Source organism: Genypterus blacodes, unplaced genomic scaffold, assembly GCF_046128005.1.
Source record: "Genypterus blacodes isolate CSIRO-AG114 ecotype Tasmania unplaced genomic scaffold, CSIRO-AGI_Gbla_v1 ptg000133l_1, whole genome shotgun sequence".
NCBI classification, from domain to species: Eukaryota; Metazoa; Chordata; class Actinopteri; order Ophidiiformes; family Ophidiidae; genus Genypterus; species Genypterus blacodes.
In genome coordinates this window covers 8869676-8937993 of record NW_027466935.1, presented here as the reverse complement: position 1 = coordinate 8937993, position 68318 = coordinate 8869676, and the positions used below count along the sequence as shown (strand labels likewise).

Sequence of the window (68318 nt, the reverse complement as noted above, 5' to 3'; positions counted from 1 at the left end):
CGTATTGATTAAATGAAAACACAGATGGAGTTAATTGGAGCGCTTTATGGCATTTGACCTTACCTCGCCATTTCCCGATCTAGAGAGAGAGTAATGAAGAGGGGAAGGACACAACTGTGAGACTTAATTGAATTGAATCGGTGGTTCGTGCCGTCTCCTAGCAGATAGAAGCTCTGAATCTCTACCGGAGCTTTTTCCTGCAGCGTTTGCATCTTCTCTCTCCCCGAGTCTCCATTTTCCCTCTGCCTGGGATCCAACAGCTCTCCACCCTGCTCAGGATAAGTTGGGTACATAAAGAATGTATGAAGGATGGAAAGGAGCGGGGGAAACAAACCGGACAAAAAGGGGAGAGAGAGCTTTACTTTTCAGTGTGTTTACCTATTCACTCTGTATCTTTCCAAAGGCGTCAGAGACTCCGTGTCCCACACCAACAGGCCGAGCAACCCCTCCCAGACAGACGAACCTCCCGTACTGCTGGACCTCCCAGAAAACAGATCCGCCGTCCTGTAAGTAGAAGATCCCCCAACACATTATACCTGTTTGACTAAAACACAATCTGATCCACGTCAGCCAGTTCATCCCGTCTCAGTGTCTCGGTCTCGCCGTCACACACTCGGTCGCTCGGTTTATCTGTCCACACTCCCTCAGTAATCTCCTCTCTCGCCTCACTACCTTGAGAACAGAAGCCATACCTAGAGGCTCCAATATGCATTATACCACATAATATGATAATGTTGTATGGAGGAACATGCTGATGATTTCTTTTCACTATTATTCTCAGAGTTTTGCCAGCAGGAAGATTTAAAAATGGAATGTTTGGCCTCCAGGTGGCACAACAGAACAGGTCATGCAATCACCAGATTCTGAATTATCTGCCCGGGGAGACCGAATGGTTTCTGTAAAGGTTGCGACAGCCAGCAATGGTTTCTATAATGCAGAGGCGTGTGTGTAATGCAGCGGCTCATAAGAGTCGATCAACCGGCCTTTTTCTAAACGCATATCTTCTGTGCGAGTTGGAGTTTTGGCGTAAAGGCAAAGGAGATCGCTTAAATCAATGGCTTTCTTCCTCAGGGACCACGAATATCCTTGAAGAGAATCACGGCGAGATATTCACGAGTTAATTCTGAGTGAATTCTTAATTTGATGCGTTAGGAGTGTGGCGATCAAAGGTCAAAGGGGTCGACGGAATCGTTAACGATCTTCTCCCCCAAGGAGGATGAATATTCATAGTAAATGTCATTCCAATCGGAGGAGATAACCTGCTCCCAGTGAACACACACACACACAGCCGCGGAACAAAACAAACCATACATACACACATCCTGTAACAATCCTTGGATACATTAATTTAATAAACCAAATGGTATCCATGGAAACCAGAGGGGAACAGCTTGCTTAGGCACCGATCAAACTGTTGCTGTTTTGATCCGCACTCTGCCCAACCATATATGACCCTAACACACACACACACACACACACACACACACACACACACACACACACACGCCATTGCGCCATTATGCCATTACGCTTCGTTAAAAGCATTTCTAAGTGAAACGGGCTGTAATGGGACGTTTAACCCTTCGTCCCTCCTCTCGTCTCAGGCTTTGGCCGACCTCGCTGCTAATGGTCGTGACGCACACGAGAAAGCTGCACTCGGGCTTGGGCGAGGGTCACGAATGCTGACCGCTGACCACTGGGCAGCGGCGAGGCGTTAATTGAGCTCTGAAAAGATCTCTTTGTTGATAACTCCACTCCCCCCGCCCCCCCTCCCCCTCACAGTGGCGGCCCTGTGGCACTAATGGCCTCATCATTGGCAGGCCGGACACGTCGGTGCTTTAAATCACTTATTAGCCCCGGGGAGAGACACGCTGGGGGCCTGCCCGTGTTTGCTTGATAGCCTTTCCCTCAACATTTAGCCTCTTTAATCGAAGCGAACACAGTCAGAGGCAGTCGCCGGGTGACTGGACTGTCCACCCGAAGATTTCATTGCACATTGACTGACGCCTTATCTCCAACCTCTCTGTTCTGCTCCCTTCCACGTCTGGTGTGGTCCGGTGCGTCTCTCAGGCTGGCACGAGACGCCCCAGACAGATGCAGCACTCACTTTGATGCGGTGGCCCAGATCAGAGGGGAGGCCTTCTTCTTCAAAGGTAATAAAGCCCACAGGTGGAGGCGGAGGACAGAGGAGTGAAGAGGGGACAGAGGGGAGACAAGAAAAGGATGGAGATGAAAAACTTGATGGAGGAGTCATGTGGTCTCATCTCATCTCACTCACTCACTCACACACACACACACACAAACACTCTGGTCCAAACATGCTCCTGCTGGCCCGGCTGCTTTACTGGATCACACACACACTGACCTAGAACATGTCTAATTTGGTCATTAGTCAGTGTGGCTGCTGTACCGACAACGCCTCTCATCCTTAATGACCTTAGTAGTATTTGGATACCAAATCAAATCAAAGTATTGCTGTGCAGCATAACTGTCTTCCTTTCATTATGATGTTAGTAGCAATAATAATGCTGATACAGTTTATGGTTATGCATATTGTGTGTATCAGTCCATTACTATTGCCAGAGCTGAGTGATTATTGCACACACAGCATACAGTGTGTTTGTGTGTGTGTGTATGTGTGTAAACTTTCCTTGTCCGTCACAGGGAAATACTTCTGGAGACTCACCAGGGAGAAGCAACTGGTGTCTCTGCGTCCCGCTCAGATCCATCGCTTCTGGAGAGGCCTACCAGCCAACATGGACAGCGTGGACGCAGTCTACGAGAGGCCGGGGGACCACAAAATCGTCTTTTTCAAAGGTGCCAAAGCATCTCCGCGCTAATGAGCCGTCAGTGTTGGAAGGGGTTTAAGAGTGGAAGGAGCTTGGATTGTTGACTCTTTGTGTTTGCTGTATTATAACTCAACCACATGTGACTCCAGCCCTGCATGTTAATATACTTTACTTTAAAGACTTGAGTTTTAGTCTAGACTGCAATAAATGTTTTCAAGTTAGTGGAAACGTTTCTGTGGCTCTGACTTAACTCTGCTGTAGATGCGTGTAAACAAACTGGCTGTGAAGTTCCACCAGTTTGTCTGCTAAAAGGTAAATCAAATTGAAATTGTGTATTTCAGCTCATTCTATTTCAATTAGTTCATCCGGTTATAAGGCTCTGGATGATTACACAGCTGAGGGATGCTGTGAGCCTCTCAGCTCGGCTAATATATCATTTTAAATGTGAATTTATCTCAATCATTTCAGTAACCAATAGTCCCACATATACATATATATATATATAAATACTGGACAGCGCTGAATCGTATTGGACTGTTCTGTGTAATTTCAAGGGTCACTCGCTTTCCATTTTGCATCTCATCACACTGGGGGGATTTAGTGGGGCCTGGGTTTATCCTTGCTTTGCTCCACTCCATATAAGGTGCTTGATATTCATATATTCATGGGTGTTTCTGTTGCCATTGATAGAATAATTGTGCCATAACTTACTGGATGGATTACGTTTAAAAAGCTTTCTTCCTGTATGCACCCCCTTCAGGGCTAAAGTACTGGGTGTTTAAAGACAATAACGTGGAAGAGGGTTACCCACGTACCATCAGTGACTTCGGCCTGCCGGTGGACGCCGTGGACGCCGCCTTCGTTTGGCTGCACAACGACAAAACCTACTTCTTCAAGGACGACCATTACTGGCGCTATGACGACCACCTGAGGCGCATGGACCAGGGCTACCCTAAAGACAGCACGCTATGGAAGGGGCTGCCGCTGCACCCGGACGACGCCATGAGGTGGTCGGACGGTGAGAGGCCTTAAAATAATCTTGTTCCTCTTTTACCTTTTTGTTTCCGTGGCAAATAGAACCATTTAGAATCACGCAGCACTGAATGTCACCAGCAGTTTAAGAATAGAACTCAATGTTTACATCGTTAACCACAGAATGGATTGTCATGCAGGGTAAGGCTCAGAGTGTAATGGCAATTTTATAAAGCCGCCCTTGCTCTGAGTTTAATGTCACCAATGGGCCAATTAAGGCTCTTACACACACAGCATCAACAGGAGACTGCCGCTCTGCGAGTAAACATCAGGTGTTGTGAACCGTAGCATCGATTATGACGTTAACATGTCTGATTAAATCCAGCCGTGTTACTTTGACGTGTGCTCATTTCAGTTGCATTAAGGTGTAAACATGATGTTTGAGGGATGAGATGATTTATTGCCCTAATCGCAGTGTGAGCAGTAAGTAAGTGTGTGTGTGGGTGTGGGTGTGGGTGTGGGTGTTCGCTTAAAGCCTGACTTAGCTGGCCAATCAGAACAGAGCAGCAAAAGGGGGGCCTTCAAGTGACAGTACCTACAAATTGCCTGTTTCATGCAGTGTGCACAGCGGAACAGAAGCAAATGAGAGTAGAAGTGAATCAATGTGGTGTTTGCACATTTCAGCATAGCAAATGTTTCCCATAAATGCAAACAGAATGAATCAAATTCCCTCTGTACACATTTACATCATATACCCCCCCCCCACACACACACACACACACACACAAAGGAAGCATGTTTATCTCTGAGTCAGGGGAAGAAAGAAGCAGTAAAGAAAAACAAGTTTGCACCACAGTGCTTTTTGCCTTCAGGGACCCTGAAGTGAAACCGTGAAAGTTTCCAGTGGAGAAACTTTTTTTTGGGCGATCATAGACACCGAGTCAGTGGACGAGAGAGAGAGAGAGAGAGGCTGTTAGACTGTTAGACTGGCATCCTGGCTTTAACCTTTACACTGCGAGACACAGCAGAGCGCCGCAGAGGCTGTTAAGAATCCATCAAAGTTCTGGACTCGATGGAGTTTGTGAAGATTCTTTTCGACGATAACATCTCAACCCGAAAATGGGATGATTAGATTTGTAATTTAATCAGGAAAGTCCAACGGAGAAGATGATATCAATAATCCCTCTGATGTGACTTTCACAATCTTCTTCAACTTCCATTTAAAAAGCGATCTCTGCATCCAGACATGTTATCGTTTGCACCTCACATTAACACGCACATTTAGCTTATCTGGATGAGGTCATAATCAGCCAATCAGCTTCAAACTGGCCTCTACAAAGACAGAACTTCAATGACACCCCATCAAAGATAAAGGCGACCAAGGCCGCTGTTAATTCTTCCCACTTGTGTGTGTGTGTGTGTGTGTGTGTGTGTGTGTGTGTGTGTGTGTGTGTGTGTGTTTTACATACACCGGAGGGAGAGCTGTGGTGCATCAAGCCTCACACTATCTGCCACAGCATCACTTTCCTCCCTACAGCACATTACTTTTCCTCAGCCACCCTCACTGCAGTGCTCTCTCTCTCGCTCACACACACACACAGATACACCAGTGCACACCATAAATACCACTTATCGCTGACTACAAATGGGAATCAGCACTGTATATTTAAGGCACTCAGGCTGTTAATATATTTGTATACTTTCATATTTCTGCTATCTGTGTTAGTGTGTTTGAATGCATCTCTATTATGCGTTTGCTCCTTTTTGGTGAGTCTTGCTGCTAGTGTGTGTGAATTTTGAATGACCACCCTTGCAAATTATACAATTACATATTGTTTATGATTGTATTTATGTTCCTGGTGGCGAGCCTCCTTTGAGAAATTGTCTTCTTTAACAGATCGTAGCATTTTAATGACAAAGAATACAAAAAAAACACTGTAGCATAAATGAGTAATTACAAAGGTAGGAAAATGTCAAAAGCAGCAGATCGGGAGATTGTGTTTACCGAAAAGCAACCGCAAACTCCTGCTTTCAGTTAAGTATTGAAGTTTGGCTCCCGTGTACAGAAATGTCAGTAGAATTAAGCAAAACAAAAAAAAGTAATTAGCATTGATAAGGGGAAGTAGAAGAAGAAGGAGAAGTTGCTGTTAGAAAGGAGCCTGTAGTGGTCACAGAGAAACATTATGATTCATGCAACTCTCTTGTGGTGAATGAAACGTCAACATAACACTTGAGCGGTGTGTTCAGCAGATCGCGGCTCTGCAAAATGAGGCTGGCACAAACAACACGCCGTCTCATGGGCGCCCTGGAATTAAGCCATACTTCACTGGAGTGGCACTCTACGGGTATAATCCAGGAGAGCTCTAATAAGGTGCTGTGGAAGGAGCTGCTTGTGATTGTGTCATATTAAAATGGAATATCCGACACTTTGAAGCACAATGGACCCGTGGTGGTATGATGACATAATTGGTCTGTTTGTGAGTCATTGGCAGGAGTCAAAGTCTTGTATAAGTGGAATGTAGTGAAGTGTCTGAAATGCAAAGGGTTACTGTTGATGCGTAACGCACATATGAATGCATCAATGAAGGATACATTTATAATCTGGGTGCTTTATTCAGTAGTTTTTCCCAAACAGTGATCACATGGTAATGTTGATCTGATGGTTTAACTCATCTGCCACTGGTTGCGCATGGACGATTTCTCATGGCGGGAGCTTGAGTGCTGCCATCTGTGAGTATGTAATTAAAGATCTTCCAAAATAGGATTATAGACTGTGAAATATCAGAGAAACATCAGGCAGCGAGACGTCGGTGCCAGATGAGCGACAAGGATGTTGTTTCTGGCGCTGTAACCGGCACCAACTGGCTTGTAGTTTGTTGGATTTACTGTCGCCAACTGACCCTCACACTCATTAGTTATTACGAAACTTCAATACGCCGCAATTAGCAAGATAACACAGTGTTTTGTTGAAATTCAGCTTGTGCACTGGCCTCTGGATTTTAATTAACCTGAACCGGGATGTTCTGATAGAGGTGCACGGCATAAATAATGAAGAAAAAGCACAACCACCTTTTCTACGCCGTGATTTGGATCCAAAGAGCTTGGACATGCTGTAACAATAGTCCAGCCATCTGATGTATTTGGACCAATCCCAGCCAGGGGGAGCTATCAGCAGGAAAAGACCAAAGTTCACCATGTCCTGAATTTGAATCTGAATGCTTCAACATGTAGCGAATCAGGCGACACTCCCACACAGCGAATTGCAACAACTTTAATTAATGTCTCCACACACGCGGCGGTAAATTATAAATGGCAGAATCCGTATTATTGTATGTGGTCATGCATGTGTGCGTCTCTGCTTATCAGCCCCCTCCGCTTTTCTCCGTAAACTTGTCCTCCTCTTTTTACTCTTCGTCGTCTGAGCACCGGCATTTTTATTGGAAGAGGTGGGATAATGTGATCATTACTCGAGCATGTCACGCCTAAATCTGCCATGTCAGTGATCTTTACAGACTCGGCATCTGTGCCAGTAAAACATTCTGCTCTTTTCTCTCCCATAAAATGTCTAGTACTTCCTATAAAACCCGTGCATATGCCTGAGCGTAGAAGTGTGTGTGTGTGTGTGTGTGTGTGTGTGTGTGTGTGTGTGTGTGTGTGTGTGTGTGTGTGTGTGTGTGTGTGTGTGTGTGTGTGTGTGTGTGTGTGTGTGTGTGTGTGTGTGTGTGTGTGTGTGTGTGTGTGTGTGTGTGTGTGTGTGTGTGTGGTTGGCACTGCGTAATGATGTGTGGAGCCAGCACGATATCGACCGTTAACACTCCGTTGTTACTGTGTATTGAAAGATAAATGTAATATGTATCACTTAGCGCCAAAACGGTAAACTTTTCTTCCCTGGCGATGAATGTTACAGATGTCAAGGAGGAGGATTTGTTGCTGAAGTAAGATAAGTGAGATTTTCTGCCTGCTTACCAGCGAACATGGTAAACATTAGAACGTGAGGAGCTCCTGTAAACACACATTCATACATGCTGCATCTGTCACATTAAAACAGTTAGATCATTGTGACTCCAGAGCGCCGTACTGTAAACCAGCTCCTAGCCTGTGGCCTCCAAACTGAAATCATCCCCCAGGCGCAACAGAATGATTGCAGCAATTAGTAGCGGTCAGGACGTATTGATCCCACCGCGATCAATATTGTATTGTAAGTCGTATTGCTTTGGCAGCTTGTTACGAGCCTAAACCCTTTAAATTCACTTTAAATTCTCGCCTTTTGTATAGATCAGACCACGTGTGATTAAAACCTCTAGATGTTTAATATTGGTTTCCGGATTGCTTTCATTGAGATCTTCTCTCTCCCAGCTGACTGTGTGGAGACGGGTCACTTGTCACTTAATGTATCAGTGTGTCTGTGTTGTCTCATCTGAGCTTCTGTCCTGCTGCAAGCGCTCAGACGCGTTGAAGAACAGGCAGAATGACAAGCAGAAGGGACAGGGACAGGGACAGCCAAGTGCACATTTCTATACATTCATGTGTAAATCCACAGACCACTGGGTCTGGGAATGGAAGTTGCATCAGAACCGTTTCTCTGCCTAAGGCTACTTTCACTTGCCATGGATGAAGAGCAAGAGCAACAGTGGGCGACGATAGTGCAATGAAGGGGGTGTGATGTCATGTCAAGTGAACTGTGAGTGAGGAGAGAGGCCATATCAGACAGAAGCAGAGTAGTGGATCCTCTGCTTCCTGCTGTGTCCTGCCCTTAAGTCTGCAACAAGAGCAAGGCCAACTCTAAAAAAACAGAATAAATCACGCGCTTCCTCCCCTGCATTTCTTATCCTGTTTACGCAGGTAAGTATTTGGCAGTGAGCCCTCTTATTGTTACCAGGCAACAACTTGTCAATCACTTGGGCAACACAAATCTTAACTCTTGTTTCAACATCCAAGAGGCTGAATTTCTCCAAGCTCGATGTTTTTCTTTAATCCTGTGGTCATTTCTGTTCTCCTCTCTCCTCCTGTCCCCGTGATAGGCTCCTCCTACTTCTTCAAGGGGAAGGAGTACTGGCGAGTGCCGGGCAGTGACATGGAGGTGGAAGCGGGATTCCCCCGGCTCATCGCCAAGGACTGGATGATGTGCACCGAGATGCAGTCGGACTCTCCCAACTTGGAGAGCAAAAGTACTGAGACCAGAGTCAACGGGCAGCATCAGCCGGACCACGCGGAGAACGGCTACGAGGTGTGTTCCTGCACCTCCGACACCGCCTCGCCTCTGGGCGCCCGCCCCTCCCCCACCCCACTTTGGCTCCTGCTGCCCCTCTGGACGCTCTCTTTGGCCCTCCACCCTGAACCGCTATGATGCCAAAGCCTGTGAGGACGCTTTTGATCTGTGTGGAAGGAAATGACTCGTTAATTCAGGGCCAGTGGCCAAAACACAAACTTCTTATAAATATCAGTTGGTATGTTTTGTTTTTATTTTGCTGTTATTTATTTCACAGGCCATTTGTTGGATACTGTCATCCAAATGGCCTTGCAGTATGCAGAAGTACATACATTTATCATGTTGTCATACTAGAGTTTGCCTAGTAGGCGTCTGTCCACTGACAATGACAGATTTACCACCACACTTTACAAATTTGCTTACAAGAACCACAAGTTCCACCTCTTTGTCTCCTTAATGGCCAAACTTCCTCTCTGCAAGGATAATTTACTCAGTGGAAGGTTTACAGCAATAATGACTGTCTAGACAGGTGAATGGAATCCTGGGATATCTAAATAGATGAATGAGTAGCAGGTACCTTTGCCTCAAGTAGTGCCTGGCAAGCAGAGCTTCCTGCCAAGCTGTGTACCATCATTTATCCACGATTGTATTTAGGTTTGGTTGGATGTTTAAAGGGATCTTCTACCTTAAATCTATCTTTGGATTATCAAACACTCGTCCTTTATTCGATTGGTGACCAGTTTTCATAGCAGAAAAGAAGCAGCACATTTTTGATCAAACACCGTCTGGAGTCTCTTCTCCACTGTCCATCTGTTTGCTCAATATGTCTCAAACATTGTTTCACTGGGAAATTGCTTGGATTGTTGCTTCTAGAAGAGTTTTAGAAGTTCCAAGAGGGTGACACCTTCGCACAGAAGTAGCACTTTTTAAAAAATGGACAACGGGGAAGAGGGGTACGAGGTTTGAGAAGTTTACACGGATGTCTTTGTGCTTTCTTTCTGCTGTAAAAATTGGTCACCATTAGAATCCATTGTGATCCTTGCGATCCAGCTTATTTATGCTGTTTTCTGCAAGTTAGGGAACTGCAAACTCATCAAACCGCATTGTCAGTCTATGGGAGGGGGGTCACTCAGATCCCTTTTAGGTTAAAGTTATGGTTGTACAAATCCTATTGGAAGGGGCAGGATTGAGAGGAAGCGCTGCCTGAGAGGCTCAACTGAGGCCAAAGCAGTGCCTTATGTGGTGAATGGCATCCTGGGATATAGACAAATCGACAGCTGAATGCCACCTTGGGATGCAGATTGCAAGGTTTATTGATGAATCACACCCTGGGATGCTGACAGGTAGACAGATAAATGGCATCCCGGGATGCCAACAGTCAGACAAATGCATCCCTGCCTGTAAACAGGGAGACAGGTAAGTGGCATCCTTGGCTGTGGACAGATATACAGTTACTGAAAGGGGTTGCACCCTAGGAGGCAGGCAGGGAGACAGATTAATAACATTCTGTGAGGTCGGTAGAAGTCCAAAATTCAAGACCTTTGCCATTCTGTCCCTGCCCCAATCCCTAAACTGCACTTCCTCTCCCTCTGAGGAACAGATCTCCATGTATTCATCAGAAGCATTCCCTCCCTTTACCAGAGATGTTGCTGGTTTTCTTGTATTTTTATATGGAATATTTGTGAATCCATATCGCTTACTGATTACTTTTCCCTCACCGCCGGACATCGGGTGACGTTGGCAGAAGACCTCTGATGTGTTCCTGCTGGTTTACTTACCCACACTTTAAAATATACACAGATATATTTGATTTCAGATGTTCCGCAGTTGTTGCAGAACCAAGTGAATGGTGTATATTTCTGGATGTGTTTTTCTAATGTGAAATATTTTTCTAGAAAAAACAAATAAAAGTATCTTAACTGACTTCAACGGTCCAGTATGGTTAATGAGCGTTTATTAGCACAGATGCCAATGAAGAACAAACGGCGTTATTGGCTGTGAAGTGTGTGAAGTCATTCTGTGTGATAGAGAAAGGAGCCCGGCCTTGATGACAAATCTGGACGCGACAGCTTGCAGACATAAACAAGGCGCCACTCTCTCCCTTGATATCCTTCAGCGCATTCCGTCTTGTAACGGTCAGTGATGTTAATCCGAAATCTAAAATATCTCACGTCAACCACTGCACGCCCACACCGAATGGGCTTTAGGAGCAGAGCTGTTGGCAGAGGATTATACATTTTCATTCCTTTAGGGAGGCGAGTCTGAGATGCGATAAAACCGGCACAGATCCAGCACAGAGATCATAGATGTCGGTGAGAGGTAACGTCAGGATGGGAGAACTACATTCGCACAAATGCAACACACTGCAGCTCTAAAGAAGTGTGTGTGTGTGTGTGTGTGTGTGTGTGTGTGTGTAAACATTTTGCACATTATCGTTACATACACGTCTTTAGTCTCAGCCTGCCGGAAGTCATTTTCCAACTGAGACGGCAAGAAACTCTGCTGTCAGATCCATCAACCGTGGACTTTCAAACTTGACAGGAAGTTGTCTTCAGAGTGGATTTCATCATAGCAACTGTTCCAATCTTCATTCCCACACATTATAATGACTCTGATTTACATTAAGCCTCAAGGTTCCATAACTTGCTATCAAACAAGATATCAAAATAATGCTTTAAAAGGTGCTTGCATCCGGTCAACTTTCTGGCTAGGCCTTTGCTAGCTAGCTTCCAAGCTGCATCACAGGCAGAGATGCGGGCACGGCGCTCACATGACACCGATGCTTAAATACGCCCTGGGTGACCTTGTTGTGTGTCGTAGGCACAGTTGTGGTTTGGTTTTACTGTTTGCTGTTTGCTATGGTAAGAGTTCTTGGTGTAGCCAGAGAATGACAGTAAGAAGACAGTGAGTAAAGCTACCCACCATTTGTTCCTGCTCTCGCTTATGTCACTGTGTCATGTGTATGTTGGGTTGCGTTGTCCAAGTAAATGTAGCTTTATTCTGTTCTCTTGCAATATGACACTATTCCCTTAATTCCCCGTCATATTATCCGAGGAGGAATCCATTGTTATTCCTGGTGCGTCTCCCTACTGTCACGCCCCGCAGGCTGGGCTGTGACGCCGCTAAGAGCAGCAATTTTTCTTCCCTCCTCTTGACACACTCGAGTGATATTAATTAACCGCTGTGGCTCCGCTGCCACTGGGTGAGCACCTGCACCCAGGGGCCACAGCATCACGGCGGGTCACTTTCCAGCACTCTGTCACAGTGATCCATTCAGGCAGCTATTAAACAGACAACAAAATCATTCTTGGATGTATTTGATTAAAGCTGCAACATGTAATTAAAATGTAAACAAGGGGTTGTGCTATTACTCTTACCGCCAATTAGATATTGTATAAGTAGCTATGTTTCTATTTTCACTCTCTTTCTCACTCTCTCTTTTAAATACAGGGATTATCACCAGACAGCCACTGAATCTTAATTATTAATTGGCGGTGATATAAAAGGTTTGTTTACATCATTAACTTTTCATCAGTAGACACATATATAGAAAATGTATTTGGTTCACTGTTGACACAAACTCCAGTGTTGTGTATTAAGGACTTAATGCTTTTAAGGAGGTGTAATCATGACACTCTATTTACACACTATTTATCCAGATTTGTGTCACAGATGCAGCAGGCTAAGTGCACTTTTGGACGAAACACTTCAACCTCATTATTGCAATAAATGTTGTCTTTTTGCTGTGTGAAAAGTTTCCATTCAGGCCGGTTTGAATCATTTGGATATGTTGAAATATTGCAATTTCCTCTGGGGCCTCATAACTGCAAATGAATGCTTAACTACTACCAAATCTCTCCATATCAACCATGTGTCAAGATGTTTGTGCACAGAAAGGAGGATTAAGTGAAAGCTGAGCAGTAAGAAATGACAAATACTCATATACACACTGACAGATGGACAAACATTTGGAGTGCTAGCTAACATCTGGAGCTTGAGAAGTAAATTGTTTCAGTAATCAAAATGAATCCACCAGAAATGGAAAAAGAACTAACCTGTGTGTGTGTGTGTGTGTGTGTGTGTGTGTGTGTGTGTGTGTGTGTGTATATGTGCGCGCACTGAGGGACAAAAGTCCCAACAGTGGCAACGTTGTGGGGAAATGATGCTGTCAGGCGTGTGGCTCTGGGTTGATGCATGGCAGTAAGGTTGAAGAGAGTCTCCATAGAAAAAGTTGGTTGAGGTTTGCATTGGAGGGAATCACTTGGCAGCCTTGTCAACGTCTGCTCTGGCGGCTCTCGGCAGTCACATTCCAGAGAAGGTCAAATTGAATCCAACTTTTACTCACTTAAAATTCGAGGGCAGGAAAAGGCCACAGGGGTTTCTAATCACTCCAGCTCTGCACTGTTTGTCCAGGCTGCAGATGCTGCGTTAAGTCCCGTAGTGACTGGACGAAGTGACACTGAAGTATGTATGAACACAGTGCTGCCAAATAAAAACCTATACAGAAATGTCCAAATCTGGAGGGTGTTGCAGAATGAAGAATTTTTATCGTATTTGTATTTTTGCCACATGGATAGAAAAGGCTGAGAAGCAATAACATGCATCTCAAACTGTAAACAAAATCTTAACCAAATTAGGTAATAAATAACTTCTCCTCTTCACGTTTGTGAAGTCACATCGCTGGAATCACACACAGAAAATCTTCCTTCTTTCTTTTGAGGGAACAAAGTGTTTCCCCCCTGACAAATTATTAATTACACTGACAATACAGGAATTGAGTTTAGGAACAGCAAATGCCTTCAGTCAGTCAGGAATAACACTGAACTGCCAGAAATTAGGCCAAAATATGTAGAGTCAGTATAAAGTCAATGACCTTTTTGGAAAATAATGAAAAAGTCTGGAATCCTGCAGAAAAGTTGTCAATAAACCTGGATGTTTCTGATATTTACACAGTTGTTGTGGTTGTTGTGGTCGGTTTAACAACACACCTACAAGGCGCTGTTACGTAATTCTGTATTCTGTTTTTCAGAGTTTGTTGGTTGACTGGCAGAGTGTCAGCCTCTTCAATTTCTGATATTCATATACTTCAGAATTATTCATCATTCTAACACAGTGATGCAGAGTTGATACTGGGATTCAGGTTATTAGCACATTGGGGTTGAGTGTGCGAGCTAAGGTTGGTTCAACAGGCACTAGATACAAGTATGCCAGTCCAGACAAGAGCAGAAACACTCATCGTTCTGCTTTGTCTCTGGTGAACAGTGTGAAATGCCCAAAATTCAGTTCAGATAGGTTTAGATAAGACAGTGACTCAGTGCTGTTCTTCAAACAAACAAACAAGGGGCACTGCTTTGCATGTAAACAGTTACCAATACAATACAAAAACAATATTTTGAACAGAATTTTGAAGATTCTTAGATTAGATTTGATTATGAGGGAGTATAACGCATTGCATTTTCTATTATTCTTGGGTTTTATGTGTTTCACAGTTCCTCTGGGTGATATTTTCATGAAAATAATCACAATGCATGCAGGGTGGAGTTATAATCATTCAGCTTGATTTGTGTTGTGTGTCAGTCGCTCGCGGATCAAAGCATTATATCATCTATTGTTGTGTGTAGCATTTAAAGCAGGATAAAACGCTGCATAACCACAGCATCTCTCAGGAATCATGGCTTTCATTAGAACGCGCTGGAAATGGAGTTACAATCGTTGTTCTCTCCTGACTGGATCCTTGCTTGTGTTGTATTTAAATCTTATATGTGCACATCTTTGGTTAAAAAGCGTCAAATGAGTAAACATGGACTTTTCAAGAATATTTGTGTATCCATCAGGAAACCTTCCAGGAAGCAAAATTGCCCGGTTTTTACCTGCTTCATTCATACTCCGCTGAGAAGCCGCCGCCACAGCAGCAGCCTGGCATCTCTACCTGAACTTCCTCTCATGATGAGGCTCATTTATATTGACTGAAACTGGAGACAAAAAAACAAACTCACACCTGGGTTTCACATTCATTGAGGACGCAACAGGTGCATGGATTTGTGCAGATAAATCAACCCCTTTGAAAGCATGAAGCTAATCTGTCAGGTGGTGGGAGTGAGATCCTTTATATCCACTTTATGAATATCATAATCTTCCCTCAGTTGTAATACGCTGTACTGAATCCCCCTCCTGTCATCAGTTTAATTATCTTAACCAATTGGCAAACATTGCACACTTAGTTTTGGCATTACAGCTCTCAGACAAAGCTGTTATGCTGAAGTCCTTAAAGTTCACTTGCGTATGGAAGTGTTACACATTACGCACTGACCTTCATGGTGAGACTTTGCCTGATTTACTTGATCTATGTTGGCTACTATTTGACTCTGCATAGAGTTGATAGAATGAATGTACGTTGTTTGTTTTTAGCCTTGGAGGAGGAGACGTTATTCATGCATGAATTATTTGCTATACCTGCACAGGCCGGCAAAAGTTGCAATAAACTACATAATCTGATTAATCGAAAGTTGTTTCTGTGCTTATTCTTAGTATATGAGCCCCTCTTTTCTCCATGATGTATCATTATATTGCATAGATTTGAAATTAAGATGATACCTTCATGATGAAAGCATATTCTGTATGCAAATTTAGAGAAGAGAAAATGGCTTTAACTGATTAAAATTGCACTAAATTATTACAATAAACATGCTGACAATAAACACTACCAAATGTACTTATTCAAATTCATAGTTGTGCATGAATAGACTCCAAGATGGAGACTACAAAATGACATTTCACACACAGGACGACCTGGTAACCGAGCCTGGACATGGCAACAAGGACGTGTGTCACTACGATTACAGACACACAAAGTATCCAGTCATTTTCCTTCAAACTGCAACAACATAATTCCATGTATGTAAGTTCTTCGGCATGCTGCTGGCGATTTGTAGTCGTCTCTTACCGGGTTTATCCTGAAGCATTAACACTTGAAGGCCTTTGCACCAACTGTCAGTACCGGAGACTCCTGTGGTTTAGACCCAAACTAATCAATCATTCTGAAAGAAGCACAGTGCAGCTCAAATATTCAAAACCAGAACGATCCCCTGCAGAGTTGACACCTGTTATGGTGGCTGCTAGGCTGCTTAGAGCAAAATAGACCAGCTGTCGTTTATAGTCAAACTTTCTAACACAGTGAAACACATGGAGGAGTGACAGAAGAGAAACTGTACCAACATTGTGATGTATGAAACATCCACAGCGCCAACAAGTGCAAACTTTTCTGTTGTTGCTAGTGAAATAAGACAGACGGGTCCTGAACTGAATGCAGCCTGCGACTTGGCCCAGGGAAGCCACGATTACTAATTCATAATGGCATGCACCACTTTTGTTGGACTTTTGCGGTGCAGCACCAGAACGGAATAGTAACTACCTGTAAAATGAGGTGGACTGTAATCTCAGAATACCAACAGGAATCCTATCACTCTCACACAGCCTCTGCATTTGATCCCATGTGGGGATGTCAAGGTTTGGGACAGAACTGATGAATTGACTGATATTTTCATTATTAGGGCTTATAAATCCAATACAAATGAACAAAAATCATACATGTGTCATATCATGTATCATATATGGGTTTAATTACATATATCATCATCCTTAAATAATTAAAATTTGGTGTAATTTGTGTCCTACTATGATTATTTTATGATTATTCATTGATTTAACCAAATAAATACATAGACTGAACCAAAATGAATAATAAGGTGAAAGGTTGACTTGATAGGATGATTAATATGTGCAGTGTTAACCTGAGTCCCTGGTCCATGAGTGAAAGTAAATAGCATCATTTCAGCAGTCCTCTGTCGCCCTCATCTGGTGGTTTACAACAGAACGTGGTAAACACTGACCTGCTGATGACCATCATGCAATCCTGCCACAATTTGTTTTACTGAAGTTATTCCTTAATATGTGATGGAACTCTCTTCATCTTTGCCCTGTTTCTTGTCTTGCTGGCTTATTATTATGAGCCTCCAGCCACGAGCCCCTGCAAGACTCAAAATAATATAACAGGTCATTATATTTCTTAAATCATCCTTAGGGTCAGAAGATAAATGACCACCTGCCTCACACCCAATGGGATATTTGGTTTCTGGTGCTGCTCTCTTATGAAGCCGTCCCTGCTCTCACTCTAATTGCCTCCTTCAGTTCTGTTGTTGTCTGTCTGTCTGTATCTTCTTTAGATTTCTTGTCAATGTTTGTTAGATCTTGAACTTTTGAGCTGCTTGGTTTGGAATATGGTATTTTTACTGTCTTATATTCTTTATGTGCTGCTACCACCTCATTCCCCGAGGCTGTCAACCCTTTTGTCGTTTATTTCTCCTGCAGTCTGGTAGTTTTGTCTTCTCAGGTGGTCTGCCCCCTTTGGATTCTGTCCATTTATTTCTTGTTCATCCATCTTCGGCTGCTCCCCGTGTCTCTTACTGCCGTCTTTACATTTGTTCTTGTTTACTTTGTCATACTTTGTCATACACAAAGTGCAAGAGTACTCCTTTGTCGTACTCTCTCAATACTCCATTCTACAGAGGAGCGATATCTGGCTGAGGTATGGTGGCTGTGGCTCTCATCAATAACCATCTGTCTATCAGAGATTCAGACAGTGTTTAACCTGTCAACTCTTCTGTCCTCAGACCTTCAGCAGGTTTCACGTGATCCAGAGGCTGTTTGGCTGCTACACTCTGAGGACCGAGACGACCCTGTGCCTCCATTATGGATCACTCTTGTATTTTGGTCGTGAGGTTCATGATGAAGATGACACACTTCGGTTTGAGACTGAATGTAAAGGCAGAACCACAATCATGGCAAATGTATTTCTACATCAGTCTATTGCTATTGGTGTGACTGTAACTGCTGAGTCTAAATGACAAATTCTTTTCTTATTGTGTATGACTCATGACTCTGTACATAATGGAGAGATTGTGGGTGAAAACAGTGAGGACATGAACCCATAGCAGGCAGTTTAACTCCAGTCAAACCAAAAGTACTGTAAGAGCCAACGAGGAACTAGATGTCCGAACTAGACGTTCTAAACCGTTAGTTTGGATGACATGACCGTCATCCCTCATTAGTGTGATGACATCACTTTGTCAGTTTGATGACATCACTATTGTTTATTTAAGTAGCTTTAGAGTCTGACACTGTTGTAAGCAACACACTGGTTTTTGACCGCACATTTTATTTTGTAATTTTAAGTTTCCTAATTTTAAATTTCGAAGGAAGTTACCGAGTATCATCGTGCGCGTGACCAACGCTGTGTGCCAGGAGGCAGGAAGGTCCACACACTACAATCACCACAACAAAGCAAACGGAGTGAGGTGCTGGCTCAGGAGGAACACATGCGCCCGTCCACCAAAGATCCACCCGTGACTGAGCGACGAGAGGAGGAAACACACGCACACACACATTGTTTATCCAGTTATTTTGTTACTTGCAATATTTCACATTGTAATTTTAACTACTCTTAACTAGTATTATCAGGTAATATAACAAATGATTACATCGTAAAACAAAGATCACAAAAGCAAATTAAAAGGCTCAATAACTCAAAGGTTAATAATAAATTAAATTGAGATCATTAAAATCAGAACTTAAAGTACCAAAATGAGATCGCGGTCGATAAACACAAACACTTCCCTGTCGCGTTGGAGGATCCTCCTGACGTCATGCCTACAGCTGTAACTGCGCCGCGCATGCGCAGTGCTTCAGAGGCTGGACGCCGTCTGCTTTGTTGGTACTACCGATGCTGTTTGTTTGCTGGACTCAGCTGTTTATCGCAAACAACCACGACGCCTATTCCTCTTCATAGACACCAGCAGCCGCACGCTGATTTATAGCTTTACAGCCGCTGCTTTGTTCGGCTTTGGGGACATTTTGAAGCGGCGTACGTGAGGATCTCCAACGTATATAAACAAAAAGGCACCTAGCTGGTTTTAAGGTGGCGCCACAGAAAGCAGCTGGAATAACAGGATTCGTCGTGTGTTTTGCTCGATAGCATCAACTTCATGCGCGATGGAAATGGCCGTGCAGCTTTCCTAGGAGTTATCCGACTCCAAACTTGCCGTGTGTGAACATGAGAGAAGGGGACAGTTTGTTTTCAGGAAGGCAGCCCATGGGAAACGAAACAGGGGGCGAACATCCCTGCTGCTGCCGTCCCGTCTTGGCCGAGGAGAAAGGAGCTTTTGGGAGCACCGAGGGAGACCTGCAGCTCCCTGGTCTCGTCTCCAGGTCTTTGTAGTGCAAACCAGGACTTTAACACAACATGGAGACCGTTGGCAAATTCGAGTTCAGTCGGAAAGACTTAATAGGACATGGCGCATTTGCTGTCGTCTTTAAAGGCAGGCACCGAGAGGCAAGTGTTATCGTTTTGTTATTTTATTCATTTATCACGAGTGTCATTGCAAGTATGAGCGAAATTAACTATTATAATGTGTTGTTTTTCGTTTTAAGTTATATATTCGCCTTGTTTTAACCAGCTACTGCGTTTGTTTTCATTGTACGGCCTTAAGAGGCCTGGGAGCAGATACAGGATGTTGCCTGAAATACAGACAGCAGCTGATGAAACGTTGAAACATCTAAAATACAGTTTAAATGTGGACAATGTCTGTTGGATTGCCTGTTGGTTTATTTGATGCAGATCTGTACACGTTTATCGTACACTCAACGCTTTCATTCAAGGATATAATGATATACAGAATGAATAAACATGTTGAAACTAGTTCTGACATACAGGATGGAGTCAAAGTAATTCGATTTTACTCAAATATACAGTTTGTCATCTACTTTTATGAATATGTCAGCACAAATACTGACAGCACATATTATGTAGATACTTTTGAGGTTTAAGGTTCAAGTTTTTAGTGCACTTACTTTATAGTTTGTACTAAAGGTAAACAGTTTTGGCTGCAGTTCAACATTACCTTAAATAAACCAGACCTCCCAGCTGATTAGGGAGTCACTAGTTGATAAGCCATCCAAGCCACATTCCATTTTGTGCTCTGGTGAAATTTTATAAATCTCCAAGTATAATAAATGCTGCAGGAACTGTTAAAGTGAGGCCACATATATATTTCTTTATCAGCTTCACTATTCTACTCTAGTACTGCAATAAAAGGCACAAGGGCAGCCAAGTTGAGCATCCATCCACTTGGTCACATAGTCAGAGAGGTTTGCAATTGTTTCATCCACAAAAGTTTATTTTGGCTCTAATGTGGCTTTCTAGAAACACGACTGGGAGGTTGCAGTGAAATGCATAAACAAGAAGAACCTGGCAAAGTCCCAGACGCTGCTGGGGAAAGAGATCAAAATACTCAAGGTAAGTTAGACCTTCTTTCCCTTTTTTGTGTAAGGATATCGCTAGTTTCCAGTTACTGGTGTTGCAGTGAGGTTGCACCCCGTACACAGCGTGACATGTTCTTGTTTCAGGCCAGATGTTATTGTAGTTTAACCTAAATGTACGCTACTCTCTTTTATTGGAATATACAGTATGGCGGCTGTTGGTCTTACTGGTATCTGTAATGTTGCATTTCCTCTTTGACTCTACTTAGAATATTCAAATATATAGTCATAGTAGAAGTGAATGACAGCACAAGTCAAGTGAAACATGTTTTTTAATGAACCGTGCAAAGTATAAATTACTTTGTCGTACCTATAATCACCAGAGTCTCTTTTTTTCCCCTGCAGGAGCTTAAACATGAGAACATTGTTGCATTACTGGACTTTCAGGTACGTAGTAACTGCAACATTTCAAGCATGTGCAGTTTGCTGAGATGTGAATAGACTCTTTGTCCCGTATTTCCTCATCCCGTTCTGCTGTGCGTGTAGCAGATGGTTTATCCTGTGTAGCTCTTCTACGTGACCCACTTCTGTCTCACGCTGCTCTATCTGTTTTGTTTACCCTTCAGTTTGCTGAATGTGACTTTGCGGACTTTCTGTTTGACTGCCTGCAGGCTTGTTATGATCTGTCTTTCTTACCAGTAAACATGTAACGTTTCAAAGAATGTGAATCTATCTGTGGCTCCAGTTGAACTCGGTCATCATGTGTTTCTGTGTTGACATTCCTTCCCCGGTCACGTGGCTCTGATATGTCCAGCCTCCATGATAAAGGCTTTCTGGGAAGTGTAGTGTCTCAGCTTTTGACTCGTCTCTTAGATTCCATAGAACAACCACTCCAGAGCAGGTTGTAGCTCTTTGACTCGTCTTAAAATGTGCAGCCCCGTTCCTGTAATTTGTATTTTACACATTTGCTTTACGAGCGTATTTTAAAGACTCTTTTTGCTGCCATACTACCTGGGTTTGTGTGTGAATTACCGGTGTTAACCTCAAAGCTGACTGCACTGAAAGGTGCTTAACAGGAATCTGCAGTCTCAGTGATTATCCTGCCTGAAGCCCAGAATACAAACCACCAAGCTGACTTTTGTTTAGGGCCGCCAACCCCCGAATCACAAACAAAAGCTTGTCTTAATGAGCCAGGTGCTTCTTTTGTCTTTTGGCTCCACGACAACGCTGCTGCCTAAACTTATTTAAATAAAGTTACACAAAGGTTGCTCTAATTGGAACATCTGGCTGAACTGCAATCTAGTCAAATACAAGTAGGCTAGTTTGTGCCATGCATAAGTGGATACTTAGGCTATTCAGCAGTAATGCTTTACTCTGAAGGAGCGTGAGGTTTGTTGTGATTAATTCCCACCGTCCTTTCTTGATGAAGTCATTGTTTTTGTACAATATTTTGCAACGCTATAGGGGAATGTACTGACTAATATGTATGTTATCTCCGCCTGGCGTTGCATTTTAGCTGCATGAAAGTGCTTGATAAGGAATAAAGAGCTCATTATGTTTATGCGGATTTACAAGACAAGAGAAATTAGGTTTCTGTCCGGATTAGAGGAGACACTGTGTGATTCTTTACTAAGTTTTATGAATACTTCTGCATCGTTTTGTGAGGAAGTTTGATTATACCGCAAAGACGGCTACAAGTAGACTCATAATAAAATGTAAATATTATACTTTCATGGTTTCTGTGCTAGCTGGGCTCTAACTCTGTGTACACAACCAGACACAGGATGTTAAGATGGCGAGATCTGCATTTACATATCAATTTTCCATTTACCTGATATTCTCATCCAAAGTGACTTTAAAATTAATTTGGCAGTGTTGTTGTTTCACTTGATTGCAAATGTAACAGACACACACAAGTGAAACTGTGTTGGCGTCAACGGAAAATGGTTTACGGCCAAACTCTGATGACCTTAGAGGGCAAAGGATTCTTCGCAGGTTTACGCTGAAAGCAGAGGACAGCCGGTGTCTGTGTCGTCCCTTCAGGGGGAGGAAGGACCTTCCACCTTTAGTGAGCCAGGAAGTACACGGCCCCACAATACTGTGACTCAGCCTGTAATCTTACAACAGCAGTGCCTGGGGAAATTTAATTTTACACCAATTTTCTGCTCTCTAATGTGTTTTTATTGTCTGTTGTAGCTCTAAGTCACAGAAATATGATCCCAATATCGCTACAAGACTATCACATTTTCTTAAACAACCTTTTGTTTGGCTGCACATGTAACTCAGAGTAACTCAGTCTGTGGAGCGCAGATGGCTGGCTCGCTTGTTAAAAAGCGATGGGCCTCTCAACGGGTTGATTCCACGTGACACAGAGTTGAGGTGGCGGCGATGGTGAAACCAGTCAGTCGCCTGTTGCCATGTGATAAGAGCCCTTTTTCAAGTGGGTCTCGCTATGTTTTCCCAAAGACGCTTGAGCCTGAGACAGGTTGTCTGAGGGGGGGGGGAGAGAGAGAGAAGGGGAATAAGTTGTCCAAATTCATGAATTCTCCAAATGTGCTGTGTCAAAAATCCCTGATGGCGCTGATGAATTAAATGGCTGTTTGGAGTTTGTGGGCGACTCGTGAAGACGGTCGACTCCTTCTCTCTGTCTCCGTCTGTGTCTGACGCCGGCTCTCTCTCTTCCTCTCTCAATGATCCTCCTCATTGTTATGATAATGTTGGCCACCGAGCCAATGACTCTGAATACACTTGTTGTTGATGGCTCTGTATATGAGCGCCGCACTGTAGGACAGTGGCTCGCATTCATTATTCCTCACTGACTCTGTGAATGCGTGTAGTTGTTTACGATCGTTTGAATGTTTGCTTTCATGCATATCAGACTAAATTGCACAGACGAGGCCGCGTTTCCACCTCGAAAACATTTTAATAAGACTCACACACCAGTAGAGACACCACCACAAGACATCAGTGTTTGCTTTGTGTCTTCTCTCTGTTTCTCCTTCCCTCTCTGCGTTTCTGTTTCTCACTTTAACTGTGAATTGTGACGTTGGCTGCAACCGTTTAGGCTGCATTTCTGTTTCCCCTTTCCAGTCTGTGTGACCAGTTAAGTTTGTTTTGCGTCTGTTCAGTCAGCATTAGTGCCACCTGTTCCTCCTTTTGTCTGTCACTGACATATGTTTGTCTCCCCCCTTCCCCTGTCTCCCCTCAGGAAACTGCCAGCTCAGTGTACCTGGTAATGGAGGTAAGCCTGCTGTGATTTCTGCTTTTGTTTGCTCAGTGCTTTATTGTCAAGGCTTTTTGCACGCAGGCCTGTGAAGGACCTGGATCCTAATCAGGCTGTGTCCTCTCAGTCAATATGAGGAGGAGAAGGTATGGGCGGCAGTGGAGTAAATTACCACCAGCCATTAACCAAAAGCTGCAAGGGTTCTTGTATGGCAGTGGAAACAAATACAGGCAATTCTGCAGAATTTTGAAGGGCATCGTCCTCTACTTCATTTCACCTAACAATGTCCCACATCTGATTTGGTTCTAGGCCCATTAAATCACCTTCAAACACCTGTCACCCTGCCTGTTTAATTACAAAAAAAATGTGTTCCAATTTCACCAAATGTTTGATTCGCTCTGCTATGAACGGGCTCAGATATCAAAATGCATTGTTCCCTGAAAATTGGTTGCTGTTGGCATGGCAGCGGGCAGCATTATGGTGTTTGTAAGCTCATATTAGGGTGTAATTAAAAGTTATAAATGCAGATGCTGTTGAATTTTGTAACAGCTTCTATGTTAATGATGCCAAATTGTTGAATGTTATACGACGTTTAGTACTTTTTGTGACCTTGTATGTGTCTACGCTGGGCTGCATGTCTTTATTTCTGTACTATATATGGGTTTAACACATGTTTATTCACCCAGTAGACACACAAAATTCCAACAAAATGCTTTTATCATGTTGTGCATGCATGCAGGCTGTGCTGTGTATTAGTGGAACAGCTTCCTCATTGGATCCCAATAAATTGAATCAACATAAATGCCAGATCACATAAACAATAGAAATGATAGGCGCCTCTGAAAAGTGTATAAAACAGATCCATGTAATAAAGCTCTCAGAGGAGGAAATGCCTGTTGGAAGCCTTTCATGATGGCAAACGGAGACTAAAGCAGCTCCACCTCTCCTCACACATCCCACTCTTCCCCCCCGGGCTTATTCATATCAATGGCATGAATGGTATTGACTGTAATTTTGTGCAGAGCGTCACTCTCCAACACATCGAGGCTTTGATCTCTTTAATCTTCCCGTCACTTCCCAGGCCGGCTAGAGTCAAGACGCCTCGCGGCTCTGACGCATTTCAATTATTCAGGCTGCACGCGAGCTCGCCGTATTACCTGCCAGGCCTGATGTTTGCTTTTCTTCTCTCACTTTGTTGCTTTCATTCATTCGCTGTCCCCCTCTTCCTGTCTCTCTCTCTGTCTCTCTCTGATCCCAGTACTGCAACGGTGGGGACCTTGCAGAGTATTTACACTGTAAGTGGAACATTTCATCTACTACAATCCTGAGTTTTGTCAGCAGAAATAACACTCTAACTGCTATTGAAATGTCCTTCCTATCAGTTGCCGACAGGAAAGGGAACTCCAATCTCGACAGTTACAGTCTGTACATGTAAACTCATTCTGTGTGAGGAACCTTGACTGGCAAAGAAAGAGACATTAACAGATGTACAGAAGCCTAAAGAGGCCGGCTGTGCAATGTCATTATGTTTTTATTGTTTTCCTGAGATAAAGAGGAAAGAATCTCGTTAAGAGATAACAAGATTATTTTCTCCAGATGTTGAGTTAATAGGCCTCGTTTTCCCAAGATAAGGATGACTTAACTTTTTGACGCATCACAGATTTTCTCACGAGTTGATTTGCTTTGATGACACGCTAATGTAAATATTTCTGTGGCGAGGCGCAAAGCCATTTACATTTTAATCTATAATGCTGCTCTTCTGCCGTTATTGAATTATGGCAGTTCCAGGCTCAGACCTCAGACTAACTGAAATGGAAATCATTGAAACGTTACTATTAGGAAGTTGTTTTTCTTGCTGCAGATTGATGTTTTTGGTCACCATCCCTGCTGTGACCCGACTTAATGTCTCTCCTGGTCCAACTTTGGTTTTGGAGTCCAACTTTTAAATAGAAAGAAGGTGCAGCTGTAATTGTGTCTGGTTCTTTATGACACAGAACACACTGACCTTGAGGATGAGGGAGAGCAGGAGGACAGTGTGGTGATGAGATAACAGTCCAAGCTTGGATGGATGAATACGGAGGATTCAGAGCTAGAATTAGACTGTATTGTGTAAAATGATCCTGACTCTGACTGCTTATATAAATGGCTTCTTCATAGATTTCTAAAATCTAATAAGAGAGTTCTGTCTATAACTGCATACTCATTGTCATGTCAAATAGCTTCCTCATTAAGAATATTCAGCATAAAAAGAGCTCTGTCACGTTCTCACTTCCCTTTGTTAAACTAGATTATTGTTTCCTCTGTCTCATCTCTGATATTATCTAATGTTTGGTGCATTTTAAAAAATAAAACGACCCAAATGCAATAGCAGGAACATTGAGGGTATCAAGTGAGTTTCTGTGTTATTTATGATATTTGTCCCACCTGAAACGTAACCCCCCCCCCCCTCACCTGGCTGTTTCCTCCCGTTCCTCTTTATAGCAAAAGGCACGCTGAGTGAGGACACCATCCGGGTCTTCCTGCAGCAGATCACAGGGGCCATGAGAGTGCTGCAGTCCAAAGGCATCATCCACCGGGACCTCAAACCACAGAACATCCTGCTCTCCTACCCTCCGGGGCGCAAGTCCCACTCCAACAACACCTGCATCAAAATAGGTCAGTGTGTGAAGATGTAAATTAGACGCAGCGAGACGTCCTTACCGTGCGAGCTGAGATGCAAAGTGTGTTTATTCACACACAGGAGGTATAAGGACAAAGTGCCCTGGGGGAACAAAAGCAGCGTGACTGAGCTTTGTACAGACACTAATGTATTCAAACTGAAGTTAATGACGATTGTCCCTAGATGATTTATATTGATAAGTCTAAAGTTTAAATGTTGTAATAGACAGTGATTAGATAGAGATGTGTTTTAGAAACAACGTTGTGATTCCATCATGTATGATATCAGTTCTTCTTTACACGCCTGCTGAGTGTGACGAGTTTCATCAGAGTTGTGTCATTTTAGGGCAAAATGAACCATATAATTGTAAACTGCCAGGGCCAAACACAGCCGTGGCATTCAGTTGTCTGGAAAATGTGCTTAAGCCTTAAGCCTATTCATATTTTTTGTCTACGCTGGAGAGAATTGATTGCCTCGTGAATGGGAGTGAAGCCTGAGGCGCGAGACAGTCATATTTAATCCTCATCAGTCTGTAAAAACCTGCTCGGCCTTTGGGCCACGGGCAAAAAAACAAACACACACACACGCACACACACGCGCGCGCAGCAGAATCAGCCAAGTGGTGTGATAATCCATTAAATTGAAATGTTTTGTGTTAATTATGAACTGAGTAATTGTTTTGACTTTTTTGTTTTAGAGAAAACTTCAGATCAAACTTTTCCTGACCACACTCCCTGACAGATTATGATGTATAGTTTTTATTGGATTTCTGAATAGATGACTGTTTTGCTGGGGATTCTGTAGGAAACAAACTGATTTGTTTTTCAGAGCATTATGGGACGTTTGTGCAGCCTTGGGGTTTTACCATTTTTCTTATTTAATCAACTTTTGGGGGTTGCCCTCAGGAGCTGCAGATGGAGCTGCACTCCCTCATTGCTCTAAAAATGAACTCGCTTCCTGTTGTCCTCTCTCATTTGCTTTTTTCATTACATTTATACGTCTCTCTGTCTCTCCTCAGCGGACTTCGGCTTTGCCAGGTACCTCCAGAACAACATGATGGCGGCTACTCTCTGCGGGTCGCCCATGTACATGGTAACTACAAAGTTCTCTTCACTATAATTTAGCTTCTGCTCCAAACATTGTGCTGCATGTGTAGTAATGGAAGCTTAATTGTCTCACTAATTGCCCTTCAAGCATGATTGCCTCTCTCTCTTTTCTTCAACAGGCTCCTGAAGTCATTATGTCCCAAAACTATGACGCTAAGGCCGACCTGTGGAGTATAGGAACCATCGTGTTTCAGTGTCTGACTGGGAAGGCTCCTTTTCAGGTGAGCGCACTGTAAACGCACAGCATCTCCGTTTAATGGACCCCGAGTAACTTTGACAGTTCACTGCCCTGCATAGCCTCATCCTGTTGAAATGTTTTGTTGTCTGGTTAAACATGTGGGTTGTCTCGTTTGGGGTTCAGCTCAGGTGAGAGAATCCAAACCTGTGATATATGTAGCGCTGGTATCAAGATGTGCTTGCTATGCTAGTGTTTGCATTTGCACAGACTTGTGTGTGTGTGTTTGTGTGGGTGTGTGTGTTTGTAAGTGTCTGACACATTTTGCTTTTGTCATCCTTAGGCGAGCAGTCCCCAGGATCTCCGGCTGTTCTATGAGAAAAATAAGAATCTCATCCCCAAGTAAGTTTATTGTGTCCTTATTGTGATATTGTCTTTAAACGTCCCTTTAAACTTCTCTTTCAGATTCTAATACTTAGTATAGTCCCTAACTGTGACCTCTGTTAAGGTCCCTACTAGACAGGTAGAAGCTGATCACTGTGTTGCAACTTTAGCATATCTGAGTTGTGTAAGGGGGTTCATAGTGACGAGCGTGCAGAATTGTTATCGGTACATTCTGTAATCATGTAAGATGAGCAGCTCTATGAATAAATAAATGAATGCCATTTCCTGGTGCTTTGTGTCTCCCAGTATCCCCAGAGAGACCTCGAGCCACCTGAGGCACCTGCTGCTGGGTCTGCTGCAGCGCAATCACAAGGACCGCATGGACTTTGGTTAGTGGATAGCAATTGATTGAAACATCAGCCTCATTTATGTCCACAGTAAAAGAAAGCTGAACCCAAATGTGACATACAAGGAATTATGCTCGTTTATATAATAAATAAATGGTTTCCTCTAATAGATATGAGTCATGTTAATTGATCTTGGCAAATCTAACAAATGATTTCTGCTGTTATTTCTATGTGATGGATAGAATCATGCTGTAATTATTTCTTCCGATGTTTGTAGATGAGTTCTTCTCTCATCCTTTCCTGGAGGCCAGTTCATCCATGAAAAAGAGTAAGTTAGAACGCACAAAACACGTTCTTCATCTAATCTAGCAGGACAATTACAGAGGACATGATGGTCTGGACTTTATTGGCTCACGTGTTTGTCCACCATATTCATATCCATGATTTCTAACCTGAGCAGTGTGACAGCAGTGCAGAAACAGCCTGTGATGTGTGCTTGTTTTGTCTCCTTAAAGCGACTCCTGCTGTGACCATGACATGCTTGCCGAGCTCTGCGTCAGCCAGCTCCTGTAGCAGCTCCTCCACCTCTCACCTCGCCTCTCCACCGGTTTGTGCTCACTATTTCTCGGCTGTATTTCTTTCTTTCTTTCTTTCTCGTTGGCCCGCCTCTCCTCATACTTTCCGTCTGCCCGTGTGTGTGTGCAGCAGTCGCTCGCTGAGGTTCAGCATCTGCGGGCCAAAGCTCAGGCCTCTCCTACCCAGGAGGCAGCTGGGTTTCTCCTCAAGGATTCATCTGGAGGAGGTGGCAGCAGCAAGAACTCATCCTCCTGTGACACGGATGACTTTGTCATGGTGCCGGCTAACAGTAAGAATGGTGTTTCTTCTGGAGTTGCTGCTCAAATGTGAAGTGGTCATAGGTTTTAATCACTGTTTATTCATGTATTAACTTAACAGAGAGAGAAATTACTTTGATTCCACTCTTTATTTGATTCCTATGTTGTTTCCAGCAGCTGAACTGACATGTGAGAGAGAAGTGCTGCATGATAGCCTGATGAACAGCGGGTAAGAAGCAAGAATGGCTTTCTTGATCACTCTCTGTGTGCAGTAAATGTACGTTTACAAGATCTGCTGTCTTAGGTTTGCATTTTGATGAAGTCTTTACCGCATTTAATCAGATCTCTCCTGGCCTCTGCGGGTGTGTGTAGTCAAGCCAAGACTCCACCACACTCTCCCTCCTACAGCGGCTCTCCAAGTGCTGCCAGGTAACCATAATAGATTCAGTTCAAGATTATTATATAATCATAATTATAATTGCTGATGTCGATGGCTGCTAAATATCTCCAGCTTGTATCACCCATCAAATAAGTGAATCATATTACTTAAATGTTTGTTTTCCTCATTAGTGTTTCACTGGATAAAGAATCTATTTGAAGTGCAGACAGATTTGTTAGTGAGAGCTCCCGGTGTTTGGGTTTGTGATAAAGCATCAAGCTCGGTGTCGTTCATTTCCTCAGAGCCCGACTTCTAAATCTTCTCACCTTATTTCAGAGTGACAGTCCAATATATGCACTGTGACACTGATACTATTGTCATTTTTTTAATCTCCAAAATACTGTGGATTCATTTCTGTTGACATTGGTACTTTGTCATTCTGTCTCTGCACACCCACACACCCACACACACAGACACAGACACACACACGCACTTCAGCAGTTTCCGTCTCTCTCACTGTTTGTTGGCAGGCCCAGTGAGTTCTCGGCAAGTAACTATGGAAACTATGGCAAGTCGTCGCCTATTCCAGTCCCCTCTCAGGTCCAGAACTACCAGCGCATGGAGCAGAACCTCCATTCTATCAAACAAGATGGCTCACCACGGTCTGTATCCACACACACACACACACACACACACACACACACACACACACACACACACACACACACACACACACACACACACACACACACACACACACACACACACAGAGTCTGTTCATTTCCATTTGAATGTTTGTGCAGGCATTTGCATTTCCAATCAGAACCACGCCCCGCGCAGGCTGGAAATGAACTCGTCTTTCTGCTTCTGCTTCTCCCGTAGGCTTTCGGCTCCGGTGCATCGGTACAGCAGCGGAGGCTCGCTGGGTTTTCTCCGGCCCGGACCCTCGCCTCCATATGGGCAGGGAGCCGTGGGCACCCCCCGCAGACCGTCCCTGGGAGGAGCCAGGCCTTTCCAAATCTCGCCTCCAGGTAGGTCCAGGTTTGCTCTGGTCATCTGGATGATGGAGTAGTAGGTTTGCTTTTTGCTCTGAGAATGCTTTTTCAAAAAGGAGACATTTTTGTAGAACCTGTAAAAGTAGGTCAATATTTCCTGTTTATTCTCCAGATTGTGAGTTCTGCTTTTGACTCCTTCCTTTTTGTTTGCCACATCTTGTCTGAAAGCAGAAATATCACGACCTTCCTCCCTTCCACTTTCCGTCACAGTTCCTGAGCACGCTGAACCGCGGCCAACTTCTCTGCAGCAGCCACAGACAGCAGGACTGGGCTCGCGGCTCCACAGTGCCCCCTGTCTGTTGGACTGTGCCAGTGGCAGCAGCAGGCAGAAGATCAGAAAGCAGCACTCGGACCCGGTTGGGGCCCCCGCCCCTGCAGGCCTGATGGCTGTCCGCCCGCTGCACTCTTCCCCCAGGCTCAGTGAGCTAATGCAGCGCAACCCTCTGCCCACCATCCTGGGCTCCCCGTCGAGGGTGAGTCATCGAGTTGTCCCTCTCTGTCTTTACAACCCACATGAGCCCGACAGTCACAACATCCTCACCTGTGCTGCTGACTGATGGGGTATAACAGCCCCCTCCTGTGATCGGGTGTAGGAAATTCAATCAATCTGATTGAAAACTGCTCATGAAGTGTAATTTACAAAAGCTTTTGCATTTGTCTTCTAGCATGTGAGAGACAGACCTTGTTTGCATGGTTTTATTGAGCAAGCAGTTTTATTAAGCAGTTTAAACAAACCTCTATGACCTCTTCTCCCCTCCTCCCTCTTCAGGCCATTCCTCCGTTTGAGTTCCCCAAGCCTCCCAGCTCTCCAAACCTCGTGACCTTCCTGACACAGCAGGGTTTGGTCATCGGTTCCCCTGGCAGCAGGACTGCCCTACCTGAACCCAGAGACCACGGACAACAGGGACACCCGCTTGCTGCTCATCCCACTCACTGCATCCACAGACTGAATGACAACACTAAGGGCTTTGGCAGGTAGGAACATATTGGTTCTTCTCAAATACTGTGAAAGGTCCAGATAGAGGATAGTGGAAGAACTGCTCATGTATCTGATAGGGAGGAAAGTGAGTGAACAAAGGAGTTGAATGGGTCGCAGGTGTTTCTGTATTTCACCTTTCTCTCCATCTCCGCTTCCGGTGGTGTGCAGGTCTCAGAGTGCAGGTCGGCTCTCTGACATGCTACTGATGGCTGCGTTTGGACCCGGTGGACCCGTGGGTGAGAAAGGCAGCTCAGAGAACCTGACCTCCGAAAAAGCCATAGACATAAAAGGTACACATATTTAACTGATCATTTGAGATTAAAATTTAAAGTATATCTAGGTAGTTCATTACTGAAACAGTAGTTATGAGTCATATATACAGTTATAGTTAATATTGATATAATTTCTTCTAAATAATATTCCGGCCCACAAAGTAAAGCTGATTGCCTATTTTCCTTCGTCACCTTTCATAAGTGCTCTTTTCTGACCTCTAGTGCCCCCAGGTGGTGCTGGATGCTTTGCACCCGGCTCCATCAGCCCAGCACAGGTGGTCTTCACTGTGGGCTCCCCTCCCAGCGGCAGCACTCCGCCACAGACCTGCTGCCAGAGGAAATACTCAGGTAGCTGCAAACCTGAACACAGAGAAATACAAGCGTGTCATCGCTTTCATGAACACGTGAAATAAAGTTACCCCACGTGTTGGAAATTGCACTCTTGTTTTAAATAAGTAATAATCCCAATAACAGGTTTTCTGACCTCACATGTTCCCACTGGCAATTATAAAATGCTAATTCAGGTTTACTGCAAGTGAAAACATTTGCATAGCTGCAGGCAAACGACACCAAAAACCAGTTCATTTACTGGTTCAAAGAGAATTCTTATTTTCATACATACAACCAAAGCATCTTTTATTTAATGGTTAATATATTTGATGATTAATGATGAGATTTTCTCTCTCTTCTCACTCCAGCAGGCTCGTTCAGTTCCATCAGCCCAGTCGGCTCGCTCACAGGCCGCCACCCCCAGACAGGCATGTACCTGGACGGCTTTGACGCTTCTCCTAGTCGCCGCTACAGCTTCACTGATCCCATCACAGCCAACATGGCTGGCTGTGTAACATTCGAGGCTCCTGAGCTGCCCGAAGAGACCTTGATGGAGGTAAGCACCTGGATTTCCTCAAAGTAGCGCTGATATTGGTATAATGGTATAAAATTGTGTTCAAATGTATGTCAGATGTCTCTCAATAATCCCTCCATCTCTGTCCGAGTGCAGCAGGAGCACACAGAAACTCTGCAAAGCCTTCGTTTCACGTTGGATTTCGCCCGCTGCCTGATTGAGGTAGCTGGATCCCGTGGAGCCGGGCTGCTGATGGAGCCCTCGCTCCTTCAGCAGCAGAGCCTGGTGGCAGATCAGATAAGCTCCCTGAGCCGAGAGTGGAGGTAAGGCCAATTTAGCCACAGCCAAATGAGCCTTGGTTGGTGGAAATCACATCATCCATTTAAAATAGAAAATTATTTTGATGGTTTTTAAAACCTGCTGGCTATGTCTAATGTTAGGAAGAGGAAAACGTAATTAAAGGAAATCATTTGTTCTAGTTGACAAACATGAACCGTCTTAGGAGTTGTGGGTGTTTGTGTACACGTGTGAACATTCTGTGTGTGTATGTGTTTCCTCAGTCATGCAGAACAGCTGGTTCTGTACCTGAAGACAGCAGAACTCTTGTCCACTGCCTTACACACAGCCATGGAAAGAGTCAAACAGGGTAAACTTTACCCATCTGCTACTGTCAAACAAGGTAGGAGACATTTCATCCTCTAAACGTGTTAAGTTTGTATAATAACTTGCAAAACTAACATTGTTTAAAAGTAATGTACAGTATAAGTGCTACAATGTCATTCTTCTACTCGTGCACAGTACTGAAGAGGCTGAACGAGCTGTACAAGTCCAGCGTGTTGTCCTGTCGTTCTCTCAACACTCGTCTGGAGCGCTTCTTTTCCAAGAAGCACAGTCTAATGGACCAAATCACCTCCATCACCGCCGAGCGTCTGCTGTTCAGCCACACTGTGCAGATGGTAAGAAAGAAGCAAACAAGGGTCACACACCGACAGACCACATCTGAATCTCTCAATCATCCTATGCATGCACATTAAATGCTCAAATTTGTATTTCAACCTGATTTTTAAACTGATTGCATGAGATATTCTGCTAAGGTTCAAGCTGCTGCGCTGGACGAGATGTTCCACCAGGGGGAAGCCTCCATCCTGCGCTACCACAAGGCTTTGCTGCTGATGGAAGGCCTGAGTTTGCTGCTCACGGAGCAGAGCGACATCCTCAGTGTTAGCAAATGTAAGCACAGAATAATGATCTCTTGCAAATCTATATACAGCGATAAGGAGTGGAGGTATAAGTGGGGTGGAATGAATTGTACAGTTCTGTCCTCCTCCTATCAGCATTATTTAACCCTGTTCAATTCTAACAACCTTGTCTTTCTGTGTGTGTGTGTGTGTGTGTGTGTGTGTGTGTGTGTGTGTGCAGATAAGGAGTGCATCGAGCGACGCCTCACAGCTCTGCAGTCAGGACTCTGTGTTTGACTGTAGCTTCTCCTGTACTTGCTGAACATGTGGATATGACGTCATTCGCACCTTGCACCATTTCCACCACAGCTTCATCCTGCACCTCCACGGGTCTCTTTGACACCGTGCTTTGGTTTTCACTCGAGTCATCAGTCTGCCTCCAGTGGTTTGTACTCTGAACGGGGTTGCTATCTGTTTAGAGCTCTGGACTGAGGCGGCGATGGCGACTTCTCCAAACGCTAAACGTGAATCAGTGTCAGGCAAAAACACGCTTGTGTGCTGTGAAAGAATGTCTGTGTTCTTGTCATAGCGAGTGCACCTTAGTCCTGGAGCTGAAACTGGTATTGTTGGCCGGGAGGTTTTTGCATAAATCCCTGTCACTGGTCACAACATAATCTATAGCGATTATTGCCAAGTAGTCATACACACACGTACGTATCTCAACATCAGCAGTGTTTTAGAGTGTAGACATAAATAAATGCTGCAGGTAACTTCTTTGATGATCAGCGGCGGAGGGAGAATGTCTTTTCTCTACGCTCACATGTGGAATATGGTTAAGAAGACCAGGAACAGCCTTTCTCTTCAACTTTATGTCTTACGCCGCTACATGTTTCCAGTTTTCATTTTATTTGACATATTTGTCGCATGCTTTGCTGAAGGGGAGTGTGCAAAAATGGCTAGATGACCACAAAAGCATAAAGGCACAAACGTGGAATTGGTTCAAAAACAGAGGGGGAGATGCTGAAGTGGAAGCCAATTCCGATTAAAAAATGCATTCCTAAGTTTGAATATTTTGGATGCGAAATTTGCTTTGGACCTGACCAATGGAAGATGAATGTGTGTGTGAGGTTCTGCTATGCCCATCCTCTGTCATACCACACTCTAAAGTGGTGGCAGTTTAGGAAGCAATAGGCAGAAAATGGGGCCCAATTTCATTCACAAGGCTGTCAAGATGCAGAAAACAAGAAGAACGCGTTGAATTCAAAAATCCTGCATTCGACGGACTGATGGCAGCCTGACAGCGGCTGTTGTGTCGGAGTGAACTGCGTCATATTCATCCAGATCAAGCAGCTCATGGCGTTACAAGTTACTCCGTTTGATCGTTTTATATCTTTCTCTACCAAGTCATGGAGTATGTCAATCAATTTTGAATGTAAAGACCCCCCCACGAATAACATGGAAACATTATTGCACTGTTTGAAGTCTTTTAGAGGGTGATCTTGAGTGGAATGTGCTCAGCATGCCCAGTTGTAGACACGAGAGGCGTGTGTGGTATTATTTACAGATTTTTACTTGCATATTTTTTAGTTATAGATTTAGCTGTGTTAGAGTTATAGTTGAACATAATGTGTGACAGATGTGAGAGTGGTATAAACAAGGTATAAAATAAGCTTGGAAGTCTTGGTAAGGTTTCTTGGAGGAAGAAGAAGGAAAAAAAAAAGCTTTACACTGAAAAAAAAAAAAGTTTGCTTTGCTTTGATAGTCTTGTGTTTTGTTTCAGAGTAGTCGGTGAGTGATCGCTGTTTGATTTAGAGGAGGAACCTGTGTTGATTCTGAGGGTATTTGCCTAATTGCCTGAAATATTTTTCTTTGCCGCGGATATTGATCCCAGCCACCAAATCCCGTCTCTCCCCTAGATCTTGGTGGACTTATGGAAAGGGTTAACTTCTGCTTTGATGGCTTTCAAAGAGACGTCTGTGTGTGTGTGTGTGTGCCTGTGTGTATGCATGTGTGAAAAGTGTTGTGTGTGGCATTAATGGACAGTGGAGTTTGTGAGTGGGCAGGAATGGTGAAACTGCTTTGTAGCACGATTTGGATCTCTTGGTTTTGTCTCACGTTGACTCTGCGGAGGGTTTTGAGTTTATGTTGAAACTTCCATTCAAAATCTTGAGCTTTCCTTTCCTTGATTTGTTTTTTTTTGTGTTGTATTGACTCCCATCCCTGCTTTACAAATTGTTTAAGATTGTGAATACATGTTGGTGTCGGAGCTGAAGCCAGATTCGTAGCATTTTTGGATGGAACAGAATGGAGGAAAGATTAAGGTTTTTCACCGTGAAGAGTTTTGCTAAACATGCGTTGTTGCTTTGCTTTGTGGCCTTTCTCGTTTCATCAGAGGAATTGTTGCTGAATTGTTTTTATTTTATATTTCCTTACATAGAACATTCTGTATACGTATCATTTCTGTGGACATTCCTATTACCAACTCATTAGCAGGTTCTCTTTCTTTACATACTGTTCTTCAGGTATATAGCAGCAATGCTTCAAGAGCTGCAGGTAGCAGAGAGAGATCCTCTTACCTTTTATAAATTGATGCATGTGTCACTTTTTTATCGGTCCCTACAATCTCGTCAAGCAGCCCTGCAAATGATGATTATCTTGTGTAGGACTCATAAGAATCACAAAATCTGTTGCTGCAAACATTTTTTGCAGCAATTGAGTAACTAAAGAGGGGGACGGCCAGCAGGAGTATGAAGGAGGAAGCTTCCCTTTGATGAGAGGAAATCCCCGTTATAAGCACCTATCCAGTCTGCTGAAGTGTCCTCGAGCAAGACACTGATTTACTCCACTGTTGTGTAGCTAATCCCAAGTTTGTGACCCTTTTGTCGAGAATGGCAAATGAAAAGGAGTTTTGTATTTGGGGGTCAACAAAGTACTGTCTGATTTTTAAACTACCAATTAAATGTAGCCCTCATGAAGATGCAGCCTGTGCTATGTGCACTCCCACAGTCCATCTGCATTCATTTAGATCTTTCTTTTTGTACACAAATGCTTTCATTTACACCTTATCTGCACACCAGTGTAAATACTGTAAATTAAGTTATTGCTTTTATCGTATGTGTGATGCTGCAAACATGGAGAGAACATTACCATACAATGAAAGTACAAGTTTCCAAAGAATAGGCCTTCTGCTGATCTTCCATCGTCTCCCACCATTGCACAGGCCCTTTAATGGCCTGTCTCTATGACAGACACTATCTCAATGTCCCTGTGTGATGTAACCTTTACCCTTTGACAGCTGCAACATGAATAAAGTGAAAGCAAAAGTCTTGGCTCGATGTGTTTTGTTTCCTTATCAACTTATTAATGGTAATTTTCATGTCGGGCTGAATCTTTCCGTGCTCATTTAGAAGTGATCAGCCTCTGTGCAATAGAAGTTACGATACTGTTGCACCAGTGGGTAAAAATCAGATCTCATCTTGACCCCAACTACAACGCGTTCACGGTGTAAGTCTCGCGATATTGTCCGTGAGCACAGAGACAGGTGGTTGTCACAGCAACGTTATATACCGCTGTAGGGCATGACAGACAAGGCAAAACTAGCGAGACTTGAAAAGATACTAAATTTTACTGACATGCAATTATATCGCTTCTAGGAAATGTATAATAATGTAAGTTAACGTAGCGACGGTGCTAGTGTGGGAGATAATTATTGTGCCAGAAACCAGGTCGTCGTCGCCTTGCTAGCTAGCGATGCTTTAGCCGATTTATCGGCCCAAACGATGCAGCAGAGTCAGAACCTTCCGCCGGTGCGCAACCTGCCACACTGGTCCAGAGTCGGGTGTCTCGGGAAACTTTCCTCTCCGCGGCGTTTACCGGAGAGCCACCCGAGGCCGCTACCTGTTGCTCCGGCTGCGGACAGAGGAGCACTGAGGAGCGGCGGGGACGTGGAGCAGCGCCGCGTCGCGTCTCTGCAGAACGACATCGTGTTTCTGCAGCAGCAACACAAGGAAACTCTGCAGAGGCTCCACGCTGAAGTAGACCATCTAAGACGGGAGAATAAAGGTAGAGATTAAGTTTTGTGAGGAAATACTATTTTAAAGTCAGCCAAGAGCTTAATGAAAGAGAAAGAGTTCCATCCATCACTTGATTACAGCGCCATGCTTATGCTTAAGTAAACAAAACTTTAAATCAAAACAAAACATCTACATCTATGACTCTTTGGTCGATATTAATTTCATGGATGAAGCAACAGCAGCCTCACGCTGGGTGATTGATAATTTCTGAGCCAAACCTAGACAGCTACAGACAGACCAGCTTCAGCCCTCGTTTGTCCATCTGGGACAACTGAGAGGACATGTAGTCCCTCTATGAATGCAGTCAATGTTAAGGTTACGTCATAATATGCCAGGCTCATAACATTGACATATCGATTAACCAGTTCCCAGTACAGACACATTACATGAGGTCTAAGAGAGCAAAGGCCAGAGCAAAAGAATCATATCAATATAATATAATCAATATAATAACCTGTAACCTTGTCTGAGTTATAATACTTTGAGTTCATAGAGATATGAGAGATGATTATTCATTCATCTGGAAATGACTGTAAAGGCTGTATCCTGTGTTGTTGTCACCCTCTGTGCGTAATCAATACGGGTGACTGACAGATGAAAAGCTCGCCGCACATTGATAAGGTGTTGAATGTGCGACATTCAATCTAGGCCCAGTGGTCGCATAGCAACTCCAGGGTTTTTGACTGATGTAAAAAAAAAAAGGAAGGCGAGTGGTTTCTCAGTGGGAGGTGGAATGGGACCTGGTGTCACTTTACTTGCTGGGCCACCGAGTCCAAATACCGTAACTAACCGGACACCAGTGGGTCCTTTAGTCACCCCTCTACGCGCTGCTGCAGTCAGGGCCTCCGATGATGATCACAACTGTGTGTTTATGACGTGTAACACTCTCTGAAATTCACCTGATGTGGACTTTGCAGAGTTGCAGTATCGACTTATAATGGAGCCTCCCAAGTCGAGTAGAAAAGGTGAGACGCAAACATGCTTTCCTGTCTTTATCGCAAACCTGCTTTCCTGTTTTTTGTCGCAAACCTGCTTTCCTATTTGTTGTCGCCCTGTGCTGTGCCTGATCAGAATGCTTATGTATAGTTTTGCATTCTACACATATACAGGTATGCGTGTATGTCTGCCGCATTGCTGTAGCACTCTTTCTTAAACTTAATAGTCTTAATAATAACAATAATAATCTTTTGGAGCACATTATTTTACAATTCCAATTTGTGGGAATGTTTCTATTTGACCACAAAAATCCCGACACGTACTAACAGCAACACGACTGCTGTTTAGTCATCAACAGACCAAACTGTGCGGTTGTTGATGGTAAGCAGCGGTGTTGTAGTGTGTGAACGCTCCATAATCTTAATGATCCGACTTCATTTCATATTTTAATTAGCTGTGATGGAGTCACTGTAGCCTAAAGAAACCGGCATAATTTATTTCACATATCATTACTTGAGTCACAACAAAATACGGCTCATTTAACAAGACAACATGTCATAAAGATTAAGCGAGTCAGTAATGTTTATGAAGTGGATAAATAGAAATAGCTGTGTCCCTGTTCTCCTAAACTTCATCTGAAATGTATCTATTTATCAGTTTGGCTTGATTTGAATGAGGACTACGCAGTAATTAATTATCGCAACTTGCAAGGACTAAAGATACAAACGTTCATGTAAAAGGAAGATGGAAGTCAATCATTGTGTCGTCTCTCTTCTATAGCAACGACGCCCAGTCGACGGAGCATCAGGCCGCCCACGCAGGGAAGCGAGGCCCACGCAGAGATCTACCTCGAGCAATCGCTGCAAGACACGCGACCCACACAGGACCAGACACTCGAGTACGCCTCTGTGCTTCCTCTGCTCTTTGTTCGCTCTCTGTCTCGCCTACGTTCATAGTGATTATAAGTATGAGGTCATGACCTCCCTTGCTTTCACTGGAAGAGAGTTGGCATGTGGTTTGAGCACAATCCAGTTTGCAGCTGTAGAGAAGCGTGTGAGAGGGAGTTATCAAATTCAAATCTGGAATCAGTTTGCATTTTGTTCTCTGTTACTATAATTTCGCCGACTACCTGGGAGCAGGGCTGCGGAGAGCGGTGAGATTGAAGGATCATCCAGGCCGGAACCCGACTCGGAGCCAAAGGGGGGCCTCATCACCTCATTACAGCCTCTGCGAATACACAGCAGTGCCTCCCACCCGCCGCGGGCTCCCACACTGAAGGAGTGTGAGATCATCATCCGGCAGCTTTACAACGCTAACAGTCTGCAGTCTCAAGAGGTAGGATATCAAAGAGCGACAATCCAATCATTTGCAACAGCTTAACAGAAGTACAGGTTTCATAATGACATTTCTCTGCCGGTTGAACTTTAGATACTACGTGTGAAGGCATTGCTGAGAGATATTGTCTTCAGCAAGAAGATCACGCCAGAGAACTACATTCTGACCAAGGCCTACCTGGCTGACGGTTCTCGGTACAGTCTTTGGGAAAATCTTTTTGTCACCGTCGTCATCGCATCCGTTTGAAACACTAAATTGTTTCTCATTTTGTTGCACTTTTCAGCAAATCTTCAGAAGTAGAGAGGCTTCCAAAACTGGGTCATCAAACGTTTCCAGAAAAAACGCAAGTCATTTTGCTGAATATAAATCTGCCTTTTTTTAACCAATATGGAGGCGTTTCACTCTTTCACTCTTTCACTCACTCACTCACTCACTCACTCAAATTTTGCCCTCTCCAGGTTTGGATCCTCTCAGAGGAGCGTGACCCTCCCGGCCCTCAGACAGAGCCTCACCTCCACCATCGCAGACAGACAGAGGAGGACTTGCGCCGTGCAGGGAAACCGTTTCAAAAGGACGGTACAGTGACACGGTCAAACCTACCACGGTATCCACCACATGCTTACACCTCAGGACCGGCGCTGAAAGACACACAGATGACCGATTGTGGTCTGTGGAATCAATTCAGTATCGGTGACGGATATCCAGTTGAAGCATTTACGTTCTGTGACTTCATATTTCTGAAATGTGTACAGAAATTCACTTGTTAACAGAAAGATTATGTCAAGTTTATAGGAAAGGAAAAAGACCTCAGAGTATAACTTTGCACACTTCTCTTCTGCCTCTGCTACTGTACAGAGAAATGCTAAATAGTGAGCACAAGGAGAGTAAATGTATGTGAGTGTGTAAACTCCAGCTTTATACTTTCTTTATGCTACTGCTGAAGATATGCTCTTGAATTTACTGTAGGTTCATCTCCATATCAATACCTGCTGCTCATTTAACCACAAGAGGCTGAACTGAAACCGACTAAGTGAAGCTGTACTAAAGCCTTTGTGCTGATGATATAGTATTAATATTATATTTCACAGAGTGATGTAACAGTGCTCTTTTGATTGGAGCACTCTAAAAAATCACTGTCAAAATAAAGAATGACCTGCATTGTCTCCATACTTGCTGCAATTAAAAGATTGCTATGAAATACACAAGATGATTCTGAAACATGTGTCACTGTGATTGCACTTTGAAGCTAATACACAAGTAAACAAATGATAGAGCGTCATGGCATTCGCGTCATTTCACAACTGCAATGAAATCCTAAGATTAACGTTGTGCAACAGCTCAGGGCAGGTTAGGAATTCCACACAGTTACTCACCGTTACAGAAACCTGGCCTGGATGTTGGAGTAAAAAAGGAGACAAGATTTAGTATTTATTGACTTGACACTACTCTTGCCAACAGATTCATGTAATAACCCTGACTTTACTGTTAATCTCAGTAACAATAGAGTAATGCAACCGTATAGGTTCAAACTGGCCTGTCAGCAATTCAAAGTTAAGAATAATTGAAAACCGTCCGGGCTGCGAATTGGAAAGTGTTCAATGATTTGGAAAATAAATGGTATGGAAAAGAATAACGTGAAATGATGACTTGGCATTGTAGCTCAAAGCCATCGACTCAGTATTTTAAAAGTCAAACAGTAGGATAAAGTATAGTATAGTAGAGTATACTATAACAAGTACCTGATTTGGTTGTGAATGCACTTCATCAAGCCTGGATTTGCCCATTTCCCTGTAATCTGTTCACATTATATTCTGAATGAGCAATTTATGTAAATTTAAATAGAGCAGTTTAGATGGAGATGAATTCATCGCCAAGTGTTATCTCACTGAGTATGAACTCATCAGCAATGAAGTTCCCTCCTTATAGACCAGCCGGAAAAGCAATCTGAGAGAACAAGATAGACCTAATGTCCTTCAAATGGGTTTAGTCAGGACATTCACTCGGTTCTGCTGGATGTGCTTAGGATTCCATGTGCAGCCGCCCCTCAGGATCCTATCTTTTACACAAAGAAATAAGAAAAAACTTAATATGCACACCCACTAGATGGTGATATTTCTGAGGAAACTTTTCACCAGGATTCAGTGGAAGCCTACAAATACTGAAAATCAACACTGAGTTATGTCATTCTTACCTCAGCATCATTTTCTGAATTCCACGGTAAAAACCTATTTGTGCCTTGTCATCATAAAATCTCTGATGCAATCCAAGTGTTTTATGTCTGCTTGCCGAAAGCTACAAAAAAAAATTGTCATTACTCAAGCAAAAATTGGTTTCAACGTTTTTTTCGGTGTACATGTGTCATCAGCAAAAGTTTCTCCAGCCATGTCTAAAGAGGGAGAAACCCTGATTGTTTTCGCCCCCCAATTTGTTGCATCACTGAGCCTTTGTGGAAATGTGGGAATTGGCAGGCGTCGGCCACCAACACACAGTGGGTACAACTCTATTAACATTCAGACAGTGCTGCAGTGATTAGCACTGCTCTGTGCCAGCTGCAGCCTCATGAGGCACAGTCAGACAAACCTCAATAACCAGAGGAACACAGCTACTCCTTATACATTTTACTTTCATCAGTGTGCAGAAGTCGTCCTGTCACACTGGACGACTTGTTGTGCTCGGTCAGTGTTTGCTGACATGATCTTTCCTTTGGCATTTCTCTGTATTGACGCCTCTTTGGAGGCTCTGTTCTCTGCATCTCAATGCATCCCGTCCCTTTCAGCATATTGTGTCGTGGGTTGGCCTGGCTGGGGAGCTCCAAATCGATGAGTCACACTTGTGTGCCAGATAATACTTATCGGTCTATATGGAGGGGGAAGTTGGAGATGAACAGGAATTGAAAAAAGGGAAATATGTAAAGTGTATTTACTGGAGGCGAGAAATAACAGTTTACTGAGTAGAAGGATAGGCTTCTTAAAGTGATTTGTACCAACTAGGATACTGACACAATAGAAAGAACATAACTCAATATCAATCTCTTAAAGTTTGAAATATCTAGTTGGGTAATTGATCCTCAGAGAGACATTGATCAAATGAATTCATTCAATCCCATTTAAGAAAAAAATGTCAAAAATGTTCTGGTTCTAGCTCCTCATATGTGTGTTTTTGCAGATTTTTTATTATTGTGTATCAGTATTGAATATAGGATAAGATAAGATGTTATCTTATCTTAAAATTATATCTTAGGGTGTTTTAAATAAAAAGTTTGAATAATTGCGAAATCATGGACTTTTAGACTAGACTCTTAGTCTAAATTGCAGTGTTCGTTGTAATATTAGTAATAAATCATACCTAAATACAGGATTGGCGTTAAACCAGCGTGTGGGAATATGATTGACACCTCGAGTCTCCGCCCACATGTCCCGCCCCGCCCCTCCGTGCGTCAGTGACGTGCAGCCCTGTAGCGGGAGCGCGCAGACCTGCCCTCCCGTCGCCATTTTTTCGTTCTCGTACTCGTACTTCTGTCGGCTCGGCGGCGGCGGGGGGACAAACAGAAATACAGGAAAGTGTGAAATATAGCTCCGCTAAAGTCGGTTCCGTCATGCGGGAGTAGGAAATCACGGGAGAGGCGCCGCAAAATTCCGTAGCCGCTCCTGACATGCACCCTGGAGGGACGAGTCGCTGCTGTGAATTCATTTTTTGTCTGAAGACGTGTTGCGGGCCGCCATTTTTGCTGTACTGCCTCAAAAGTCTGAGAAAGGGGGTTCAAAAAACGCATTTTCATGACGCGTGCCTTAGTAAATCTGGACGATACTCTGAAATAATTTTGTTTTCGCCCTGCTGGTAGAAATTTCCCCAACATGAGGATTCATCAGACGAGACGCTGAGGCCACCTTTTCCGCTCTTAAACTGACACTGACCGGAGGAGATAAATATTACAAGAGGAGCTCGTTACTTTCTCGGAAGGCGGTACGAAAAGGGGAAGAAGCTTCATTGATCATTTGTTGCTTCGGCGTCCGTCGATGTAAGTTTTTTTTTTTGTATTTTATGGCGGATCAAACCACCATTGTACCGCTGGCTGCTAGACAGAGGAACCACATTATGCCCCGAAGTTGGATCCAGCCAGTCGCAGCCTGTCTCTGAAAACGTCAGGTTGCTTTTTTGTTTTTATCCGGAGCCGCTACTGTAGCGTTAGCGCAGACATCAGTCGAATGCCCTGCCCTGCACCTTCGCTAACCTCCAGTTGATGGTGTACGGCCAGTTCAACTGCGCATATACGTTTTTATTTATTGTCTGCTCTGTTGTGTAGATTCCCCTTTTCTTATTTGTAGGCTGTTATTAACTTATTTTTGGACAGAAATGTCAACTGCACGGTTTGACTCGTCCGATCGTTCCGCCTGGTATTTCGGACCAGTGTCACGACAGGAGGCACAGAATAGATTACAAGGACAGAGACATGGCATGTTCCTGGTGCGAGACTCGTCCACTTGCCCCGGCGAATACGTGCTGTCCGTATCGGAGAACTCCAAAGTGTCTCATTATATCATCAACTCTTTGCCCAGCAAGAGATTTAAAATAGGAGATCAAGAATTCGAGCACCTCCCCGCTCTCCTGGAGTTCTACAAAATCCATTACCTGGATACAACCACGCTGATCGAGCCAGCCCCCAGGTAAGTGACTCACCCAGACCCCCCCATCACCACAGTGCAAAGAAGGGATATGGCGCAATCAAATTCAAGACACATGGGCGTATCTGTCCATACACATACATACAAGTCTATTATATTATAGCTCACCTAGCTTAACTTCTGACCAGATTCGATCAGCCAAGTTGTTCTTTGGCTTCCACATTTCTCTACTTTATCTTTGCACCATTCTTGCATAAATATGCTCATCGTTCAATCACTACCAGTTCCTAAGTTGACACTTGCCCAGTAAACTTAACATTTCCTGTGTGTAAACTGCTGTAGCCAATGGATGAAATGGTTGTTGTGGGTTTGTTAAATTCATATGCACTTAAGTTGTGTCACTGTGATCTAATGTTTCACATCTTAACAATGGTCACAACTGGTCAGGATTACAGTCAAAAACTTGCCTCAGAAGGGTCAGATTCCAGGCTGCTGTACTGAAATGTCTTTAATAAACTGTTAATTTCCTAAGATCTACTTGGTGCAGACTACACAACACCATGCATTTCACAAGATCCATTACATGGGTCTTTTTTGAACCGGCATAACATTCACTTGCCTGTAACCTATATTTCATGATCTCCTGAAGTGTACTATCATCTGCTCCCAAGGTACCCGAGCACAGTGGGTGCTCCCATCCAGCCCATGGGTGGCCCAGATGACAACTTAGAGTATGTGCGGACTCTATACGACTTCACTGGCAGTGACGCAGAGGATCTTCCTTTCAAGAGGGGGGAGATCCTGATCATCCTGGAGAAACCAGAGGAGCAATGGTGGAGTGCCAAGAGTAAAGAGGGACGTGTGGGGATGATCCCTGTTCCCTACGTGGAGAAGTTGGTACGACCTTCACCCCACCCTGGTCAGCCCCCCCACGGCTCCCGCAACTCCAACAGCTATGGGATCCCCGAGCCTGCTCATGTCCACGCCTACGCCCAGCCCCAGACTCCTTCACCATTGCCCCCTGGTACACCTGGAGCCGTCATCACCCCGCTGCCCTCCATGCAGAACGGCCCCGTCATGGCGAAGGCCATCCAGAAACGAGTGCCATGTGCCTATGATAAAACAGCTCTCGCTCTAGAGGTATTGTTAAATCTTTTGTAGCAATCCCCATGCACGCGCACGCGCACACACACACACACACACACACACACACACACACACACACACACACACACACACACACACACACACACACACACACACACACATTTCCAGGTGATCACAGTTCACTTGCTCAATGATCTTCCACTGTATCAGCGATTACGCAGTCTTGGAAATGTTGAAAGACTAAATTAAGTGGGTCAATGGTTTTTGAGTGAAGTGGGAATCCAGCCCTTGCAACAAAGGCAATTTTAAGATATAAATAAAACATTTTAGCCACAACAATTACGTAGTAGTTGTGGTAACAGTATTGTTTAGCTGCACTCGTGCTTTGCAATGCAACAATCTGCAGCAAAACTCTGCCAATTATGTGCCAAGGACACAGCAAATAGTGGCCTAGTCAGCATAAAACAGCACTGCCCCAATGCGTCTTTTGACTCAACATTTCTTCTGTGGGCTAAGATACGACACTGCTGTACTAATGAAAGTGTAAGAGAAACATCGTAGAACTTTGGAATCACGGGCAGAATAAGTGACGCAGATGAAGATTCAGTTGAAATGTTGCTAAACTTCCATGTTTTGTTTCTCAGCCAGCTCTTGCGCAACGCTCTTTCCATTGGTATCAAGCAAAAGGCTCGCACATGATTCCAAGTCAGCATGATTTATTTAGTCTTTTCTTTCTTTATGTCTAGTATCTGTCACCAGTGATATCATCTTGTTGAGAAAATGTGTTGTACACCATTAACTTTAGAAGAGCTTCTTACATTGGAGACCTTCATCTTATTATTTGGCCTCACCAATATTTCATTCTACATTCTGTTTCTAGTCTACATTGAAGACTATGTAGTTGGTAGCTAGTACTATGAATAAGCAACTACAAGTACTACAAGAAGAGTGAATGCAGCAAACCAAGATCTTTTGTGTGTGAATGTGCTCTGATGGTCTCCTCTCCACTTCTCTTACAATAAACCGTGTTGTTGGTTGCTCACATTGGGAGATTGATGAGCCACAGTGGCGACTACGGGGCTGCTGCTTGTAGTTACACCAGGGATCGAGGCTTCAAGTGGTGCTAAACATAACATTTGGTTGTGCCTAACAATTGTCTACATTCCCCACCATCAGTTCTTTAGTTAAGCAGATCTTTTCAATCTATTCCTGCAAAGTATGTCGTTATTACATGGCAGAACTATGAGGATACAATTATAACCTGAAGCAATTACTTATGGGTGTCAAGGTTTTGGGACATCAAGTTTTATTTTCCATCATTGTCACTATGCAACAAATGTTTGGAGATGGCTTTTGTGCAATGCAAGATGTCACAGTAGCGGGAAAATCATGATCTATCTGCATTTGCTTGCAGCTATTTAGCATGAAGTGAACCTCAGCTCAAACTGAACTTGTTGCTCAGGGCGCTGGCATCACGCTGCATGCTAATGTCTCAGTGATGGCCGACCCCCCGTCCCCAGCTCTCATTGAAAGTGAGCGGCTGCCAGCCAACAGAATTTGTCCAATAAACAGTCTGTGGTAAAACCTTAGCCTCACAGTAACATAGTTTCTTTTAGTATTGGATTGCAACTGGAGCACAACTTCTCCCAGTTGTCTCAGCCTGTCCGTCCGTCAGCTCCCAGTAGCTCCTTCTCAATCTCCCCGGTTAGCAGGCAAGCCACTGCCAGCCGGAGCAGACAGAAAGCAGGGCCAGACTCTCGCTCGGCAGAGAAACACTGGAGGATACAAATCTGCTCTGACTCTGGCGGTAACATGTTGTAGCGTGTTCAGTAATCCATAATGTCTTCTGCGCGTACGTAGAGGGGAACGGCTTGACCTCCAGAATGCTGCTCTAACTGTGATAGCAGACTGAGCTGTGGTGCCGCTCCCAGGGGACAGATGAATCTGTGTTAGATTCCACTTTCCTCTGGCTAAAAGAATCCAGCAGCAGATGAAGTAAACCAGGCAGATAAAGCTGGATGAGGATACATATGGATGCTTTAGATTGAAATGTGTTTCTATCAGACCCGACCCTCTGTGAGGCAGAGGCAGGGTGGTGTTGGAGGAATACTTTTGAAAGTTGTCATAATCTAACTTCAAATTTGAAAGTGAAACCCTGTCCTGTGGGGAAAGAACCCGGGTTGTTGTCTGTGTGATGAATATCGAGCAGCTAGTATCCTAAACCATGAATCCTGTGAGTACAAGGAAGAGAATCTGCTGAACTATTTAGACGGGCTCGTCTGCGTTCGAAAACAGGAAGCGAAACATCGCAGAGTGTTAGCACTTCTTCATGCCAAACATTGCAATGTGTGACGTGTTACCGAGACGCACATAGTTTTGTTTCATCCGACAGATACATGCGCTCATCTGCACACCTCGTGTAGCTGAGAGAAGAAGAAGAAGAGAGGGCGGCTGAACCTAAGCGGCGTCTGGGTGTCTGTTATGTCTTCCTGTTTGATCAAAGCTGCAGGGACGTATAAGCTAGTTCATGTTTCTATAATTAATAACCTTTTTAGTTCGTCAATATAATCATTTCAGTCGTCGGGGCCACGTCTTTCTCTTCTCTCTTCCCGGGCCTGGTTTGAGGCGGTGGATCATAGCTGGAGTTCTTTTCCCTCTCAGACGTTATATGATGTGACTGGGCGTGTCTCTTGAAGTTCAAATTCATTCGCGAGGGCTGAGTTTGTTGCCTCAGGCCACTTTTGTCTTTACGTGTTCCGTGGCATTCAGCATACTGCAAACTGGGACTGTGTCTAAACAGAAGGAAATGGAGAGAAGATGCTTTGAAACATCTCTGATTGAATGAATGAGACTTAACCTGAGAAAAGCTTTGGACTTTTACTAAGAACACCTTTAATAGCTGGAGATGATTGAAGTCTCACTGGAGTTTGCGGTGTATTGCAGTTGCGGGGTGCCATCCTGTGTTTCCTTGCCCTGCTGCCTGGTCTGGTGGTGAGTAAACTGTAGCCGCTGAGGGAAACCCGGACCGGCTCAAAGTGGTTCTGACTCACTGTGGCTGGAGGCGCGTCACTACAGACCTACAAAGATCAATGCTACATACTGAGGCTACTGCTGGAACGCCACTGTTCCCACGCCACTATAATATCAACTCTGCTTCCTTTTGAAGGCCCAGTAGTGTGTGTGGACCTGCTGTGTGTGCGCGTGGGGGCCACGTGTTCTCAGTTGCCAACACTTGAGCCGCTGCTATAGGCTTTGTGACCCCATTCAGTGAAACTCTCCGATGATGGATTGCTCGTGAAATGTGGTTTTGTTTGTGCCAACCTGCAGAGACGTGTTTCAAACCGAGCACGGGTCTGCACCCCTGGAGCTGTGGGTGTGGGTGTGTGTGTGGGTGTAGGTGTGCAGCATACCTGACCTCAAATGTGACACAGTATGCACTTCTATGGAACAAGATGCTCCAAGAATAAGCACAAAATCCAGCTCAAATAAGAGTGGGTCCTCAATTTTGTAATTATTTGAAGCCTTGTACTTAAAAACAGTGCTACAGTTACATAAAAACACACTCTCTCTCTCTCTCTGTCTCACTCCCTTTCTGTCATATCTCTTTCTCTCTATCCCCCTCTCTCTCTCTCTCTCTGTCCCTCTCTGTCTCTCTCTCTCTCTCTCTGTCATATCTCTTCTGCCTCTGTCGGTTGTTGGCTCGGCGTCGGCCGTCCTTAAGCAGAAACCATTCATGTTTTTTTACTGTGGTTTATTTTAGGAAGCAGAAGCTCTGACTCATTATTTATTCACTTCCAAAACACACAGTTGCCAACCGATGTAATCAGGTTATGGCCTCTGTCTTTGTTGGCGCAATAAGTTATTCTTTGCTTTATATCACGCTGGAGTGGTCGACTTCTACTCACGTGTCAGATACTGTATGTTTACGTTTAAAGTTAAAAAAAAAACACTATTTTCATCCGACCTGCGAGACGTGAAGTTAAACATCAACACTGGATCAGTCAGTGCAAAGGTGAAAAGCGGATAAACCCTTAAATCCTCAATTCTTCACTGAATCAAAGTAATAAAGTAACGGAGAGATAATCTTCATTCTTTGCACAGATTACACAGCGCAACACTCTGTCCTGAATGGAGGGAAAGGATTAACGTTACAGAGAATGTGAAGGACTAAATGTCCTTGCGAAGCCTCATCTTGAGCTTTTAAGCTGCAAAGGCTCTGACCTCTGACCTCGACACCTCCACAGTCACTTTTAAATTGGGGTCTCGGTGATGAGATGGCGAGCGCACGGCCCGAGCAGATTGGGGTTGAGGACGATGTCGGCGAGTCAGAATGGAGGTTTTTAACACGCGCTTTTGTAACTACATCGGTTTTGTTGGATTTGTTTAAAGCACACACACACATTGTTAATGCAGCTCAAGCAGCGGAGTTTGAAAATTAACAAGACCAATTAACACCGGTTATGGCATTTTATGTTCTTCTGCTCTGTGTTCCATCGCCTGCTCTCTGCTAAATGTGTTTGCTTTCTTTTTTTAGCCGTCAGTGTCGGCAATAAAAGAAGAAACTTTTCCTTCAGCTTTGTTGTTGTGACTGCAGGCACGTTGCGAGAAAAAAAAGTGCTTTGTTCATTTCATTCACGGCCGAAGTGTGAAATTGTTTTTGAAAAGAGAATTGTTGCTTGAGACGTTCTGAAGACCGCAGAACAAACAACGCAGCGCCGCCGAGACAACACCATCATGTTGACCTTCTACATTGATTCATGTGTGTGTGTGTCCACATCCCAAGCACCTTTCGCTTTGATCACTGCGTTAAGTTGATGAGTTTGTGCACACCTGAACTTGCCAGCTCATCAGATTGATGGGGAGTGTCCTGTTAAGGTCCTTCCAAAGGGTTTCAGTGGGATTGAGGTCTGAAGCTAAGAAGATTAAAAGCACCTCAGTCAGGGTGAGGTCTTTGTGCTTCGTCGTAGAACTTTTTCCTCATTGAAGCAATTGTTGTCTTACATTAGCTTCGTTCTGACTGTGTCTTTGTTCATGTTGCACACACTCCAGTAACTCCTCTGCCTCTCTCCCCCTCTCCCCAGGTGGGTGACATCGTCAAGGTGACGCGAATGAACATCAGCGGCCAGTGGGAGGGCGAGGTAAACGGACGGCGGGGTCTCTTCCCGTTCACCCACGTCAAAATCATGGACCCCCAGAACCCGGACGAGAGCGACTGACCTCGGAGTCCGTCCGGACCCTCTCCCCCAGTATTGACCTGCACCTAGATCCGCTGGCTGTCTCCACCTCTCCCGCCAGTGTCACCACGGTTACGTGCTTGCCTGCTTGGGGCTGTACCATGATAGTGACCCATCTATTGTTGCCAACCGTTGCAAGGCTTTCTGACTGTTTACAGCTTTGGACTTTGGTTCCTAAACTAAAACCCGACCCCACTTTTCCAACTTCCCCGTCCCGTCTCATAGTCGTAGGCTGGGCAGTGTTTTTTGCATTAGTGTCCTTTTCATTTCCAGACCACCATTGGGCATCACTGAGCGAGCGTGAGTGTGTGTGCGATAGTGTGCGATAGTGTGTGTGTGTGTGTGTGTGTGTGTGTGTGTGTGTGTGTGTGTGTGTGTGTGTGTGTGTGTGTGTGTGTGTGTGTGTGTGTGTGTGTGTGTGTGTGTGTGTGTGTGTGTGTGTGTGTGTGTGTGTGTGTGTGTGTGTGTGTACGTTTGCGTGTTCACAACGGATATTTACCACATTACATTATAACTTGTCTGTTTTTTAATAGTTATGTTTGAATTCTTGGGGACATGCAGAGCATTGGTTTGTGTTCTAACGTGAGGATGTTTGTACAAATTGTGGCAAAGCAGCGGCCGCCGCACGGACTAAAGGAGAGCACTGAGGCAATGAGGAGCTAATAGGCCAGTCACACGTTATTCCTCCAAAGAATTGGCTCAGACCGGCGTCCTAAGCATTACACAGCGGACTGCATCAGGATGCAGCAGCAGGGGTAGAGGAGGAGGTTCTTGTGGAGCGTCTAGGCGGGACTTTAGAGATCCCATCAGCTGTACAGCCGGGCACAAATATGGATGGCGATACTTATTTATCTCTTTGTAATAAGACACAAGCATATTTAAATTCCATCCTCTATTTGTGCCGCAGCATCAACAGCACAGACTGAAGCTGTTTTGCCCTGTAGGAGATGCATGTGGAGCGTTTAGTGTGACCTACACAACACGCCTCTTGCTCTAGCCCACGCTTCTGTCACTTCAGACATTGCTTTGAGATTAGCAGGTTTTTAGTGCCAACAGAACGGAGCACTGGAGGAGTTGTGTATTTAGACTTTGCAAAGGAGTGCCAAGCGTTTAACGGCTCAAAGAGCGAACGGCCGTAGCTCCGACCAGCACTCGTTCAAGCGTCGGATTAGCGCGGCTCGCTGGAGATGCGGGGCCGGCGGGCACGCGGGCAAAGAGCTTCTCACCGAGGCGTGGAGCTTCCTGTTATATACCGCGGGTCAGGGGAGGAGGGCCGACGTCTCAGAAAGCCAATGAGATCCCGCCAATGCCTTCTTTTTTTCCCAGATAGTTAAGATAAATGCAACTTCTATCCCATGCAACTCCCTTCTTTTAATGTGACCTTAGGCTTTCCTGTGTAGGATTCCAGCCAGCTTGAGTCCTCAAATCACTGGTCTGTGCACATTTTTTGCCTCTTTATGCAAACAGACCAAGTCGGAGTTGTTGGAATGCATCTTTGTCCGTACCGTGCTGGAACCGCTGGAGGATTAAACAGCTGTAGTGCTGATATAGTGCCGACCCCCCAGGTCTCTGCTGTAATGATGAACTCTCTCTCTCTCCTCCCCCCCTTTGTCTCTCCTCTGACTGCTTTCCTTCCTTCCTTCCTTCACATCATTGCTCAGCCTGTCACTCAGTAGATTAATATCATTGTGCAGCTTTTAATTGTATCCCACTTTAGTTTTATTTGGTTGACTCGTAGTCAGCTGTTGAAATCAAGTATTTTTGTTTAAATAAATTGAATAAAAGAACCGAAGGTGACTTTTGAAAAGGGAAAAAAATGCCTGCTGGTTGCCTCTGTGCATGACCTCTTGGCCTGCAGGGGGGGAGTGGTTCCTCCTGGCCAAATGCTGCTTAATTTCATTTATTTCCTTTTTAGTAAATAAAAAAATCTCACTCTTAAACGCCTCCTGGTCCGGGAAATCAAACCAGTTTGGGGGTTTTCATTGTAAACCTTCTCCAAATCTACTAATTAAGCAATACACCCTGATTCCTTATCTCTTGAGGTGAACTTGCTTCTGTCATGCTTCAGAGTTGTTTTGTAATGCATTAACAGTATTACTGTGCTCTTCTTCTCTCATATTCTAGGAAAGCCTGTCTTTTACTTAAGAATGGAAAAATTGTGCCTTTTATTTTCCTATACCATTTACATGTGTTAATATTTCCCATGGTTAACACCCGTGCTGGTATGGACCCTTTATGTACAGAACAAGTAAATAAAATTTATGTCTACTTCTTTAAGTTGCTCTGTCGGTTCCCTTCATTGGCCGCGTACTTCCTGCCTTTCCTCTGCAGCAGCCTGTCACGGTGGGTGTTTGCAGCAGCCTGTCACGGTGAGTGTCTTTGCTGCAGCCTGTCAGCAGCTTGTGTTTGCAGCAGCCTGTCATCAGCTTGTGTATCTGGAGCGACTGACGGTTGTGCCTGCTCTCATTTCTGTCAGCTCCAGTTTTGGGTTCTGCCTGCGCCCAGGAGAAAGGAAGCAATTAATGAATTTTAATGAAGTGCTAATAAAAGAAGGCCGGCTGACCTACAGACGGCGAACGGAAAACTTTTCAAGGGCGACGTCGGACAAGGATGTTACTGTCACTGCTGTTTGTTCAGCTCTTTCCTCAGCAGCTCCTCTATGGATGCTACATTGTTTTTGGTATGTAAATGGAATCTTGTCATCGCCGTGACTTCACTCTGCTCAGATGAACATGTTTGTCTTTAAAGGGAAAGACCGCTGCCCTACTTTGCATGGCAACAAAGTCATTTATCCTGATTTACCACACGGCCATGACCTCAGCCTGGGAGGTGAACTATATTAGGAAGCTTGATTGATGACATGAAAATCCTAATTTGTCAGTAATGCAGATATTCTACAGAATGTTTCCTTGCTGGGAGGATTTAACCCCACATGTTCTCTTCCTGTGTCGCTCATATGGTGAAACAGGTCACAGCTGAAGCTTTGGTTTGGGTCTAATCAGGTGAGTCGAGTGGCTGCTCAACACTATCTTTCTTTTCTTTTCATAGGTTGTGTCTGGGATTAATTTTATGGTTAAGGGATTTAATTTGTTTTGTTCTCTGTCTCAGTATTCAGTAAATTAGCTTTATACGTTAGTTCTTAGACATATTCCATTGTTGTAAGAATGATTTGGCTTTACAGAACACGTTGCACACTCTCCGTGTGTGTGTGTGTCAGGTTAAACTGCCATTAAAGCCAGTCGATGGATTGATTTGGACCCTTGGTAGCGGCTGGATGCTGTAATGAATCAGGCTTGGCTGAGTCTGACCTCTCCTCAGGGCAGCAGGCGTGTGTGAGTGTGTCTGAATGGATGTCTGCCATGAGCCGGTCAATGCAGACCTTCCTGCAGTCCATTACTGCCGCCACCCTGAAGCCAGCTGTGATGGCTGCTGCTGCCCACACTGAGCGAGTCCTTACACAGGAACACACGCAACATTTCCCTCATAGTTTGATTTGCTAGGGAATCTCAAGACAAGCAAATAGAGAGAAACTAAGGCTCGCAGCTCAGATGTTGTCTGGGTTAACAACCATAATAAATTACTACAAACGTTACCGGGCCTGTTGGGTTCGGGTCACATGACTTGGACTTAATCAAAGTTGACAATCAACCTGGAAACTAATGGGAAATTATTGAATATACATTTTTAAATGATCCACAATTTATCTTACCTGACTGTAATTCTTTGCCTGTCTTGATTTGAGGTTTGAGACTTACTTTAGCCTTACAGTGGCTCGGGCCTCACCTGTGCAGATTACACACCTAATAATGAGCTTGATCTCCTATTTGATTTGTTGTTGAAGTGTAAAATTCGTGCTGCTTGCGTTGCTAAATACTTTGCGAGCCAGAGAAATTATGAAATCCATTTTCTATTTGCGATGAAGAGCATTTGAACTCCCTAACTGGGAAGTCGCGATGAGGAGCCTCAGAGCCGCTGTGTTGTGCCCAGCAAGTTGTCGCATATTAGTCATGATGAGACATTCTTGCAAGGTGTGAGCCTCGTACTTTAATCAGCATGCTAATTGGCACAGTCAGGCCTGGAATAGCTGGCTGTGTGTGTGTGTGTGTGTGTCATCCACTCGCTGTGCTGCAGGAGCTGTCACTCACGGTTATCTCAGCCTCCCAGTTAAATAAGCTTTTTTCCCCCCCTCTGTCTCTCCGGCAGATAACGGAACAACTCACCAAACTGGAACACCGAGAATGAACACTCCACTTTCATATCGTTTCATTTGTTAAGTAAGACCTTCCTTTCCCTTTGAGGACATCTTTTGCACAATGGACGTTCCCTAACATGTGAGGCAGTACATTTCACACATCTCTCTGATTCTGGTGTGTAGATGGACTCTGGCCGGATGCTTGTGTGCCCTTTGGAGCTGGAATCATAACAGAAGTAGAGCAGACTAATTGACACCAGCTGGGGTCTGTAAATCATTTCATTGCGAGGTGAGAGAAGTTCAATATGAGCAGTGCGGGTAAGATGCCCTTTACCTTCCCAATATGACAGATTCCACCCTCATTATAGTAGACGTGTCCTTAAGAAACACCGGCTGAAGCTCCGTCTGCTCCAGGGTTTCAGACGTACACGCTACATAGTCAAACATGTGAACACACACTTGCAATATGGCAGTGTGCTAGAAAATTGCTCTTCAGCCTGTGTTCCCTGAAGCTTCAAAACTGTCCCAGATATGACTCCCCTCCCCTCTCTCTCTCCCTCTCCCTCTCTCTCTCATCTCATCTCTCTCTCTCTCTCGTAAAACATTTACAGCACAGACGTTTCTGCCTTCTGCTGGGGGAAACTATGCCAGACTATGATAGTATTTCCACCCGCGCTGTCTGCCGTCACTTTTATCAGGTCAGTCGCTGCCTTACCACAGACTGTCTTTGCTCCATCACTCTCCTCTACTCCTCCTCCTCCTCCTCCTCTTCCGTGCTCCTAAATAAGCTGCTGTTGTTCTCAAGCTAGTGCTCAAAACATTCCAATACTCGCCACAATTTCACTATGAATGTTTTAATGCATTTCACTTGCAAATAAATGAGTTTTGCTTGGATGCCTTTCAAAGTGTAGTGGAAACACCAGAGCAACATCTGCTAATGTGTTCTGGTCTGGAACTGGAACAAATGTTGCTGTTATGCAGGTCAAGCTAAATCAATAATCCAGATTTGTTTAGGTTCATGGACTATATCAGACAAGAGGAGCTCTGTTTCCTAATCATAACAGCTACAAAAGAAAGAAATATCACAACTGTTCGACAATTGTTGCACATCTCCCTTTATTATTGTTATTTTCCCACATGAGTTTTCACACACATATATATATACACAGACATACACACACAATATGTCATTATTCTGTAAATCACCTTTCTAATACATGGCAAAACAATAATACCTTACATATACACACACATTTAACTATTCAAAACACCGACCTGAGCAGTTCAATACAATATTTTGCCTCTCAAATGGACTTAAACAGTCCCAAGAGAAATGCGAGAAAAGGTGAATTTTCCATTTTCGAAAATTGGTGCCCCGTGAAAATGAGCCAATCACACAAGCTGATACAGGAAAGGTCATCAGTGTATGTCACCCACACACAGAGCACAAGTATTGCACACATTTATACACATCTTACAGTGTTTGCTGCTGGTGAAACAGTTTCCCTCAGTAGCCATGACTGGAAGCTTCACATTCATGCAGCTGTAGTGGTTTTTATATCCCGGCGATCGCTGTCGTCATGGCAAAGTTCACCAGCAGGAGTAGGAGAACAGGGGGTACTGGCTCCAGTCCGCTGTGTTGCCATGGTACTGCTGCTGATGGTAGGCGCGCTGCTGCTGCTGGGTGCAGTGCTCTGCTGGGGGATACGGGTGAGGGGCATGGTGGCCGAGGGCGTGAGCCATGTCCGCCTCATTGGACGGGTAAGGAAACCTGCTGTAGTCCACGGGCCTGGAGGAAACCAAGAAGGGGTCAACTCAGATTCGTTACGGTGGTGAATTAGTGTGCAACTGTCTCTCCAGTCACGCACGGTTTGATTTTACAATGGTTACACACACACACACACACACACCTAGCACTGCAGGGTTAGAAGAACTACTGTGTAGGACTAAAAGTACTACTAAAATATTTAAACGTACTCAAATTACAAGGAAGTAAATTAAAATGTTACCCAAGTAAACCTATAAATCTAGAATCCAAAGTTAAAGTGCTCACTGTGAAGAATTATTCAATTATTGATGCATGAATGTGTTTCTGGTGCAATTTAGTGAAGGAGTTATACAGTACAAGTTTAACAGTTTCACTTAAATTGAGGAAATCCTGGACCGAAACTGTAAAAAACCCCTAGTTGACTAGGCGGGAAACTTTGTTCCTTATATTGTGGCTTTTGGGTGTGTGTGTGTGTGTGTGTGTGTGTGTGTGTGTGTGTGTGTGTGTGTGTGTGTGTGTGTGTGTGTGTGTGTGTGTGTGTGTGTGTGTGTGTGTGTGTGTGTGTGTGTGTGTGTGTGTGTGTGTGTGTGAGTGTGTGTGAGAGAGAGAGAGAGAGAGAGAGAGAGAGAGAGAGAGAGAGAGAGAGAGAGAGAGAGAGAGAGAGAGAGAGAGAGAGAGAGAGAGAGAGAGAGAGAGAGAGAGAGAGAGAGAGAGAGAGAGAGAGAGAGAGAGAGAGAGAGAGAGAGAGAGAGAGATCATACCTGTAGGCCTGCTGTGCTGCCATGGATGCAGGCACCATCTGCTCCTCGCTGCTGTAGTCGTACTCGTGGAGCTCCAGGGGCTCGACATGCAGGCTCTCAACCGGGTCCTGCTGCTCTAGGGACCAGGGTGCAAAGTGACCTCCCTTCTGTGACCCCTCGCCGACGCTCTGGCTCTCCTTCGTCTCCGCCGGCTGAAAGGCGGTTTGCATCCTTTGCAGGCCTGACGGGGAGAAATAAAAGTTTTGATTTAAATTGATGGAGGAGTGATTGATTGCTGTGGTATAAGCTGTAAGTAAGAATGTTCTGTACCTGCAGGACTTCTACTCTGAGCTTTGCGGTCTAGTGCTGCTCTCTTTGCAGGAGGACTCAGATTTGAGCGACATCTATGAAAAAGAACAAACACGTTTAACATGTTTTCTATCGTATGAGTGCTTGATTCTTAGTTTTAACGTCTAAATACTGCAACACAAATTGCTATCAAACCTCACCTTTTACCCTGCGAGTGGGTTCCCCCCTCCCTGAAGCCTTTGGCGAAGGGGTTGTGGTCGATCTTCAATTTGGTGATCTAGAAAGCAAAAAAAATAGAGAGAGTTATGATTTAGCTTTGGTGTTTTATATATTTTTACATAATCAATCTGTCTTTTGAGCTCCACATTGGAAATAATTCTTAAACTTAAAACATGTAAGCTGGCACCTTTGGGTTCTGGTAAGCCGTCACTGTGGTGAAGGTGGTCTCGGGGAAGGAGAAGGTCTGGAAGTGACCCCAGCGCACCGTGTAAGGGTTGTCTGCCTGGATCACATGGAACCTGGGGTAGTAGCGGTGCATGGAGTGCACGATGATCTGAGGGAAGCAAGGGGAGCGGAATGAGTGACAACTGAACGTGGCTGGATAATTAAATCATACGAGATGGTGATGAGGGGTGGGCGCCTTACATGGCCGTGCTGGTCCAAGGTGTTGTTGGTGAGCTTCAGCTTGAGAAAAGAGAGCGGCTGCTTCATCCAGTGACTTCCAACGGCCGGGGAGTCTGGGTGCATGTATGTCCGACACGGGGGCTGGGGCTCTGATATCCCTGCTGCCTCCCACTGCTCCGCTTTCCACTACAGAGAGAAGGGGGGAGGAGGGGGGGTTACAAAGTGTGAGACCCCAGGACATGTCTGATCAAGAACAGTGAAGTGAAGCTAATTTCTCTCCTCATAATGAGTTCTGTGATGGGGTTATGAACCTTCTTCCTTCCATCAATGCTGAATCACAGCGAAGCAAAACCTTTCCTCTTTTAATTCCCTTTGTTTTAATTGGTTTCCACGGTGCTAACAGACGCATCGGTGACCAAATGGGCTCCAGCCGTCGTTGTGAGGACTGCTGAATGTATGGATCGTCGTCTGCCCCCCATTCACTCTCGCTGTGGAAGAGGGATGCTAATTGATTGGGCCTCCAGCCGAGAGTACACAAACAGGAAGCAATGAAAGGGCTTTGATATGCAGAGGCTGCAGTCAACGACCTGATCTCTGCCTCAGCTCTAACCTCTCCTGCGCCTCACCAATGTGGAGCTTTTATCTGCTCCCAGTGAACCAAACTCCATGTAGAAAACCGGTTTGGGATTTTGTGTATTTGTGTGTAAACAATCCTTACCTTGTATTTGAAGCTGTCCGCAGGAACCATGTCTACCATGACGACATAATTGTTAAAGGGCTGGAGTCCAGAGAGGCTAACGCTGCAGTGTGGAAACATCCTCCTGGGACACACAAACACACAAAGTTGTACGTCTTATTTTGCACAGGCAACAATGAAAACAGTCACTTCAAACCAGGGTTATAATTATATCAGCATTTGAAGAACAAAATGTCTGCATTCAAAGCCTCTCAGCAGGCTGAAATGGAGGCTGCTGGTCCTTCTGGCTTTTGGTCAATATGAGAAACTGATTTTGACTCATTTAAACTGTACAATGAGACAGCAGGCCCCCTTTTTCTACAGTAAGCTTGCAGTTGTGCTGTTGGTTACCTTCCATGCTTGGTGATGATCATCTCTGTGCCGACGCTGTGGAAGGACTTCCAGAGGTCCGAGTTCACCAGGTTCATCCTGATGGAGCCCTGCTGGTATGAGTCAGCGGCAGGTTTGGAGTCTAAAAAGGCACAACACAGATACAAATGTGTAACTGTTGATGTTATACTGTATCTCAGGGTGTAAGATAAATGTGGGGTATATTTGCAACAAAATATGCAATTCCATGATCCTGGTTCAGTGTTAGGAGTGAACCTTTGTTTCCAAAATGAAGCAAAGACAACCACAATTGAACATACATTCATTACATTACATTACATCTCAGAGCCACTGGAACTCTACAGAAACCAGAAGGCCTACAATCAACAAATCCTCAGATAGCAGGAGCATGTTTGTATGGAGTTTAGGGGTTAACTTCTTTTGAGTTGAGTCTTACCTGTGATGTGTTGCATTTTCTGTGTCTGTACAACAGCGACAACTAAGCGCTGCAGCCTCTGTGGTGATGATGAAGACTGGAGACCAGACTGTTGCAAGCTGAGAAACTGAAGTCAAATACTCCAAACCAAAGGTGGGACCCTTGAACTTGATTGGTCCCTGCAGGGGCGGGGGTAGGGGCAGTGGGCGTGTTCAGATGAGACTGAGGGGGGGGCAGGTAGACTGTTACCTGGGGTCTCTCAGCCTTTGTTGCAAGATCTACAAGTGAGTCAGTCCCCATGGCTGAAGTATTGTGTGTAGATTTGGTGTAGTTGTTAGTTCCAGTAGAAATGCAGTATATTGGCACTGCTACAGACAAGAATGCCAAAGTTGCAAAGGAAGAGAGATGTAGATTCTTTGAGCAGGAATGTATTAAACAGGAACAAAACACACATATGGAGTAATGTTAGTATGTTATTTTGTTCCATTTTCTCCTTCGTTATTGTATATTATTATTATTATTATTCCTTATTATTATTTCCACCTTGTATTCACTTTTTGCTTTGTTATAATGATCCATCTTTCTGTCCCAGTTGGAGCCAAGTCACCAGAATTTCAAAGCAGCTGGGAGAGGGCGGTGGAATAACAGGTTTCACCCCCCCCCCCCCCCCTCCCTTCCTGGCTTTGGGTTGTGTATTGAAAAGTAATTGGCAGATTACATGGCAGCGATTGGAGTCGGGGTCTGGCCTTGACAATGGCAAGCAATGCTGCTAATCCTAAAAGGGCCATTTGTCCCTGCCCCCCACACCTAAGTGTCTCTGATGGTGCCAGCAGTTTGCTTGGACTGATGGAAGGCATGGGGGCGGGGAACAGAAGCAGTGTCTCACGATTCAAGTGTGAGAATGACTCTGCAGAGTTTTGGTGTAATTTCAAGGTGCATCAAAACTCTCATAGATGGGAGTTCAGCAGTGCATCTGTGTCGTTAGTGTGTCCATCCGCTTTTATAACTTACAATGGAATTTAAAGCACAGTAAAAAGTGTTATATTGGTAGATTCTGACAACTACTAACAATTTGTGTATACATATTTACAGTATGTGTGTGTATTTACTATATGTAAATAGTAAATGCTGGCTTATTCCTATTGTATTGACATGAAATCAGAAACCGAGCATTCACTTAATTTCACTGCATTTTTTCCATTGTAAGAAGGAAATGTCTGATGAGTGCATGAAGGGCTATAAAGGACACTGTGTACCTGATATTAAAGGTACCAACAAAGTCATCCTTTGTACAATAAACACTTGTAATCAATGAAAAATGTATCTTTTATTTTCTGTTTTTTTTATTTTCTTTATTTCTTAAACTACTTGAAATGACTTACTTGAGATTGTATTAGAATTCTGCTTGCTGAACAATAAATACTGGGAATATTCTGAACAAAGATGACTGTGCTTATTTTGTGGTTGTGTAATGTTGGAAATTAAATGTGAATGTATGGTTTTTTTGACACGTTGTTTGAGAATTTGACCAATTTGGAATTTCCCCCCGAACTTGCACCAATGGACCCTAGTGCCATCTAGATTGCTGTGTGTGAAATCCTCGCTCTCCAGCTCTTTAATGAACCAAGTTATAAAAAATAAAAAGATCTTACTTGCTGTGTACTATTTCCTCTTGTTTGACATGTACTACCCTTTATCCTTTGCTGCTGTAACACTGCAAATTTCCCCACCTGGACACTAATAAAGCATTATATAAACTAATCTTACATGTTACTATAGAAGATAAGATAAGCCACCACAGTATAAAGCATAATAAAATCAGTACTAATTCCTGAGTTTCTCACTCCAAAAGACTATTAGAATTATTGTGTGATTGAGTGTTTTAACCATAAGGTTCTGCACCATAATGTCTCAGACATTCCTATAGAACTGTGTTTGTTAATGCAGGGTCCAGTATGGCGCAGCACATCAGTCCGATGCAATTCTTGGTTACACTGTCATTTTGGGAATTTCGACCAAAATTTGAACTTGCCCCAAACTTGCAGAAAATGATCCTCGTGTCATGTAGATGCTGTGTTTGAAATTCTAGAGCTCTAGCTCTTTCCTTGTCCAAGATATAGGCTTTTCACAAAAACAAAAAATTTGGTCCATGGTTACACTGTCATTTTGTGAATTTCGACCAAAAATATAATTTGCCCCAAACTAACAGCAAATTATGCTAATGCCACCTTGATGATATGTTTGAAATTCTAGAACTCTAGCTCTTTCATTACATTGCATTACGATCATTTTGCAGACGCTTTTATCCAAAGCGACTTACATTACATTACCACCCTTCGCAGAGGGGGGAGCACTTGAGGGTTCGGTGCCTTGCTCAGGGGCACCTCGGCAGGGGCTCGAACCGGCAACCCTCCGGTTCCCAAGTGGAAGCACTACCCACTGAGCCACTGCCTCCCTTATTGTTCAAGATATGACATTCACACGAAACTACAGCCCTGTTTAAAATAGTTGTATAGTGGTGAGAACAGGCGTGTCGAAACATTTAGCTTCTGCTTAAGTCAACCACAGAATTGAAGCAGGAATTCAGTTTCTTGCCAAAGCGGGCACTGTTGCCATCTGGAGCTCAGTGACAAAGTCAAGTTCAAAAGGTTATCACCAACACCTGCTCCTGCTTACGGCTGTTTGGGGAGGACAGGGAGGACGACGCAGGGTTTGTGACCTGGGGGCCTGCTGGGTCAATGAGCTCACCTCTGATTTAACTACTAAATACTGAGATTAATTTAGGGAAAATCAGCAACTCAATGAAAAAGTAGTTGGTTTCTCAGAATTCCAGGGAAAAACATTACTTTTGGATTCATACAAAATGACTTTCAGAATAAAAGCAGATGTAAATGTTGGGGCAGCGGATCAAAACATGTGCCTGTAAATGTGATAAAATCCTGTATCTGCTCCAAACTTTTTGAATGATTTAATCCGGTACAAAATGACACTATGAACAAAAAATAAAGTGTATTTCGTTGTTGACATGAGTTAATCTCGAATATACTGTATGTACATTATATGACTGAACATCTCTGTAGCCAGCATGGTGGTGGAGCTTCTGGAGCTCTGTCATTCTGCATTATATCAACATCTAATTGTAAGCCAACACTGCCCCCTATTGATTATTTCTCGAACAACGTTCACTACAGACTAGTTCAAACTGTTTTGATGCGCACTTCAATATCATAAATATTTTTAGTTAAGATATATATTTAATTCATTTTTGTTGAATAATCATAATTCTTCACAAAAACACAAAGTTCCTGAAGCTTCACTTCACCCGACATGTTTTAAATAGAAGATGTTTTATATTAATTTTAATGCAAAAAAACATTCAAAAATGTGTAATTGTATTTATATTGTAGCAATTCATTCATGTTGATGTTAAAAGAAAGCAAACACTTCACAAGCAGCTTCAGCTCATCTGTATGTCAAAGTATCTTGAACTTAAAGGAGAGAATACAAGGAATTTCATACTTTTCAGTTGCCCTCAGCAGTTTAACATTATTTCCTTCAGACTGTAATGACTTGGTTCACTGAGCTTTTACCCTTTAAGCTTGGCGACAAATACAAAACAGAAATTACATCTCTGTGTTATAATAAAGCAACGTATGCTGAAAATATTAATCCCATTCTCTTCTGCAACAAAAGTATCCTGCAAAATGTTTGGCAATCACCAAACAAAATGGAATTAGAAGCACTTACTGGACAAAGATGGAGAATAAAACCCACTTTAATGAAAGATAATTTCACAAGAAAATGTGAGAGAAAATCTTATAGAAAAATTTACGTAAAATTGTAGGAGCTTTCTCGAGTACAGACCAAAATTACCAAAAGTGTATTTAATTAAGACAATAACAAAACAAGCTATTTCAAAATGAAGTCATATGCATAGAAAAGGGAAAGAGAATTCCACTGTGAATAATGTTCATCTGCAAAATTAAGAAAAGGAAAGATGAAAAAGGAGGCAAGACAAAGGAGGAGAAAGAGGAGATGAAAGCAATAGAAAAAAGATGAAAGTGTCACAGGGTGGAAGAGGGGAACAATCGTGGGGAAAAGAAAGTGACAGATAGAGCGAGGAGGCCCAATATAGTAAAGAATTAGCTTCAGAGACACTCAAAGTAATTTTAAAGTCCAGCGATCTGCCATATGCAGGTTTGATGTAAAGTACAGAAAGAATATGTACTTTATTGACAATAAAACCCTTTAAATGGTCAGAAAGTCAAGAGATTGTTCCGTCTAACAGACAGTGACAGAGTCCAAAGAGGAGCTAGAGGGACAGAATCCTGTTAAAACCTCTGAAATGAGGCCCACAAAACATTTAATGAGACGCCTGAGGAGATCACAGCTCAAACTCCTGCTGTAACGTTTACGACTGACGGTGCTTCCAACCGACGCAGCAGGAACCTGAAGGAAAGTAAAGGGAGAAGTAATGAAAAAGCTCTAACTCGCTCAACTCAAGGCTATTTCAACTCCCGTCAGTTCCCTCAAGGGAATTCACGATTTTCAGATTTTTCTGGAAAATCTTTGTATTATTCCCCTCCCCCCCATTAATCACAGCATTTACACTTCTTATTTACACTCAAGTTTAAATTGATTACATTACAAACAATATTCTTTTACAACAATATGTTTACCCAACAATACGATATTTATCATTTCATGGTTGACTCACCAGCAGAGGGCAGCACTGCGCCGACAACAGCCTCTCATATGCAGTAATTTCCCTCTTTAAGTGAGGGAAATATTTGATTTTAAGATTTATACAGAATGACATATGTACATTTATGTCCCATCAAGCTGTACAGTATAAAACACAACACAACACAACTATTTGTTGCATATTCCATTTAAAATGTATTGTTTTCCTTGTAGTCACACGTATGATTACCATGAGTTACACACACAGATCAAAAGACCTTCTATGCTGCCTTTATGACAAATGGAACATTCAGCAGATATGTGTATACAGCACATACACTTTGTTTAGATTGTGTATCTGATTTCCATATGGCTCAATAGGACCAGACCTGCAGATTAAAAAATCACATTATCGCAAAAGTTCTGCTGATGAAGTTATGGGGAATGTATGAAAATTCAGGTTTGAACCCATAACCTCCATAAACTGTGGCTAAACCAGCGGCTCGTGCATCAATTAAGCTCCCACGTCCTCCTGCTCGCCGTCGTCGTGACACATTCAGGTTGTGGAGGCGACTTTTACTCATTTTCGCAGCGTCTGTGTTCTCCTTCACACGTGATTGATTGGTTCTGCTTGGCCCACAGGAACTCTGCCACCGATCAGTGAGGCCTTCCAGGTGTCATTTCCAGTTACAGAAAACGGCCGGCACACCTTCCGAATTACAGCACATTTCAATAAATTTACATATTTTACACACACACACACACACACACACACACACACACACACACACACACACACACACACACACACACACACACACACACACACACACACACACACACACAGTGGCTAAACCTATTGAATCTGAGCAGGTTTAGCCACATGAGTACAAATCTTCTCTGGACATTTAAACTTGGAATTTTCCCAACTATCCATTTGAGATGCTGCCTGCCATGATGCATGTTAACACAGGCTATGTTGTGGCTTTAACATCCATAACATTGGCATGTCCTTTACCTGGGTTTTCTGTTGATTCCCAACAGGCCTCTAGTGATGCTGAGGGTCTTAAACCACAGCTGCACGTGCGTCCAGCCTCCTCTTACACACACCTCATGCTCAGGTGTTTGTGTGGACGTCTGTGTCGTCTCCAGATTCAGAGTTCTGGCCGGCTTGCAGCTCTTTCATGTGTGCATGAGAACAGGTGAAGTGCAAAATGGAAAAAAGCACAACAACAACAGCAGCTGCTCATCGCTCCCCCCAGTGACCAACCCTCCATACCAGCCCTGTTGGAGGGCTGTACTGAAGGCACACACACACACGGACAGACAGACAGACAGACAGACAGACAGACTGACAGACTGACAGACACACAGGCGCTTCATGATATGCACATGTCTGAGTGGGTTTAACTGAAGTGCCACAACTACAAAGAGAGTGTGAGTGTTTGTGAGAGCATGGCTCAGCATTCATATCATCACAGAACACTAAGCTACCTTGTCTGAGGAAAGCCCTCCAATTCACTCTCAATCTCTCTCTCTCACACACACACACACACATACAAAGTGTGCAGTAGTCCTGGTAGTTGTGTGTTTTCATGCCTCTTTCTTTTTTCACATCAGTCTGAATACGAGATGATTTACGGATGAGGGATGAAATAAGAGGAACTTTGTGTGTGAGACATGGACCTCACAGCTGGAGTGTTGCTGCCTAATACATAAATAAAGACAAAGACTTCCTCCTCTTCTTCATGTGAAATGAGATCTGAGGACGGGGGAAGACAGGGGGAAGTGCTACAAGGACCTAGAGCATGTGGAGGAGATCAGAGAACATACAAGCATGAGACGAAGACCTTTGTTGGTGTGGACCTTAGTGTCTGAGACCAATGACCCTTGTACACAAAGATATCATCCCCACAAGTCAAACCAGACCTCAGTTGCTCTTCCTTTTTGAAGACGAGACTCGTGCTTTGTCCAGTTTTCTCAGTCTCCTTGTGTTTTCGGTCGTTGTCTCTTTGCTTACCCCCAAAATGTTTCTTCTTCTATAACATCATTTGCTGTCTGATGTGTGTGAAAACAAAAGTCTTCCCCGTCTCCATTCTTGTCTTCTAATCCTGTTGTCCTTTCCGCTCTGAGCTTCTTTCCCTCAGCTGTCCTAACGCCAGCTTTCTCATCTGTGCACACCGCCGCTCCAGTCTTGAATATTTCGGTCACAGAGCGATCGATTGGTTCTGCTCCATCCTATCTGGGGACGACAAGCAGCGACGGTGTGTCAGCGAATGTGAGAAGAAGCTCCACCGGCAACAACATCTCAACCCATGCAATGGACTTTCTTAAATTGGATTTGCTGCCTCCCAAATGATCCAACTGACCCGTATAACAGAATTAGATGAAGTCAAGGGAAAACTTCAATGTACAAAGGATTTCAGCAACTCTTACTGTTAAAACTGCGTTTAATCTTGTCAATAATCTTGTTTAATATTCCACATCTGACAGGAACATGACAGTAACAGATGCCAAATGTCCGTTTCTTGACAAATAACCACATTTTCCCTCCTTCTGTCCCTCTTGCGTCACATTTATGCATAATACATTCAAGGACGTTTGATAACCGGTCTACAGCTGCAGCTTGTCGGTATTTTGTAATGAATTGATTTACGGTATCAACATCCAAACATGATTCAATATGTCCGTCTGAGTGCAATGAGATGTGATGCAATGGCTCAGAAATAAAAGTGTTTGATTCACAGTGAAACCAAACAGAAAAAGGCAGAAAAACTTCCTTATTTGAAAGAAAAGCTGAAAACAGATCCTGTTTGTAATATTTGACTCTTCTAAATGACTGAAATGATTGGACTACTAAAATTGATCACTTTGTGTTAAATGACCGATCGTTCCTGTGCGTTACCGCCCCCATCCTGCAGCGTTCACCCCTGGGTGGCGACGTTGAGTCACATCAGTAAAGCAAACGCAGACCGAGTGTGTCGAGAGGAGAGAGGATACTGTTAGTGCTGCTGTTGAGTGATTGAGTGACTTTTCAAAACACACACACACACACACACACACGCACACACACACCCATCCATTCTAATTTTTAGTACAGTACAAGATGATGCAATATAAGCCAAAGTGCAAAAGGTCACTTGGCGATGAGACCCAACTTTAATCAGTGAGGTTTAATTTCAGCATAGGAAACTTTAAATCTTTGATTCGCCTCCCTGAAGACGCGAGAGTTTAGAATCCTGCCAACAGATCTGCTCCTGAAGCAGCCTGACTGTGGGTGTGCAGCAGCTGTCCTGATACATTTGACCATCACAGGAGAAAACAAGCTTACAGATATCAGAGAGGAGAGCGAGCGCCTCGTCTACGTCTGCAAGCCGTCACGTCACCTTCATCTCCTCCTCATCTTCAAGCTCCTTTCCTACCACACCACATCATTTCCCGCTCTGCACTCACTCCAAACATGAATCACACTTCAC

At 43.9% G+C, this 68318-nt stretch overlaps 5 protein-coding genes across 7 annotated transcripts; 4 read left to right on the top strand and 1 right to left on the bottom strand.

The window, feature by feature from the left end:
* Positions 1–403: 403 nt before the first annotated feature.
* On the top strand, positions 404–9108 carry LOC143011012 (matrix metalloproteinase-17-like; the record flags this gene model as incomplete). Its single annotated transcript, XM_076163655.1, has 5 exons — positions 404–506; positions 2071–2153; positions 2665–2817; positions 3550–3807; positions 8783–9108. Coding segments are annotated over 5 exons (923 nt in total), but the record flags the coding sequence as incomplete, so codon positions are not given.
* Positions 9109–18696: 9588 nt separating this feature from the next.
* On the top strand, positions 18697–37040 carry ulk1b (unc-51 like autophagy activating kinase 1). 3 transcript variants are annotated; one of them, XM_076163816.1, is made up of 27 exons: positions 18697–19357; positions 20228–20320; positions 20689–20730; positions 23492–23524; positions 24765–24801; positions 25988–26161; positions 27184–27257; positions 27391–27492; positions 27790–27848; positions 28137–28219; positions 28455–28505; positions 28693–28784; positions 28883–29042; positions 29188–29239; positions 29353–29439; positions 29920–30051; positions 30272–30420; positions 30655–30917; positions 31214–31419; positions 31592–31713; positions 31918–32043; positions 32394–32581; positions 32696–32862; positions 33100–33218; positions 33338–33495; positions 33634–33769; positions 33959–37040. In XM_076163816.1, exons 1-27 carry the CDS (start codon positions 19268–19270, stop codon positions 34012–34014), a joined length of 3051 nt encoding a protein of 1016 aa, XP_076019931.1. In that variant the 5' UTR covers positions 18697–19267; the 3' UTR covers positions 34015–37040. The 3 variants fall into 3 exon arrangements, with proteins under 3 accessions (XP_076019931.1, XP_076019930.1, XP_076019929.1); XM_076163815.1 differs by having other exon boundaries at positions 29185–29239; positions 32397–32581; XM_076163814.1 differs by having other exon boundaries at positions 29185–29239.
* Positions 37041–37496: 456 nt separating this feature from the next.
* ccdc74b (coiled-coil domain containing 74B) lies at positions 37497–41231 on the top strand. Its single transcript, XM_076163654.1, has 7 exons — positions 37497–37779; positions 38708–38755; positions 39507–39624; positions 39866–40061; positions 40155–40255; positions 40345–40404; positions 40520–41231. Exons 1-7 carry the CDS (start codon positions 37497–37499, stop codon positions 40644–40646), a joined length of 933 nt encoding a protein of 310 aa, XP_076019769.1. The 3' UTR covers positions 40647–41231.
* A 2298-nt stretch (positions 41232–43529) lies between these two features.
* crkl (v-crk avian sarcoma virus CT10 oncogene homolog-like) lies at positions 43530–53301 on the top strand. Its single transcript, XM_076163861.1, has 3 exons — positions 43530–44725; positions 45355–45823; positions 50872–53301. Exons 1-3 carry the CDS (start codon positions 44415–44417, stop codon positions 51004–51006), a joined length of 915 nt encoding a protein of 304 aa, XP_076019976.1. The 5' UTR covers positions 43530–44414; the 3' UTR covers positions 51007–53301.
* Positions 53302–56806: 3505 nt separating this feature from the next.
* Positions 56807–60196, bottom strand: LOC143011010 (T-box-containing protein TBX6L-like). Its single transcript, XM_076163653.1, has 9 exons — positions 60181–60196; positions 59745–59865; positions 59376–59478; positions 58679–58843; positions 58440–58586; positions 58234–58310; positions 58055–58128; positions 57746–57965; positions 56807–57005 (listed from the first exon to the last, which is right to left on the bottom strand). Exons 1-9 carry the CDS (start codon positions 60194–60196, stop codon positions 56807–56809), a joined length of 1122 nt encoding a protein of 373 aa, XP_076019768.1.
* Between the last annotated feature and the right edge of the window lie 8122 nt (positions 60197–68318).

Bases quoted from the DNA above. Each gene is read 5' to 3' on its own strand.
- LOC143011010 (XM_076163653.1), bottom strand. The intron at 59,479-59,744 runs GTAACCAACAGC...TGTGTGTCCCAG, and splicing joins ATCATCACCAAGCATGGAAG to GAGGATGTTTCCACACTGCA. The intron at 58,311-58,439 runs GTGCCAGCTTAC...TTTGCTTTCTAG, and splicing joins CGGCTTACCAGAACCCAAAG to ATCACCAAATTGAAGATCGA.
- ulk1b (XM_076163814.1), top strand. From the start codon at position 19,268: ATGGAGACCGTTGGCAAATTCGAGTTCAGTCGGAAAGACTTAATAGGA. The intron at 20,731-23,491 runs GTACGTAGTAAC...GTCTCCCCTCAG, and splicing joins TTGCATTACTGGACTTTCAG to GAAACTGCCAGCTCAGTGTA. The intron at 28,220-28,454 runs GTTAGTGGATAG...CGATGTTTGTAG, and splicing joins CAAGGACCGCATGGACTTTG to ATGAGTTCTTCTCTCATCCT.
- ccdc74b (XM_076163654.1), top strand. From the start codon at position 37,497: ATGCAGCAGAGTCAGAACCTTCCGCCGGTGCGCAACCTGCCACACTGG. The intron at 40,256-40,344 runs GTACAGTCTTTG...TGCACTTTTCAG, and splicing joins TACCTGGCTGACGGTTCTCG to CAAATCTTCAGAAGTAGAGA. The intron at 40,405-40,519 runs GCAAGTCATTTT...TGCCCTCTCCAG, and splicing joins CAAACGTTTCCAGAAAAAAC to GTTTGGATCCTCTCAGAGGA.
- crkl (XM_076163861.1), top strand. From the start codon at position 44,415: ATGTCAACTGCACGGTTTGACTCGTCCGATCGTTCCGCCTGGTATTTC. The intron at 44,726-45,354 runs GTAAGTGACTCA...TCTGCTCCCAAG, and splicing joins CTGATCGAGCCAGCCCCCAG to GTACCCGAGCACAGTGGGTG. The intron at 45,824-50,871 runs GTATTGTTAAAT...CCCTCTCCCCAG, and splicing joins AAACAGCTCTCGCTCTAGAG to GTGGGTGACATCGTCAAGGT.